Genomic DNA, 72,089 nt, shown 5'->3' with positions numbered 1-72,089 from the left:
CCCATTTGGAACCTAAGGATACATCCAGACTGAAAGTGAAGGGATGGAGAACAATCTTTTAAAAATTATTTATTTATTTATTTTTCAGAGAGAGAGAGAGAGAGAGAGAGCGAGAGAGCACAAGCAGGTGGAGCAGCAGAGGGGGAGCCTGATGCAAGACTGGATCCTGAGCTGAAGGCAGATGCTTAACCAACTGAGTCACCCAGGTGTACTGATGGAGAACAATCTTTCATGCCAATGGGCCTCAAAAGAAAGGTGGGGTAGCAATTCTCATATCAGATAAGATAGATTTTAAGCTGAAGACTGTAGTCAGAGATACAGAAGAACACTACATCATTCTTAAAGGGCCTATCCACCAAGAAGATCTAACAATTGTAAATATTTATGCCCCCAATACAGGAGCAGCCAACTTCATAAGACAACTGTTAGTCAAGATAAGGAGTCATATTGATATGAATAAATTAATAGTAGGGGATCTTAACACTTCACTGTCAGTAATAGACAGATCATCCAAGCAAAAAAATCAATAAAGAAACAAGAGCATTGAATGACATACTGGACCAGATAGACCACATAGATAGATACAAAACATTCCACACTAAAACAATAGAATACTCATTCTTCTCGAGCGCACATGGAACTTTCTCCATAATAGACCACATACTGGGTCACAAATCAGGGCTCAACCGATACCAAAAGATTGAGATTATTCCCTGCATATTCTCAGACCACAGTGCTTTGAAACTGGACCTCAACCAGAAGGAAAAGTTTAGACAGAATTTAAACACTCGGAAGCTATAGACCACCCTGCTTTAGAATGTTTGGATCAACCAGGAAATCGAAGAACAACTTAAAAAATTCATGGAAACCAATGAGAATGAAGACACTTCTATCCAAAACCTGTGGGATGGCAAAGGCAGTCCCAGGGGGGGAATCCTTAGCCATCCAAGCCTTCCTCAAAAAAATTGAAAAATCAAGAATATACCAGCTCTCTTTACACCTTAAAGAACTGGAGAATCAACAAGAAATTAAGCCAACCCCACACACAAGAAGGGAAATAATCAAGATTAGAGCAGAGATCAATGAGATAGAAACTAGAGATACAGTAGAACACATCAATGAAACTAGAAGCTAGTTTTTTGAAAGAATCAATAAGATCGATAAAACATTGGCCAAACTAATCCAAAAGAAAAGAGAGAGAACCCAAATTAATAAAATTATGAATGAAAGGGGAGCAATCACAACACCAAAGAAATAGAAAGAACCATCCAAAATTATTATCAACAGTTATATGCCAGTAAGTTAAGCAACCTATACAAAATGGATGCATTCCTGGAAATCTATAAACTTCCAAAACTGAATCAGGAAGCAATTGACAACCTGAATAGACCAATGTCTACTAATGAGATTGAAGCAGTGATAAAAAAAAACAAGAACCCAGGACCTGACATATTCCTTGGAGAATTCTAGCAAACATTCAAAGAAGGAATAATACCTATTCTCCTGAAGCTGTTTCAAACAATAGAAACAGAAGGAAAACTTCCAGACTCTTTCTATGAAGCCAGCATTCCCTTGATCCCAAAACCAGGCAAAGACCCCACCAAAGAGGAGAATTTCAGACCAATATCCCTGATGAATATGGATGCCAAGATTCTCACCAAGATCCTGGCTAATAGGATCCAACAGTACATTAAAAAGATTATCCACCATGACCAGGTGGGATTTATCCATGGGATGCAAGGGTGTTTCAACATTCACAAATCAATCAATGTGATAGAACAAATCAATAAGAGAAGAGAGAAGAACCACATGGTCCTGTCAATTGATGCAAAAAAGCATTTGACAAGATACAGCATCCGTTCTTGATTAAAACTCTTCAAAGTATAGGGACAGAGGGAACATTCCTCAACTTCATAAAATCTATCTACAACAAAACCACAGAATATCATGCTCAATGAGGAAAAGCTGACAGCCTTCCCTTTGAGATCAGGCACACGACAAGGATGCCCACTCTCACCACTGTTGTTCAACATAGTACTAGAAGTCCTAGCAATAGCAATCAGACAACAAAAAGAAATAAAAGGTATTCAAATTGGCAAAGAAGAAATCAAACTCTCTCTCTTCGCAGATGTCATGATACTTTATATGGAAAACCCAAAAGACTCCACACCCAAATTTCTAGAACTCATACAGCAATTCAGTAATGTGGCAGGATACAAAATCAATGTACAGAAATCAGTTGCTTTCTTATGCACTAACAATGAAAATATAGAAATGGACATTAGAGAATCAGTTCCATTTTTTTTATAGAGAATCATATATATAAGAATCATAAGATACCTGGGAATAAACCTAACCAAAAAGATAAAGGATCTGTACTCAAGGAACTACAGAATACTCATGAAAGAAATTGAAGAAGACACAAAAAGATGGAAAAGCATTCCATGCTCATGGATCAAAGAATAAACATTGTTAAAATGTCTATACTGTGCAGAGCAATCTATACTTTCAATGCCATCCCAATCAAAATTCCACTGGCATTGTTCAAAAAGCTGGAACAAACAATCTTAAAATTTGTATGGAACCAGAAGAGAACCCGAGTTGCTAAGGAAATGTTGAATAAGAAAAACAAAGCTGGGGGCATCCCATTCCCTGAGTTCAAGCTTTACTACAAAGCTGTGATCACCAAGACAGATGGTACTGGCACAAAAATAGACACATAGACCAATGGAACAGAGTAGAAAGCCCAGATATGTACCCTCAACTCTGTGGTCAAATAATCTTCAACAAAGCAGGAAAAAATATACAGTGGAAAAAATACAGTCCCTTCAATAAATGGTGCTGGGAAAACAGGAGAGCTATGTGTAGAAGAATGAAACTCGACCTTTCCCTTACACCATATACAAAGATAAACTCGAAATGGATAAAAGACCTCAATGTGAGGCAGGAATCTTTCAAAATCCTAGAGGAGAACCTAGGTGGTGACCTCTTCGACATTGGCCACAGCAACTTCTTTCAAGATACGTCTCCAAAGGGAAAGGAAACAAAAGCGAAAATGAACTTTTGGGGCTTCATCAAGATCAAAAGCTTCTGCACAGCAAAGGAAGCAGTCAACAAAACAAGGAGTCTATGACAGAATGGGAGAAGATATTCGCAAATGACACTACAGGCAAAAGGCTGATATCCAAGATCTATAAAGAACTCCTCAAACTCAACACTCAAAAAACAGATAATCACCTCAAAAAATGGGCAGAAGTATTGAACAGACACTTCCCCAATGAAGACATACAAATGGCTAACAGACACATGAAAAAAGGTTCATCATCATTAGCCATCAGGAAGATTCAAATCAAAACCACATTGAGATACCACCTTACATCAGTTATAATGGCTAAAATTGACAGGACAGGAAACAACAAGTGTTGGAGAGGCTGTGGAGAAAGGGGAACCCTCTTCCACTGTTGGTGGGAATGCAAGTTGGTGCAGCCACTTTGGAAAACAGTGTGGAGATTCCTTAAGAAAGTAAAAATAGAGCTACCCTATGACCCTGCAGTTGCACTACTGGGTATTTACCCCAAAGATACAGATGTAGTGAAAAGAAGGGCCATCTGTACCCTAATGTTCATAGCAGCAATGGCCACTATCGGCAAACTGTGGAAAGAACCAAGATGCCCTTCAATGGACGAATGGATAAAGAAGATATGGTCCATATATACAATGGAGAATTATGCCTCCATCAGGAAAGATGAATACCCAAATTTTGTAACAACATGGATGTGATTGGACAAGATTATGCTGAGTGAAGTAAGTCAAGCAGAGAGAGTCAATTATCATATAGTTCCACTTACTTCTGGAGCATAAGGAATAACATAGAGGACATTGGTAGCAGTGATTTGGGGGAAATCGGAGGGGGAGACAAACCATGAGAGACTGTGGACTCTGAGAAACAAACTGAGGGTTTTGGAGGGGAGGGACATGGGTTGTTGGGTGAGCTTCATGGTGGGTATAATGGAGTGCATGTATTGCATGGAGCACTGGGTGTGGTGTGTAAACAATGAATTTTGGAACACATAAAAAATAAAATTTTTAAAATTGTGCAAAACAAAACAAAACAAAAAAATAAAGAATAGAATGCAAACTTTGGAACATGAAGTTATTGCCAAGATTTCTTGTCTAATTAGGTTCTGAGAACCTAATCCTTGCATCACTAGACTTGATGAGGCTTCCAGGCTTGCCTGGAACGGATTTCTGAGTAATGGGAGACAAATGGAAAAAGTCTTGCATACCAGCAGGCTCAGACATTGGAATCAAGAGGTAGTGATTGGGCTCTAGCACTGCTGGACAATCTGAGAAGATACCTTAACTTCTCAGAATCTCACTTTCTTCCTCCATAAAATTTTTACTACCTGCTTGTTCTGGGATCTGAAGCAAATAGTAGTTGTCAAGAATTGTTATATCTAATTTGCTATAATGTATCACTGTGAATGTTTGCACAAAATAATTCTCAGTCTACTTTCAGACATGTGAAATGATTTATATATAAGGTTATTGTGTATTGCTTATAATTCTACAAAATAGAAACAACCCAAATACACATTAATAGGAAATTATTAAATAAATTATATATATCCATACAAGGGAATACTATAAAAAATGAGATAGTCTCTCAATGTACTTATATGGAAAGATCTCTAAGAAATATTGCTAAGAAGAAAAAGCCAGGTCTAAAATAGTGTATTTAGGTATCCTTCTTGTGTATAAAAAACATCAGGGAAGAGTAAAAATCCATATTCTAATTCTCCAGAATGCATAAAAAAAACTCTGGAAGAATATATAAAAACCTAATAAAAACAGTTATTTGGGGAGTTGATGGGGCAGATAGTACATAGATGGAAGTAACACTTTTTCCTATAGTTTCTTATAGTTCATTTATGAACACTGGGATTGTATTACCCATTCAAAAACAAAGGAAATAATTTAACTGGATATACACTATGATATACACTAAGCTTTTCTTTGGTGATGTAGCTAGTCTTGCCATTACAGAATCACTTTATTAATACTTAAATTGACTTTTAAATGCAACCAAATTTACAAAAAGGCTGCAAGGTTCTAGATATATTGATGGTGACAAATACCTATGTGAAATTTTGGAATATCATTTCTTGTACTTCTGACACACCAAAGATCTTTCTTACAGTACTACCTTTGCAACACCATATTGCAAAGTAATGTCATGTTGCAGTGTTCTTAGTATATGGTTATTATGCTGTTGGAGATGACTCCAACTTCCATCGAAGATCACTAAAGATCTACCACAGAGCTGAAAACACCAAGGCATGAGCAACACTAACATGCTTTGTCTTTTGACAAGTGGCTATGGTTATATAAAAAGTATTGTTACCTTTTTTTTAAACAAAAAAACATATTTATTTATTTAAGAGAGAGTGAAAGAGGAGGGGCCCAAGAAGATGGAGAGAGAATTCTCAAGCAGACTCCCCACTGTGCATGGAACACAAGGCAGGATTTGATCCCAGGACCTTGAGATCATGACCTGAGCTGAAATTAAGAGTCACTTTACTGAGCGAGCCACCCAGGTGCCCCAAGTATTATTACATTTTTTACATAGTCTATGAGTGTTCAAACACCAACTCTGACACCAACTGTGTGTCAGATTCCAACACTAACTATCCAGAGTTAATATAGACCTCACAAGTTTAAGGACAAAATCTTGAACAAAACAACTTCCATTCTAATATTCTGGAATTTTTAAAAAAATTTCCCCTGATATGGGACTTGAACCCAGGACTCTGGGATCTTTACCTTAGCTGAAGGCAGACGCTTAACCAACTGCACCTTCCAGTTGTCCTTACTCATATCAATCTTATACACAGTTTGTCAGATTTATACCTAAGAATTTAATTTTTAGGATGCTTATGTAAATAGTATTTACTTGACCATTGCAGATATTTAGGAAAGTGATTGACTTCTGTACATTAACCTTTTATCCTGCAACCTTGCTAGTGTCAGATTTTTTTTTTTGTTAATTTTTTTTTTCAGATTTTCTACATAGGTAATCGTGTCATTGGCAAACAGTTTTTTTCTTTCTTCTCCAGTAAAATGTTGAAGAGGAGAGATGAAGAAGGGATCTTCGTCCTGTTCTTGATCTTAGTGGAAAATCTTATAGTTGGTTACCATTAGGTATCATGTCAACTTTTTTTTTTAATAGATATTCTTTATCAGATCAAGGAATTTCCTTTCTATTCCTATTTTACTTAGGGTTTTAATCATGAGTGGTTGTTGAATTTTATTAAATGTTTTTTCTGCATCTATTGGTATGATCATGTGCTTTTCTTTTTAATCTGTTTGTGTGATTGATTACATTAAATAATTTTTGAATGTTGAAATAGCTTTGGGTCCCTGGGCTAAATCTCAGATGGTTACTGTGTAATTATACACACATACATATATACAGTTGGATTCTATTTGCCAATATTTTGTTGAGGATTTTTGCATTCATGTTAAAGAGACATTGGTTTATAGTTTTCTTCTCTTGTAATGTCTTTGTCTGGTTTTGTTACTAGTGTGATGTTGAACATAATGAAGTAAACAGTATTCCTTCTGCTATACCTTCTGAAAGAGATTATAGAGAATTGGTGTAATTTCTTTTTTAAATGTTTGATAGAACTTACTATTGAACCCATCTGGGCCTGGTGCTTTCTGTTTTAGAATATAGATATAGACCTATTTATACCATTTCTTTTGCTGTGAGTTTTGGCAGATTGTGTCTTTCAAGGAATTGGTCCATTTTATCTAGGTTGTTGAATTTGTGGCATAGAGTAGCTCATAGTGTTTTTCGTTTTGTTTTGTTTTGTTTTGTTTTGTTTTGAGAGGGAGAGAGAGAGAAAAATCTTTTTTTTTTTTTTGAGAAGGTAAACTTTTAATAACTGCTTTTATCACCAGGTTAAGTCATGCAGTTACAAAGTAGTTAGAAATATCTGAAAGAATATTGTTGTTTAGACAAACCATAAGAGACTCTTAATCTCGCAAAACAAACTGAGGGTTGCTGGGGGCAGGAGGGTGGGGAGGAGGTGGTGGGGTTATGGGCATTGGGGAAGGTATGTGCTATGGTGAGTGCTGTGAGGTGTGTAAACCTGGTGATTCACAGACCTGTGCCCCTGGGGCTAATAATACATTATATGTTAATAAAAAAATAAAAAGTTAAAATAAATAATATTTTTGTTTAAAAAATAAGCAAAAAAAAATCTCATTCTTACATAAATAAAAGAAAGAATCTTAAGCAGGTTCCACATCCAGAGTCTCATGACTCTGAGATCATGACCTGAACTGAAATCAAGAGTCAGATGCTTAACTGACTGAGCCACCCAGATGCCCCATAGTATGTATGTATGTATTTGTGTATATTTATATACATAAATATATTCTGGACTTTTTTTTTTAAGATTCTGTTTATTTATTTGGCAGACAGAGATCACAAGTAGGCAGAGAGGCAGGCAGAGAGAGAGGGATGAAGCAGGCTCCCTGCTGAGCAGAGAGCCCGATGCAGGGCTCAATTCCAGGACCCTGAAATCATGACCTGAGCCAAAGGCAGAGGCTTTAACCCACTGAGCCACCCAGGTGCATGCATATATATATATATATATATATATATATGTATATATATATATATATATATATATATATATATATGTATTTATTTATTTAAAGAGTTTATTTATTTATTTGACAGACAGAGATCACAAGTAGGCAGAGAGGCAGGCAGAGAGAGAGGGGGAAGCAGGCTTCCTGCTGAGAAGAGAGCCCAATGTGGGGCTTGATCCCAGGACCCTGGGATCATGACCTGAGCTGAAGGCAGAGGATTTAATCCACTGAGCCACCAAGGTGCCCCTATATATATATATTTTTTTTTTATTGTACATTTAATGTCCATAGGACTTGTAGTAATGCCCCATCTTTCATTTCCAATTTAGTAATTTGCGTTCTCTCTCTCTTTTTTATTAATTGGTCTGTCTGGAGGCTTATCAATTTTACTGATCTTTTCTAAGAACACAGTTTTTGGTTTTGTTGATTTGGTCTATTGATTTCTTATTTTTGGTTTCATTGGTTTCTACTCTAATTTTTTTTTTTAAACGGGTCACTTAATTAAGATGAACAGGTGTCACATCTTTATTATTTTTTTAAATTTATTTATTTGATAGACAGAGATCACAAGTAGGCAGAGAGGCAGGCAGAGAGAGAGAGGGAGAGAAGCAGGCTCCCCACTGAGCAGAGAGCCCGATGTGGGACTTGATCCCAGGACCCTGGGATCATGACCCGAGCCGAAGGCAGAGGCTTAACCCACTGAGCCACCCAGGCACCCCTCTACTCTAATTTTTATTGTTTCTTTCCTTCTGCTTTCTTTTCTTTTCTTTTCTTTTTAAAGATTTTATTTATTTATTTGACAGAGAGAGAGAGAGATCACAAGTAGGCAGAGAGGCAGGCAGAGATAGAGGGGGAAGCAGGCTCCTGCTGAGCAGAGAGCCTGATGCGGGGCTTGATCCCAGGATCCTGAGATCATGACCTGAGCTGAAGGCAGAGGCTTTAACCCACTGAGCCACCCAGGCACCCCTCCTTCACTTTCTTTGGATTTAATTTGCTCTTCTTTTTCTAGCTTCCTAAGATGGGAACTTAGAGGGCTGACTTTAGTTCTTTTCCTCCTTTTTAACACATGAATTCAATGCTATACATTTCTCCCTAAGCACTGCTTTTACTGTATCCCAGAAATTTTGATACATTGTGTTTTCATGTTCATTTATTTAAAAATATAAATTTCTCTTGAGATTATTTCTTTGACCTGTGTTATTTGGCAGTGTGTTATTCAATCTCCACATATTTTGGGAATCAGTGGAGACTTTTGAGCAGCGGAATAATTTAATCTGATTTGTGCTTTAAAATGATCACTCTGGCTACCATGGTAAGAATGAGCTATTTGTCAGATATATTTGGAAGGTAGGGCCAGCAGAACTTCCAGATGGATTGAATACATGATGTGAGAGAAGGAGAAATGAAGGACCATTTTTGGAGGCAAAGTGTATAGACACCATGAGTCTAGATGTGGTCACTAAGTGACTATGGAGAGAGAAAAAACTTCCAAGGACTGAGAGCTAGCCCTCAGTGTTCTGATTCTTAGAGAAAAGGAGAAATCAGAAAAGGAGCCTTGGAAGGAATGGCCAGTGATGTAGCAGGAAGACAAGAAGCATTAACCATGTCTTTTTATTTTCTGTTTTTTTCATGCTTTGATATCCTTTGGCCTTCCTGGCCCTTGAGGGATGGCCCTCTTCAAGGTTGCTTAATTCCTAAAAATGGTAAATAACTCTCCTGGGATTGTGCCTTTCAAAAGCAAACCAAACAATAGAGTTTACATCCCCATCACCTCCTTTATTAGATTTTTCACATTCTGGGTCAGTATTCCCTGCCTTAAACACTCCAGAGTAAGACATCAAACTAAGGACATCCCCTATGTTCCACAGCCCACTGAAATTACTTAAATTTATCAGTTCTAAGCCTGCTTATCCTGTTTTGTCCATTCTCTCTTGTGGAATCCACAATAAAGATTCTTGCCTACATTTCTTTGTTACCCCCTCTATCTCCTGACTGATTGGTGCTTCCCTATATGGTCCAACTTGATATACCATGCCTACTTTTGTTTTTTAACTTTTTATTTAAGTTCAATTTAATTAACATATACTATATTATTAGTTTCAGGGATAGAATTCAGTGTTTCATCAGTTGCCTACAACACCCAGTTCTCATCACTTCAAGTGCCCTCCTTAATGTCCATCAACCAGTTACCTCATCCCCCCATCTCTCTTCCAGAAACCTCTGTTTGTTTCCTATAGTTAAGAGTCTCTTACGGTTTGCCTCCCTATTTTTTTTTTTTTAAGATTTTATTTATTTGAGAGAGAGAGAGCAAGAGCAAAGGGGAAAGGCAGAGGGAGAGGGAGAAGCAGTCTCCTCACTGAGCAGAGAGTCTGATGTGTGACTTAATGAATAAATGAATATGAATAATTTTTTTTGAAATTTAATGAATAAATAAAATCTTTTTTTTTTTTGAATAAAATCTTTTAAAAATTCCACATAGGAGTGAAATCGTATAGTATTTGACTTTCTCTGACTTACTTATTTCTTTTTTTAAAAAAAGATTTTATTTCTTTAAGACAGAGAGAGAGAGAGAGAGAGAGAGAGAGAGAGACAGTGGGAAGGGGCAGAAGCAGGCTCCCTGCCAAGCAGGGAGCCCAATGCAGGGTTCAATCCCAGGATCCTGGGATCATGATCTGAGCCAAAGGCAGATACTTAACTGATGGAGCTATCCAGGTGCCTCCCTGACTTATTTCACTTAGCATGATAACTTCTAGTTCCATCCAGGTTGTTACAAATCGTGAGATTTGATGACTGAGTACTATTCCATTATATACCATAGCTTCTTTATCCATTGATCTGTCGATGGACTTCTGGGCCCTTTACATAGTTCGGCTATTGTGGACATTGCTGTTATATGCAGTGGGGTGTATGTGCCCTTTTAAATCACTATGTTTGTATCTTTTGGATAAATGCCTAAGTGCAATTGCTGGGTTGTAGGGCAGCTCTATTTTTTTTTAACTTTTTGAGGAACCTCCAAACTGTTTTCCAGAGTGGTCGCACCAGTTTGCATTCCCACCAATAGTGTAAGAGGGTTTCCCTTTGTCCACATCCTTGCCAACATCTATTGTTTCCTGAGTTGTTAATTTTAGCCATTCTGAGCGTGTGAGGTGGTATCTCATTGTGGTTTTGATTTGTGTTTTCCTGATGCCAAGTGATGTGGACCAATTTTTTCATGTGTCTATTGGCCATTCGTATGTCTTCTTTGGAGAAATGTCTGTTCATGTCTTCTGCCCATTTCTTGACTGAAAATGGGGAAAAACTGAGAACTTTTCCCCTAAGGTCAGAAACAAAACAGAGATGTTCATGCCTACTTTTATCTAGGGAACTGTGAGTATAACAAACTTCTTTCTTCATGATAGTCATTTCTCTATGTGTATTACCATATCTGATTAAAATGAACCCCAGTTACCCTTAAAATACCAGGAAAGTGTGGTGAGTTTGAAGCCAAGTGAAGAAATTGTTCTCAGATAACATAATGGTCAATTATGCTACCACCTGCTTGAAGATCAAGTAGGATGAACACTGGGAATTAACCATCAGATTCCATTATTGGACAGCATTTCAATATTGGAAGACTTTTAAGCAGGGAAAATATAACAATAGTGGAGAAAGGTAAACTTTGGAGCAAAGACTTTAAATGATTGAAATTTGTTCCAAACAAGAGAAGAAAAGCACCCAGCTACATAAAAGGGCAACACAGAAGAGGCAGCATTACAATTCTGAGAAGACCATGCCTGTTTGGCTCAGTCAGTTAAGCATCTGCCTTCAGCTCAGGTCATGATCCCGGGGTCCTGGGATCGAGCCCCACGTTGGGTTCCCTGCTCAGCAGGAAGCCTGTTTCTCCATCTGCCTCTGCTTGCTGCTCCGCCTGCTTGTGCTCTCTCTCTGTCAAATGAATAAATAAAATCTTTAAAAATAAAAAATAAAATATAAATAAAAAAATAAAAATAAATAAAATAAAATTCTTTTTTAATTTTTAAAAGATTTTTATTTATTTATTTGATAGACAGAGATTACAAGTAGGCAGAGAGGCAGGCAGAGAGAGAGGAGGAAGCAGGTTACCTGCTGAGCAGAGAGCCCAATGCGGGGCTCGATCCCAGACCCAGATCCTAAGACCATGACCTGAGCCGAAGGCAGAAACTTTAACCCACTGAGCCACTCAGGTGCCCCAATAAAATAAAATTCTGAGAAGACAGAAATATTCCCAGAATGAATAATGAGATTTTGTAAGTGTATATATACATAAAAGTGTTTCAATTACAGGTATTGAGCTTCCCATTTGTGATAAAATCTATGACTGCATTGATTTTTGAGGCTTTACAACTTCCTGAGTCAACAAGTTAACTGGCTTGTTAGCCAGTTAAAAAGTCAGATGTGGACAGAACTTGTCTGCAATTATCACCATCTTGGTAGCTTAAACTACTCCCATTTATGTTTTGACAGCATCTGTGAGTCAGGAGTCTGGGGCATGGGTCAACTCGGTTCTCTGCAGGGCTTTAATCTATATGTCAGTTCAGGATCTGTGGTCTCCTTTTAAGGCTTGACTGGGGAGGGAGCTGCTTGTAGGCTCACGTGTTTATTAGCAGCATTAAGATTCAAGCATTTCTTGAGAAAATCTACAATTGGTAAAGTAGAATTGAATTTGGTCAATGTTTTGCTAGTTAATTTTGATTCTGTTGTGGGGAGGATAGGATTTAATCTATTAAATGCCATTATCCATCATTCTACCCTAATACAATGGTAAGTATATGTCAGCAGAAGTTCATCAACATCCAAATATAAGTGGACATTTGTGAAAAATGTATGATAATGATGGTTACTCAAACAATGTTTGCAAGAATAGTTAACACAGAATAACAGTAAGCAGGGAGAATGTATTAGTTTCTTATTGCTTCATAACAAATTATCCCCAAACTTAGTGGCTTAAAACAGCCAACATATTATCATCTTACTTATTTTATTTTCTGTGGGTCAGGAATCTGGGCATGCCTTAGCTGGGTCCTAGCAGCGTGGCAATTAGGTGTTGGCCAGAACTGCAGTGTCATCTTTAGACTTAACTAGGGCAGGGTATGCTTTCAAGCTCAAACAGCAGAGTTTGTTGACAGGATTCAGTTCTTCATGGCTATTGAACTGAGGGCCTTACTTCCACAGCTGTTGGCGAGAAGCAGATGTCAGTTCCTCGCAACCTGGACTTTACTCTGGGGTAGCTTTCCATATGTCAGCTGGTGATCCTTGGGGGAAGCAAGAGAGCAAGAGAGAGTGTTGTAGATGGAATCTAATCTTTCTAAAACATAATCTCAAAAGTGATATCCCAGCACTGTTGTCTTACTTTATTCACTGAAAGCTAGTTAGTAAACTCAGCCCCCATAAAAGGCAAGAGAATTATAAAAACAAGGGCATGGACACCAGGAGGGTATCACTGGGAGCCATCTTAGAGGTTTGCCTACTACACACAGTGAAACAAACATTAACGGTATGCTGAGTAGCGTCACTTCATGTTATGAGACAGAGTTGGGACTGAGGACGAAGAAAAAGCAACTGGTGCTGCACATTCAGAAATTAAGAATAGAGCCTTTCTTTTCCCAAAGCTTCAGACACAGGTTAAGAGATGGGGTGGGGGTGCCTTGGTGGCTTAATCAGTTCAACGGCTGCCTTCTGCTGGGGTCATGATATCAGGGTCCTGGGATTGAGCCCCACATCAGGTTCCCTGCTCAGTGCTGCTTCTTCCTCTCCCTCTGCCACTCCTCTTGCTTGTGCTCTCTCATTCTCTGTCAAATAACTCTTAAAAAAAGAAAGAAAGAAAGAAAGAACGAACGAAAGACTTCAGACTCTGAGTACTACTACGGCAGCATCAGCATTTACTACCAGGCCCAGCATTGTAAGGGCAACCAGAAATGAAATGAGAATTGACTTGGGAATCAGAATTTTATCTGAACACCAGCTCTGGTGCAACCACTGGTAGATTCACGCTCTTAGTAAAGTAATTTAAGCTCTTTGGGGTTTATTTTCATTTCTTATAAAATGGGGATGGTAGTATCAAATATTACTAATTGTATTTGCGAGGATGGTATTGAGAGCCATGATAGTTACGTAATATTAATGGCAACGTTTCTACTGTGTTGCTACAGTGAAAAATAAGGATGTAAAATCTTTGCTTTTTGAACATACTTCCTAATTACTTACAAATTTTATATTAGATGTTTCCGAAAGAGCTTTTTGACTTAGACATAGATTTTAGTGTTTCACTATCAAGCATACCTCAAAAGCAAAATATGAATGCAATAAATTCATTTAATTCTAAAGAGGTTCCCTACATTTTCTAACTTCCCTGAATCATTTTTCAACCCAAAATTGTCAATGCCCTATTTTGCCATGACTTTTAACATATACTTTTCTTAATTCAATATATAAAAATATTTCCGTATCTAATCAATATAAAACATTCTTAATGAGATTTCTTTATGTGTATAGTTGAACAGATTAAGGTTTTGCAAACCTGCGCTGTCTCCCTTACAGCACATCCTCAGGCACGAGCTCATAATACACGAGATTGCCATACTAGGAATTGCAGCCATACTGCACACGCCTCTTTTAAAAATTAAAAAAAAAAAAAAAAAATTTAAAAGAAATTTCCCCTCCCTTTCATTGCACATGCATTTTAAAAATATTCTCTCTCTTTTTGCTCTATATTATGATAACTGACTCAACAAGATGTCCCAACAAACTTTTTCTTTAAGTTTTACTTTTAATCAGGAGTGGAATCTTAAGAAGCTACCCACACAGCCCTGAGCTACTGCATACCCTTGGGCTAGGTGACCTGAAAGAAAGCTTCCGGGGGCGGAGCCCACTTGACGCACTCCGGGAAGCGGCGGACGAGGGGCGGGGCAGCGCGCTCCTGGAAGTGACGCTGACGTCGCTGTGCGTGCAGGCGGCTGCGTCGGGCTGCAGGAGAAGATGGCGGTCTCCACAGGTCGGTTCCCGGGTTGGGCTGTCTGCATTCCCACTCCAGCCCGGCTTTGCCCCTCTGCCTGCTTCTGGCGGCCGAGCCCTGACTGTATGGGAGAATCCGGAGTGCGCCTTCTCAGACACCTGGCTCCCCGTGGAGCGAAGCCCGGGAGCGGGGAGGGTCCGGGCGGGCAGGGCGCCGGCGCTGAGGGCCCGGGGCGGCCGTCGGGGGCGCGGGTCGTGCTTGCGCGTCGGCCGCGCGCCCGCGGGCCGGGGGCGGGGTGGCTCCGGCGCGGGCGCACTAGCTGGGTCTGGCGGGTGCGGGTCCAATTGCGGAGCGGAAGACGGTGTGGGAGGGAGGAGAGGAGGCCCACGGTGGGCGGTGTCAACTTCAGGCACGGAAGGGTTTCGGGGTAAGGGGCGTCCTGGAAAGTGTGGGGATTACGTTCTCTTGGACTTGCCTTTATATGGGTGGAGGAGAAGAGCACTAAGAAGAGGACTGTTGCTCTTTGTAATAGCGGAGAAATGATGACTGTTCTTACCTGACTGAATACGTGTTGTCCTTTTATTCATTTAAATACAAAACTAGTGCAAGTAAAAAGCATGGAGCAAGAAAAAGCTAATTGAAGAAGTGTTTTAGAAAGGCTGTTAAGCTGTTCTCTTGTACGGTGTACAATGCTTGGTTTCCAATGAGCACAGACTTTGAAATTAAATATTAACGCTGAAATTTTCGAAGCATGACCATTTTAAAAAATGTTAAAAATGAAAATGTTAAGTTTGACTACTTAAACATACGCTTTTGCTCTTTCATTTTTCTTAGTCATTATTGAAACCAGGTTATAGAACAATGTGATTTAATTTTTCACGCCGTCATTGCATAATAGAACGAATTTTTAAACCTATATTGTGCTAAAAAATGGTTGCATTGTATGTTACTGTAACTTGTAGTAAGTACCTCAGAATACATTCAACGTACATTTTAATGAATGTGTCTTTTAAGGCTCATCTTTATTTAAAGATGTCATAGGTGGTGAGATCCTTAACAGTTTTAGCGTTGGGAAATATACTTGAGGTCAGAGCGAACTAGTAAAGGATTATTTAAAAAATGAGATTTTACTGTTACAACTGTTTGAAATCCAGTGCGCTTGTGAATGGGTCATATCTTTTTAAGAATTGTGCTTAGTACCTATGGGTCCTTGAAAATTTAATAATAAAATGGTGCATTTTAATTTGATAGTTTTCATTTTGCGGATTGCATTGTTTATTTAAACATGATTTTTTCCCCCTAACATTATACCTATAAGAAAGTGTGGAGATATTTTGGAAAGACCAAATATTAGATGACATTAATGGCAGATATTTTTTGTTAACCACTTTTATTTTTTTTAAGTCACTTATAGACATTTTATAATATAAATTATAAAGATGTGGCTGATTATTGGCACATTTCCTTATACATCGAATGCCTATATTTTCTAGTTTATACTTCATCACAATGTTACATTTTCACTGTTCTTAGATTTATGAAATTTGAAGACAGCATAATTAATAAGGATGTAATTTAGGCATTTGGGCTTTCTTAAACCACTGAAATTCATTTTGAAACTATTGCTAAAAACTTGCCCTGGTAAATTCCACTATTCTATTCATTTTATGTGCCTTACATTATTGACAGTATTGACTTGAGAGGGATAGGAGTGCAGAAGCGGCTTTGGGCTTTTTTTTTTTTTTTTTTTTAAGATTTTATTTATTTACTTGACAGGCAGAGATCACAAGTAGTCAGAGAGGCAGGCAGAGAGAGAGAAAGGAGGAAGCAGGCTCCCCGCTGAGCAAAGAGCCCAATGCGGGGCTTGATTCCAAGACCCTGAGATCATGACCTGAGCCGAAGGCAGAGGCTTTAACCCACTGAGCCACCCAGGCGCCCCTGGGCTTTTAAATTAAACTTCCTGTTAGCTATATTTTTGTATTTGCTTCTTGGTGGCATGGAAGGGAAACAGTCAGTGTATATTTGTGAAATAAATGTGATATAACTTGAAATTTAAAGTGAGATGAGCTAGATGGATGTAATAATGTGTATGTTTGGGGGTGCCTGGCTGGCTCAGTCTGAGCATGGAACTCTTGATTTCGTAGTCTTGGGTTCAAGCCCCATTTTGGGTGTAGAGATTACTATAAAAAAGACATAAATAAACTTTGAAAAAAGAGAATCATTTAGAAATGTACATAGACAAAATAATCTTGGATAAAATTAGTTATTTGGTAGGCCAAAAGAAAGAGACACCTGACAAATATTTTTTGATCTTTTTTAAGGCAGTATATTTTAATGTGTGTTATCTAAGTCATATACTTTTACCCTTCCTCTCATTAGAAGAAAATTGGGGAGAAAAAATTCCGATTAGAATGGGAACTATTGGTTCTCTTACTTTGCAGATGAGAAGACCGAGGCCTAAAGAAATACAAGATTATACATAGTGATAGACTCAAGATTATAATTCAGGTTTTTTTGTTCTCAGTCTAATGTTCTTTCTGTTATGAGGAACTGTGAATTTGTGAATTTTCCTAAAATTTGTGAATATTCCTCAAATCATGAATCTTACTCCCTTTTATGCTTAAGAGTGACTTTCATACTTTTCATTCTAGCAGAATCTTTGTTTCAGACTGTTAAGATTCTTCTTATGAATGGAAATGGGGCTATGGTGGAGACCCACTGCCTGGGTTCCCCTTTTCCAAGAGACATAGTCACCTCTGGGGTTCAAGAGGATTTCATAGGACATAGCTTAAGAAAAACTACTTCAAGGAATAGAAATTTATTAGTACATTTAGTATCTTTGATTAAAAAACTTAATTATATCCCAGCACTAAGAAAAGACATAGATAAAAATATTTGTGCAATACTCCAAAAAATTTTTTTGGGGGGGCACCTGGGTGGCTCATTTGGTTAAGCAACTGTCTTTGGCTCAGGTCATGATCCTGGAGTCCCAGGATCTAGTCCCGCATGAGGTTCCCTGTTCAGCAGGGAGTCTGCTTCTCCCTCTGACCCTCCCCCCTGCCATGTTCTCTCTGCTCTCTTATTCTCTCAAATAAATAAAATCTTAAATTTTTTTTTTAAATTTTAGAATAGTTCTAGTTTTTTTTTTTTTTTAAGATTTTATTTATTTATTTGACAGAGAGATCACAAGTAGGCAAACAGAGAGAGAGGGGGGAAAGCAAACTCCCTGCTGAGCAGAGAGCCCGATGTGGGGCTTGATCCCAGGACCCAGAGATAATGACCTGAGCCAAAGGCAGAGGCTTAAAGCACTGAGCCACCCAGGTGCCCTAGAATAGTTTTAGTTTTACAGGGAAGTTGTGAAGATAGTACATAGAAGATTGTACATTAGAGTAACTAATGTATATTTTCTGTCTCAGGATCCCATCTGGGATACATTGTAATGTAATATGAAACATTTAAAAATTTCTTATCACTTAAGTTACAGTAGTGTTACACAGTTCTAGTCTCTGAATGCTGATGATTGTAAAATATCTTTAATGAGAGGTTCAAGAAAAAATGGAGTCTTTTTTTCTTTGATAGTGGGTCTGTGTAAGCCATATGGTTGAAAAACAAAACCAAAATAAAACTTAACTAATTACCCTATTCAGAAGTGGGCAGCATTGTGTATACGGGAACGAGAACTAGATTAGCATTGTTTTAATTCCCCTGCTCGTCCCTGATAGATTACTGAGGCATGATAGACATGCCACTGAGTCTCTTAAGCCTTGCTTTCCCCATCCTTTCTATGAAAAGGTTGGACAACATGATTTTCCCCATCTTTAAGATGAAGACAAATGGGCAGAATCTTGGGATTGGAACAGAAGAGATCTGCATATGTAAATTACAACCTACAATCTGGGAACTAAACAATAGAACCGAATTGCAGTAGTCTAGTAAGTACATTTTCCTCTTGAGACTTTACTAACTGGCCTGATAGATTTTTCTTTGTCCATTAGGAACCTGCATACTCTTGATACATGTTTGCTCTTGACAGTATGATTAAATGATACAACCTTATTATACAGGCAGACATCCCTTTGCACAGTACTACAGAGTGGTAAAAATGACCATTCAAACTGAAACTGTTCAAAGCACTTTCTTTTTTTTTTTAAGATTTTGTTTGTTTATTTTTTTGAGACAGAGACTGAGAGAGCATGAGTTGGCAGGGGGCATAGGGAGAGGAAGAGGGACAAGCAGACTCCCTGCTGAGCACAGAACCTGATGAGGCTTGATCCCAATACCTTGAGATCATGACCTGAACCAAAGTAAGATGCTTAACTGACCAAGCCACCCAGGTGCCCCCAAAGCAATTTTATTAAGTAAGAAAAATTATTATTCTGTGACCTTTGAAAATGTTTGTTCAGACATTAAAAACTCTTCCTGTGGTTACAAGTATATAGGAAAATGAAAAAGAAAATTACAAAGCTAATATTTGTTTAGTACTCTAAACATAAGACATTAAGAATTAGAGTGTTTTATTTTTTTAAAAATACTTGTTAGGAGTAGTTTGAACAGTACTTCTGTTTTCTAATATAATGTGGGGCAAGCATCTTTTCAGTGCTTTGATGAATTGTCCTACTTCTAAGGTGGAATCATTTTTCAGTATTTTATCCTTTGTGCTTTCCATGTTAGGAAGTAATCTGTGACTTTGTTGATTGTGAAGTGTTTTACTTCCTCTGGAACATTGTCATCCTTTTCTTAAATTACTTCTCTCATATACATCCATAAGCTCTCATTCACAAAGTTTATATGGCTGTTCATCTACAGTTCGTCTACAGTCTACACTTTATGGTCGAGTATTTCTTCTTAACTATTTTCATCTGATTCACATTTCACTTCAATGTTACCAGTTTTTGTTCTTGCTGCGCTTTCAGTTTTCATTTCTTTGCTGTACTTTGATCTTCGTTGGCTAATTTCCTTTTTTGGCTGTTTTTATAGAGTGTCTCATGGGTTTGGGTGCCTGGGTGGCTCAGTGGGTTAAGTGTCTGTCTTCTGCTTAGGTCATGAACTCAGGGTCCGAGGATTGAGTCCCGCATCTGGTTCCCTGCTTGGTGGGGACTCTGCTTCTCTCCTGCTGCCCCCTCCACCAACTTGTGCTGTCTTTTCTCATACTGTCTCTCTCTCAAGTAAATAAATAAAGTCTTAAAAAAAATGAGAATGTCCCATGAGTTTACCACTGGCAGACAGGGAGGCAATGCTGTTATAAGTATAACACTATTATAAGCATTGCTGTCTATATGTAACTAACAGATGTGCAGTCTGTGCACCAACAGATTTTGAAAGATGTGAAGTGATTGGCCTCTGGTTAGGATGCTCATCTGTTATTTGCATAGTGATTTGTGGACTAGGGAGCTAGCAGCAAAGTTTGTACTTAATGCAGTTACCCACAGGAGACTGCTAACTGAAGCTTCACCCATGTCGTTGGGGAACTGGTGTGTTACTTAAATGTGCTAACTGAAGGTCATGCAAATGGAAACTATGGAAAGCAAAGATTATCCTTAATGGGGACATTTACTTGACAATTATATAGGGAGCTGCTTGACACAAAACTTCGAAGTGGATACATGAGGCTTGTAGACTAGAATAAATGGAATAAAATTCAGTGTTCAAAAGATTGTTTCAAATGTAGTTGACTTTTTTAAAGAGTAAGTCTTTGAGGTAACATTACCTTCAAATAATATTTGATAATTACAAATATATATGAAAATATATAATATAACAATATATTTTATATATAATATATAAAAAATAAAAATTTGAAGGAACTTCAGGACTGGTGTTTGTGAGTGACTTAACTCTTATTTATGAAGTCTCACTGATTTTTGTAAGAGCAGATGTTATATTTAGTTTGAGTTAGAGCTCAGCACAGTTTCAGACCACAGGAGAGAAATCCTTAAGGCCTACTTTACATATGTTTTTTTGAAATAGTAGTTCTAATGGAAAGCATGTTATGGATTTTCTAGACTCTGGACCAAGTTCATTTTACAGATGAGCAATGTTAATCTAAATATGAAATGACTTTTACAAAGTTATTTAGCTAGATGTTGAGTCCAGGGCTAGTTTCTTGCTTTCAAGTTCTTTGATACTACTACTTTCTTACACTATATTCTATAAACTTTTTGTTTGCTTTTATTTTGTAGAAACTTAACGGTGATTTCCTAAATAAATGCCATTAAGGATCAAGACAAGACACTTCAATGAGTGTAATAGCGTTATAAGTAATTAAAACTAAGGTAAATGATTATGTTGAAATAATAACAAAAAAAGACACTTGATATTAATAGCTAAATCTTGTTAACATTTACACATTTTGTGTGTGTGTGTGTGCACGTGCACGCATGCGTGCACGAATTTGCTATTGCAGGCAAATATACAGAGTAATTGTTTTCCTTTATGATTTTTTTTTTTTTTTAATTATTCATTTGACAGAGATCACACGTAGGCAGAGAGGCAGGCAGAGAGAGAGAGGAAGCAGGCTCCCCGTGGAGCAGAGAGCCCGATGCGGGGCTCAATCCCAGGACCCTGGGATCACGACCCGAGCCGAAGGCAGAGGCTTTAACCCACTGAGCCACCCAGGCGCCCCTCCTTTAGGATTCTTATAATACCTGGCATTTTTCTTTTGAGCTTATTTTGGGGATGGGATGGGAGGGGAGGTTATTGGGAGTGCTAGGAGGTTTATAGATTCTCATCTCTATCAGAATTAGGAAGCATAACATGTTGAGTTGTCTTAAACATTTCCATATTGCTCATAAGGTGGCCCTTCAGGAGGTTTAATACTGACTCTCCCTTCTCCCATTCTTCTCTTAACTACTTCTCCAAATAGGGTGCCTCTGCACAGGACTGTGTATGTTCACTGGGTAGGAAGAACCTGGTTGCAAGCTGTGGGACTGGGAAGACTGGCAACAGCTATGTAACCTGGCTCCTTTTTCTCCCGTGGGGTTTTGAAATTGTTTCTAAAATCCAGGGTCCTAGGGCGCCTTTGTGGCTCAGTTGGTTAAATGGCTGCCTTTTGCTCAGGTCACGATCTGGGATCTTAGGATTGAGCCCTGCATCATGCTCCTGCTCATCGGGGTGTCTGCTCCCCTCTCTTCCTCTGCCGCTCCCCCTATTCGTGTACTTTCTCTGTTTCTCTGTCTAAAATAATCTTTAAAAAAAAAAAAAATCCAGGCTTCTTTGGGAAAAGGCCAGTCTTCTCTATGAGGTCCTTCAGTACACCTTTGAGTGATGGGTCACTGAGAAAGCTGAAGCTTCTGGGAGATGGAATCGTAAGTGAATACTGAGTTTAGTTTCAGGGAGTTCTTTTCTACTTAATTTTGTTTTCCTGAAAACCTTTGTTGAGATAGAATTCATGCACCATACAGTTGACCTATGTGTACAATTTATTGTTTTCTGGTATGTTTGCAGATGTGTGCAACCATTAACAACAATCACCTTAGAACATTTTTATTGCCTCAGAAACCCTGTATCCTTCAATCCTCATCATTCTATCCCTTTGTTGTCTCCTTCTAGCCCCTGAAACCACTAATTTATGTTCTGTCTCTGTAGATTTGCCCATTCTGGGACTTTGTATGAATAGAATCATAGAATATGTGGTCTTTTGTGTCTGACTTCTTTCAATTAGTATAATGTTTTCAGGGTTCATTGATGTAGCATTTATCAGTTCTTATGCATTCCTTTTAATGGCTGAATAATAATCTATTTATATATATATACCACATTTGATTTGTTATTCATTGTTGATTTGGATTGTTTCCACTTTTGCTATTGTGAATAATACTGCTATAAACATTTGTGAGCCAGTTTCTGTGTGCATGTATGTTTTCATTTCATCTGGGAAATATCTAGGAGTACAATTGCTGGATCATATGGTGATTCTATTTTTACTTATTTATTTTTAATTATATTTTAATTTTTATTATTAACATATATTATTTCAGGGGTACAGGTCTGTGATTCATGTCTTACACAGTTCACAGCGCTCACCATAGCAATGCCCTCCCCAGTGTCCCATTTCCCAGCTACCCTGTCTCTCCCACCCACCTCTACTCCAGCAAGCCTCAGTTTGTTTCCCAAGATTAAGAGTCTTCTATGGTTTGTCTCCCTTTCTGGTTTCATCTTGTTTCATTTTTCCATCCCTTCCCTTATGATCCTGTTTTGTTTCTCAAATTCCTCATATCAATGAGATGATATGATAATTGTCTTTCTCTGATTGACTTATTTCACTTAATATAATACCCTCTAGTTCTATCCACATGAGTGCAAATGGAAATATTTTATTTTTGATGGCTGCATTATATCCCAGTATGTATATATGTATGTGTGTGTATATATATATATACACACACATATATACAATGTATATATACATATACACACACACACACATATATATTTCACTTAATATAATACCCTCTAGTTCTATCCACATCCATGCAAATGGATGTGTATATATATACATACATATACATATATGTGTGTGTGTGCGTGTGTGTATACATACATACACACACACACCCTGCATCTTTGTCCATTCATCTGTTGATGGACATCTAGGCTCTTTCTATAGTTTGGCTATTGTGGACATTGCTGCTATAAACATTCAGGTGCACGTGCCCTTCAGATCAATATATTTGTGTCTTTAAGGTGAATACCCAGTAGTGCAATTGCTGGGTTGTAGGGTAGCTCTATTTTCAACTTTTTGAGGAACCTCCATACTGTTTTCCAGATTGGCTGCACCAGCTTGCATTCCCACCAACAGTGTAAGAGGGTTCCCCTTTCTTCACATCCTCACCAACATCTGTTGTTTCCTGACTTGTTAATTTTAGCCATTCTCACAGGCGTGAAGTGGTATCTCACTGTGGTTTTGATTTGTTTTCCCCGATGCCGAGTGATGTTGGGCACTTTTTCATGTGTTGGCCATTGGATGTCTTCTCTGCAGAGGTGTCTGGTTATGCCTTCTGCCCATTTCTTGTTTGGATTCTTCATTCTTTGGGTGTTGAGTTGGATAAATTCTTTAGAGATTTTGGATACTAACCCTTTATCTGATAGGTCATTTGCAGATATCTTCTCCTATTCTGTCTGTTGTCTTTTGGTTTTGCTGACTCTTTCCTTTGTTGTGCAAAAGCTTTTTATCTTGATGAAGTCCCAGTAGTTCATTTTTGCCCTTGTTTCCCTTGCCTTTGGCAGTGTTTCTAGGAAGAAGTTGCTGTGGCCCAGGTCGAAGATGTTGCTGCCTGTGTTCCGCTCTAGGATTTTGATGGATTACTGTCCCACATTTAGGTCTTTCATTCATTTGGAGTCTGTTTTTGTGTGTGGTATAAGGAAATGGTCCAGTTTCATTTTTCTGCATGTGACGATCCAATTTTCTCAACAGCATTTGTTGAAGGTATTGTCTTCTTTCCACTAGATGTTCTTTCCTGCTTTGTTGAAGTTCAGTTGACCATGGAGTTGAGGGTTTGTTCTGTTCCATTGATCTATGTGTCTGTTTTATACCAGTATCATATTGTCTTGATGATTACAGCTTTGTAATAGAGCTTGAAGTCCAGAATTGTGATGCCACAAATTTTGGTTTTCTTTTTCAGCATTCCTCTGGCTACTCAGGGTCTTTTCTGGTTCCATACAAGTTTTAGGATTTTTTGGTTCCATTTCACTGAAAAGAGTTGATGGTATTTTGATGGGGATTGCATTAAATATGTAGGTTGCTCTAGGTAGCACAGACATTTTCATAGTATTTGTTCTTCCAATCCATGAGCATGAATGCTTTTCTATTTCTTTGTCTTATTCAATTTCTTTCTTGAGTATTCTACAGATTCTTCGCCTCTTTGGTTAGATTTATTCCTAGGTATTTTATGGTTTTGGGTTGTAAATGGATTGACTCTGTAATTTCTCTGTCTTGTTGTTGGTGTATAGAAATGCAGCTGATTTTTGTGCATTGATATTTTTTGTATCCTGACACTTTACTGAGTTCCTGTATGAGTTCTGGCAGTTTTCGGGTGGAGTCCTTTGGGTTTCCTCATGAAGTATCATATCATCTGCCAAGAATGAGTTTGACTTCTTTTATGCTGATTTGGATGCCCTTTGATTCTTTTTGTTGTCTGATTGCTGAGGTTAGGACTTCCAGTACTATGTTGAATAGCATGATGATAGTGGACAGCCCTGCTGTGTTCCAGACATTAGGGGAAAGCTCTGTTTTTCTCCATTGAGAATGATAATTTGCTGTGGGTTTTTCTTATATGGCTTTTATCATATTGAGATATGCCCTACACTGTGAAGAATTTTAATCAAGAAAGGATGCTGCACTTTTGAATTGCTTTTTCTACATCTGTTGAGAGTATCATATGGCTTTTGTTCTTTCCTTTTTTTTTTTTTTTTTAAATTTACTTATTTGACACAGTGAGAGATCATAAGTAGGCAGAGAGGCAGGCAGAGAGAGAGGGGGAAGCAGGCTCCCTGCCGAGCAGAGAGCCCCATGTGGGACTGATGTGGGACTCAATCCCAGGACCCTGGGATCATGACCTGAGCCAAAGGCAGGGGCTTTAACCCACTGAGCCACCCAGGTACCCCTTGTTCTTTCTTTTATTAACATGTTGTATAACATTGATTGATTTGCGGATGTTGAACCAACCTTGCAGCCCAGGAATAAATCCCATTTGGTGGTGGTGAATAATCCTTTTAATGTACTGTTGGATCCTCTTGGTTAGTATTTTGGTGAGAATTTTTGCATCCATGTTCATCAAGGCATATTGGTCTGTAATTCTTTTTGATGGGGTCTTTGTCTGGTCTTGGGATCAAGGTAATGCTGGATTAATAAAATGAGTTTGGAAGTTTTCCTTCCATTTCTATTTGGGAGAATAAGTATTCTTTAAATCTTTGGTAGAATTCCCCTAGGAAGCCATGTGGCCCTGGGCTCTTGCTTGTTGGGAGATTTTTGATGACTCCTTCAATTTCCTTACTGGTTATGGGTCTTTTCAGGTTTTCTATTTCTTTCTTTTTCAGTTTTGGTAGTTTATATGTCTCTAGAAATGCATCCGTTTCTTCCAGATTGTCTAATTTGCTGGTATATAGTTACTTATAATATCTTCTTATAATTGTTTGTATTTCTTTGGTGTTGGTTGTGATCTCTCCACTTTCATTTGTGATTTTATTTGGGTCCTTCCTCTTTCCTTTTTGATAACATCTGGCCAGGGTTTTTTCATTCTTATTGATTCTTTCAAAGAACCAGCTCCTAGTTTTGTGGGTCTGTTCTCCTATTCTTTTGGTTATTATTTCATTGATTTCTGCTCTAATCTTTATTGTAATTTCTCTTTACCTGCTGGGTTTAGGTTTTGTTTGCTGTTCTTTCTCCAGCTCCTTTAGGTGTAGGGTTCGGTTGTGTATTTGAGAACTTTCTTAAGAAAGGCTTGTATTGCTACGTGCTTTCCTCTCAGGACCACCTTTGTTGCATCCCAACGATTTTGAACTATTGTGCTTTTATTTTCATTTGTTTCCATGATTTTTTTTTTTTAATTCTTCTTTAATTTCCTGGTTGACCCGTTCATTCTTTAGTAGGATGCTCTTTACCCTCCATGGATTTGAGTTCTTTCCAACTTTCCTCTTGTGATTGAGTTCTAGTTTCAAAGCATTGTGGTCTGAAAATATGCAGGGAATGATCCCAGTCTTTTGGTACTTGGTTGAGACCTGATTTGTGACCCAGTATATGTTCTATTCTGGAAAATGTTCCATGTGCATTAGAGAAGAGTGTGTATTCTGTTGCTTTGGGATGGAATGTTCTGAATATATCAGTGATTCCATCTGGTCCAGTGTATCACTTAAAGCCTTTATTTCCTTGTTGTACTTTTGATTAGATGATCTGTCCATGTGCACTAGAGAAGAATATGTAGTTTGTTGCTTTGGGTTGGAATGTTCTGAATATATCTGTGAAGTCCATCTTGCCCAGTGCGTCACTTAAAGCCTTTATTTCCTTGTTGATCTTTTGCTTGGATGATCTGTCCATTTAAGTGAAGGGGTGTTAAAGTCCCCTCCTACTATTGTATTATTATCTATGTGTTTGATTTTGTTATTAATTGGCTTATATAATTGGTTGCTCCCATGTTAGTAGCATAGATATTTAAAATTATTAGATCTTCTTGGATAGACCCTTTACGTATGATACATTTTCCTTCTTCATCTCTTATTGTTGTCTTTGGCTTAAAATCTAATTTGTCTGGTGTAAGGATTGCCACGCCAGCTTTCTTTTGATGTCCATTAGTATGGTAAATGGTTTTCCACCTCCTCACTTTAAATTTGTAGGTGTCTATGGGTCTAAAATGAGTCTCTTGCAGACAGCGTATCGATGGGTCTTGGTTTTTTAAATTCAATCTAATACCCTGTGTCTTTTGATTGGAGCAGGGTAACTGTTGAAAGATGTGAATTTATTGTCATTGTATTGCCTATAAGATGACTGTTACTGTATATTTTCTGTGTTCCTTTCTGGTCTGTGTTACTTTTAGGCTCTCTCTTTGCTTAGAGGACCTTTTCAATATTTCCTGTATGGCTGGTTTGGTGTTCACAAATTCTTTTAGTTTTTGTTTGTCCTGGAAGCTTTTTATTTCTCCTTCCTTTTTCAGTGACAGCCTACCTGGATATACTATTCTTGGATGCATATTTTTCCCATTTAGAGCTCTGTATACATCATGCCAGCCCTTTCTGGCCTGCCAGGTCTCTCTGGATAGGTCTGCTGCCAATATAATGTTTCTACAGTTGTATGTTATGGACCTCTTGTCCTGTGCTGCTTTCAGGATTTTCTCTTTGTCTCTGAGACTTGTAAGTTTTACTATTAGATGATGGGGTGTTGACCCATTTTTATTGATTTTGAGGGGGGTTCTGTGCCCCCTGGATTTAATGCCTGTTTCCTTCCCCAAATTAGGGAGTTCTCTGCTATAATTTGCTCTGGTATACCTTCTGCACCTCACTTTCTTTTCTTCTGGGATTCCAATTATTCTAATATTGTTTTATCTTATGGTATCACTTATCTCTCAAAGTCTTCCCTTGCAGTCCAGTTTTTTATCTCTGGTTTGGTCAGCCTTTTTATTCTCCGTCATTTGGTCTTTTATAACACTAATTCTCGTTTCTTCCTCATTTATTCTAGCAGTTAGAGCCTCCATTTTTTATTGCACCTGATTTTGACTTGCACCTGATTTCAACTTGTTAGATTTTAGTTCTTCTAATTCTCCAGAAGGGGATTCTCTAGTATCTTCTCTGCTAGTATTTTCTATTCTCTAGTATCTTCTATGCTTTGTTCCAAGTCCCTGTCTTTATAATCATCATTCTAAACTCTAGTTCCGACATTTTAGTGTGTATTGTAGGTCCCTGGCAGTCGGTACTGCCTCTTGTTCCTTTTTTTTTTTTTGAGGTGAGTTTTTCCGTTTTGTCATTTTGTCCAGAAAAGAATAAATGAACGAGAGAACAAAATGCTAAAAGGTAACGACCCCAGAAAAATATACTCTAAACAAATCAGAAGAGATCTGAAAGCTAGGGGGAAAAGGAAGGGGAAAAAAAAAATATGATCAGAGTGATGAATAAAACATAGCCACACACAAGATTGTGGGTGTATTTTGGTCTGTTAGATGAAACTGCTTTCCAAAATTTTAAGGAAAGGAAAACATATATATGTAAAAATAAGGGCAAGTAAGATGGAATATGGCTGTACAGACGAAAATTAAAAAACATTTTAAAAAGGGAATTCGTAAGATAAGTTGGTTGAGAAAATAAAGAAAAAAAATAAAAACAGAAACAAAAATGACAGCAACAACAACAAAAAACAAAAAAGGAGAGAATGTGACTATGCTGGAGACTAAAACAAAGCCATACTATAGATTTGGGGTATGTTTTGGTCTGTTAGAAGTAACTGCATCCCAAATTTTAAAGAAAGAAAAGCTTATGTATATACAAAAAATAAGGCTAAATACAACAAAGGGTTAGAATATGACTGTAAAATGAAATTGAAGATTTTTCTAAAAAAGTAATTGATAAGATGTTGCTTGAAAAGAAGAGAAGAATATCTCTAAAGAAATATAGAAAAAGATAAAGAAAATTAAAAAAATTAACTTTGAAAGACTAAGGAATCATGGGGAAGAAGCTATGAATTCATTGTGCTGTATTCTCCCAGCCCTGGTATTCTGTGGTTCTCATTGATCAGTAAACTTGGTCTTAGTTGGTTGTTCTTGCTGATCTTCTGAGGGAAGGGCCTGTTGCAGTGATTCTCAAATGTCCTTGCCTGAGATGGAATTGCACTGCCCTTGCCAGGGTTTGCTCTCAGTAGCTTTTGTTTCCTGAAAGCTTTCTGTATAGCTTTGGTGGTTGAGAATGAACATGGTAGACTCCCAGTCTCTAGCCCCAGAAGAGCCGAGAACTTGGGGCCCCACTCCTTGGTGTGCCCTCACAGAAAAATAGTCAATCACTCTTGTCTCCCTGGTCTCCGGCTGCACTCCTTGCTTACTTGGCCTGTGACCGAGCATTTCTGTCTCTGGCACATGACCTGTTTGGGGTTTACATGCCCATCAGATTTCCTCTGGTGTGCTCAGGTGCTGTTCTTCCCTGGGGGGAGAACAGAGTCTCCCCGATCTATTGTTTGTTGGATCCCTTCTCGAGGAGTAGTGGTCCAGCTGTGCCGCGGATCAGTGTTTATGGCAACCCCTAGCTGAGAGCCCCTTCCTTGACTCAATCTTTGTAGCTGGCTTCCCTGCTCTGATACCTGGGAGCTCTGCCACACTCAGGCACCCCCGGTCTTTCTGTGATCCTGAGGGTCCTGCGGCCACACTGTCCCAGTGAGGGTTCCACCCCCTGCTTAGCCACAGGAGTGACGTCCTGAAGCAGAACAGACTTCTAAAAGTTCTGATTTTGTGCTTGGTTTCTCTATCACTTGCCTGTAGCCGGAGATGGAGGGACCCTCTCCTGCCACATTCTGTCTTCCCAAATACCATCTTGGTTTCACTTCTCTGCACGTCCTGCTTTCCAGAAAGTGGTCACTTTTCTGTTCATAGAATTGCTGCTATTTTCTTTGATTTCCTGTTGAGTTTGTAGGTATTCAGAATGGTTTGGTAATTAGCTGAATTCCTGGTACCACATGAAATTTAGGTCTCTTATTCCATCATCTTGCTCCTCCCCGGTAATTCTATTTTTAATTGAGAAACTTTCAGACTGTTTTCCAGTGGGAGACCATTTTGTATTCTCACCAGTAGTTTATAAAGAGTCCTGATTTCTCTACATGTCCCATAAACTGCCTGACTTTTTGACTGTAGCCATTCTGGTATGTGTAATGTGATACTTCATTGGGGTTTTGGTTTGCATTTTCCTGGTGACTAATGATGTTGAGCATCTTTTTACGTGCATATTGGTCATTTCCATATTGTCTTTGGAGAAATGTCTCTTCAGATTCTTATTTTTAAATTAGGCTATCTTTTTCTTGTTGAGTTGTAAGAGTTCTTTATATAGTGATATAAGTTCTTTATATATATATAATTTGTAAGTATTTTCTACCATTTTGTAGGTTATCCGTTTCACTTTTTTGATGGTATCCTTTAAAACCCAAAGTTTTAAATCTTGATTAAGTCCAATTATCCTTTCCACATTATTAAGATGCAAAGTATGGCTTTTGGTATGTATTTCATTGTCAGGCTGATTCTTTGTTTTAAAAATGTCAGGTTGACATACGTAAACTCTACAGTTGATTTTAGCCAAAAGGGGGAGAAATGGTGACATAATGTAACTTCTAATTGATGATCTGGCTATGATTATTTTATATCTTTATCATATGGCAGAGGGCTGTAGGAGTCCCAGCTCCCTCTTGCCAGGTATAAGGTTTAACCTTCCCATTAAAAAAGCTAAATAGCCAGATAATACTCTCAGCAGTTTGAGATTTGTAATACTGTAATTATGATGCAGATGTTTCAGTTAAGTATTGTTGTATAAACAATATAAACAAATTGTTTATATTCTTGAAGAATATAAACAGTGCATAAGTTGGCTTACTCTTTGTTATCTATGTTAGTATCACCTGTTAACCTAATTTATCAGTTGTGGCTTACTAAACTATATTGATGTAAATGGTTATTTTCTGAGAAGTAACACTTAAGTTGTAAAGTTTTTAATTTTCTCAAGTGCTTACTTTATAAGTAGCAATTTGGAGGGCCATTTCCTTATTTTGCTTAATATGGTTTTCTGACTGCAAGCTAATTGGGCATATAGGAGAGCAGTTATATTCATTTAAATGGTCTCTGTCAGAAGACCTCATATCTTCCAGAGTGTATGCCATTCTTAATTTAACTTAGAAATTCATCCTAGAAAGGAACCACAGTATATTGCAGCTTACCTAACTTTCCTCCACTTAGTTTATTCTAAGGGACTTCCTCAGGTGTTTTTCTAGTTCTGGAATAAACATTGTTAGCTGCTTTCCTGGAAAATAGCAACTTCTGTATTCTCCCTTTGTTTGCCTATCACACTGAGATATTTATAGTGTATCTGAGCAGTCTTCAACAGCTTACTGTGTTGTGTTTGAATGTTGAATGTATCTGCTTATGTGGTTGTCATCACTGACATCTGAGTGTAAAACCTTGGGGAAAGGATTCTGTGTTGGTATTCAGCACCTGCTACAGGACTGGTTTGTAAGTGTTGAGAGTAAGATTGAAGGTAAGCACCTGCCATAAATATACCAAGTGTGTGTTGCCATCATTTTCTTACAGTACTTTCTATTTAAGTGATTTAATAATGAGAAAACAAATGGTTTAAGTAAAATCTAGTTTTCCTTCTTTATAAATTATGTTTTACTCACAAATTGCTTTTTAGTTCACTTTTCTGAAGTAAAATAGTATTAAAAAATTTTATGTTCAGGTGCATTCATTAAATAAACACATTATTTTCTCCTTATCTGGCTGAGTTAGTATACAGCACTTAACTGTATTCATATAGTTGCAGAATTTTTTGGAAGTGTCTGGGGGCAGAGTGGTTTTCGTTGTAACCTTGAGTTCCAGTAGCATAATTCATATTCTGTGCATAATGCGTCTCCCAAAACACAGAATTGAGATACTTTAGAAAACCTGTATTCCAGAGGCTTTTCCTTCAGATGAACAATATTTGATTTGAATTTTTTTTCAGATGTTTTTATTTACCATGTTTCATCAGTTCTTTTTTTTTTTAAAGATTTTATTTGAGAGAGTGCTTTTGTGCACAACAGATCATGAGCAGAGTGGAGGGGCAGAGGGAGAGGGAAAAGCAGACTCCCAGCTGAGGAGGGAGCCCGACATGGGGCTTGATCCCAGGACCCCAAGATCACAACCTGAGCTGAAGGCAAATATCCAACTGACTGAGCCACTCAGGCACCCCATATTTCATTAGTTCTAAGACATATTTGAATGTCTGAAATGGGTGTATGTTGTATAGTTCAATTGGTAGTGTTTAATTTTTTTTAAAATTTTTTTTTCATTTCTTAATAATAGTCCCTCATAGGGACACCTGGGTAGCTCAGTCAGTTAAGCATCTGTCTTTGGCTCAAGTCATGATCCCAGGATCTTGGGATCAAGTCACACATTGGACTCCTTGGTTGGTAAGGAGCCTGCTTCTCCCTCTGCCCGCTGCTTCTACTGATTGTGTGCTTGTGTATGCCCATGTGCTTTGTCTCTCTCTCACAAATAAATAAAATCTTAAAAAAATAGTCCATCATAGTTTATGCTATCTTAGATTTAGATGAAAGAAAATGTTTGAAATCTATTACAGAGCATTTCAGTGAGCTGAATACATATCAGATTTTATTTGTTTATAATTTATTTATTTTATGATTTTATTTATATGACAGAGAGAGCACAAGCAGGGGGAGCAGCAGAGCCACCAGGCAACCCATATACCAGATTTTAACTTACAGGGTTCTACAAGCATATTAACATGTACTGTCTTTTCTTAATTGAATATTAAGCAGTTATTATAAACTTAAGTATATTTTAGGGGTGCCTGGGTGGCTCAGTCGGTTGAGTGTCTGTCTGCCTTAGCCTTCAGCTCAGATCATGATCCCAGGTACTGGGATCGAACCCCATGTTGGGCTCCCTGCTCAGTGGAGAGGGCCTGCTTTCCATCTCCCTTTGCTGTTCCCCCCCTGCTCTCTCTCTCTGTGTCAAATAAATAAAGAAAAAAAAATCTTAAAAAAAATTGAAATAATTTTTAATCTTACACAATTTCTTAAAATGCTTACTTTAGAGAAAAAAGTTAAAATTGCTGTACATGATAAAGCTTCATTTCAGAAAAAGAATATTCTGATGTTTTTCTGTGACTTAACTTTCAATATTAAGTCAATGTTTGCATTACCAGTTCATACTCTCTGATGGACATAATTCCATTCTAAAGTTTTTTGTAATGTAAATCATATTCCTTGATGTCAGTAATCCTGTATTCTTAACATTTTTGACATTTTTGATGGTAGTATTTATAGTGGGAGTGTAATTGCTGGTTTTGAAAAAGCTAGTGGGATTATAGGCTCAGTTAAAATTGTGGAATGGGGTTTTTTTCTGAGTGAAGAACTTTGAATGAGGATTAATGATTCGGTCAAATTTATTCCTTTGAAGAACGAGTGGTCAGAGCTAATAGGATGATAGACCTACTCAGTTAGGAATTCCACTAATGGGGTGTGGAAGAGAGTAAGTGCAAATAAGCCAAAATAGAGGGCAGTAAAGTGGTGACACAAAATGACCTCATTTATTTTCCTAAAATATTCTGCTATTAACATGTAAGGTAAAAAGGCCTAGTGAATTTAAAGCATCATTTGTGGGTTAACTTTGGGTCTATATTGATGAACATTTGAAAGCTTCTGATAAATAAAACCATAGTGTATGTGTTGTTTATTAGGCTTGTTTTTTCATTTATAGACTGTTAGTGTAATTCATGTACTTTATTATTTTTTAAGTTTTGATTTTAATTCCAGTTAGTAAACTTGTAGTGTTGTATTAGTTTCATGTGTATAGTATAGTGATTCAACACTTCATACATCCCTGGTGCTGATCAAAGTGCACTTCTTAAACCTCATTACATATTTAACCCGTCCTCCTACCCACTCCCCTTTGGGAATCATCAGTTCTAAGACTCTATAAGTTCTTGATTCTGTTTCTTTTATTTCCCTTTTGCTTGTTTGTTTCTTGTTACATATAGATGTGAAATCATGGTATTTGTCTTTCTCTGATTGACTTACTTTGCTTAGCATTATACTCTCTAGGACCATCCATGTCATTGCAAATGGGAAGATTTCCTTCCTTTTTTTATGGCTAAATAATATTTATTATCTCTCTCTCTGTCACACACACACACACACACACACACACACACCATCTTTAGCCATTCATCAACCTAGGGACACTTGAGGTGCTTCCATATTATAGCTACTATAAACAGAGATACTGTAAATACAGAGGTGCATGTATCCCTTTGGAGTAGTGTTTCTGTATTATTTGGGTAAATAACCAGGAGTGTGATTGCTGGATCATAGAGGAGTTTTGTTTTTCAGTTTTTGGGGAACCTTCAAACTATTTTCCACAGTGGCTGCACCAGTTTTCATTCTCACCAGGAGTGCAAGAGGGTTTTTTTGTTTTGTTTTGTTTTGTTTTTTTCCCTCCACATGCTCATCAACACCTGTTGTTTCTTTTGTTGATTTTAGCTATTCTGACAGGTGCAAGGTGATACCTCATTGTACTTCTGATTTGCATTTCCCTGATGGGGAGTAATGTTGAGCATCTTTGTTGGCCATCTGTATGTCTGTGTGTTCATGCCTTCTGCCTAATTGGATTGTTTGTTTTTTGGGTGTTCTTTATATATTTTGGATGCTAATCCTTTATCAGATACGTTATTTGGATATATCTTCTCCCATTCCATACGTTACCTTTTAGTTTTGTTGATTGTTTCCTTCATATGCAGAAACTTTTTATTTTGATTTCGTCTCAGTAGTTTGTTTTTGCTTTTATTTCCTTTGCTTCAGGAGACATATTTAGGAAAAAGTTCATATGGCCGATGTGAAAGAAGTTTCTGCTTTGTTCTCTTAGCATTTTTATGTTTGCAGTTTACACATTTAGGTCTTTAGTCCATTTTGAATTTTTTATAGGATCTGAGAAAGTGGTCCAATTTCTTTCTTTTGCGTGTTACTATCTAGTTTTCCCAGTACCGTTTGTTGAAGAGACTATTTCTCACCGGATACTCTTTCTCACTTTGTCAAAGATGAATTAACCATGTAGTTGTAGGTTTTTTTCTGGGGTTTTCGTTCTGTTTTCATTAATCTGTTTCTTTTTGTGCCAATACCGTACTGTTCTGATCCCTGCAGCTTTGCAGTATAACTTGAAGCCTGTAATTGTGATACCTCCAGTTTTATTTTTTTCTTTCAAGATTCCTTTGGTTATTTGGGATCTCTTATTATTCCATACAAATTTTAGCATTGTTTGTTCTAATTCTGTGGAAATTGTTGTTGGTATTTTAATAGGGATTGCATTAAATGTGTAGATTGCTTTGGGTATTATAGACAAATTAACAGTATTTGTTTTTCCAGTCCATGAGCGTGGAATGTTTTTCCATTTCTTAGTGTCGTCTTGAATTTCTTTCATCAGTTTTCAGAGTATGAGTCTTTGACCTATTTGATTAGGTTTATTCTTAGACATCTTACTGTTTTGCGTACAGTTGGAAATGAGATTGTTTTCTTAATTTCTCTTTCTTCTTCATTACTGGTGCAACAGATTTCTGTACATTGCTTTTGTATCCTGCGACTTTACTGAATTCGTGTTTATCAGTTCTAGCAGTGTTTTGGTGGACTTGCTTTCAGGTTTTCTATATAGAGTATCATGTCATCTGCAAATAGTGAAAGTTTTACTTCTTCCTTACCTATACCCTCCTTAACTTCCTTATCTGATTGCCTTTTATTTCTTTTTGTAGTGTGATTGCTGTGGCTAGAACTTCCAGTACTATGTTAAATAACCATGGTGAGAGTGGACATTCTTGCCTTGTTCCTTAGGGGGAAAGCTCTCAGTTTTTCCCCATTAAGGATGATGTTAGCTGTTGGATACAATCTTGTATTTAATTTAATTTAATTTAATTTAATTTTTCTTTATTAAAGAGGTGGGGAAAGGGAAAGGGAGAGTCCAGTGCAGGGCAGGATGTCATGACCCTGAGATCATGACCTGACCCAAAATCAAGAGTCAGATGCTTAACTGACTGAGCCACCCAGGCTCCCCTAATTCATGTATTTTAAAATTATTTCATTTAATGTTTTTTTAAAAGTATTTTTAAAAATATTTATTTACTTTAGAGAGAGAATGAACAGGGAGGAGGGGCAGAGGGAGAGAGAAGCAGACTCCCCACCAAGCAGGGGCCTGATGCAGGGCCTGATCCTAGGACCTGGAGATCATGACCTGAGCCAAAGGCAGACACTTACCTCTTGAGCCAGTCAGGTGCCCCTAATGTTTTAAATATATGACATAGTTACCTGAATGTATGGCAGTTGTCCTTTAAGTTTTCGTACTGCTAAACATTTTTCATTTTCACCTGCTTTTCTTACCTTTACTTATCTCTGGCAATATAGTGAATCACTGCCTTTTTTTTTTTTTAAGACTTTATTTATTTATTTGACTTAAAGAGGGAGGGAGAGAGTAAGCACAAGCAGGGGGAAGGGCAGGCAAGGGAGAAGCGGGCTCCCCCCTGAGCAAGGAGCCCCATGTGGGACTCAATCCCAGGTCCCTGGGATCATGGCCTGAGCCGAAGGTAGCCCCTTAACTGATTGAGGCACCCAGGTGCCCCTAGTCACTGCAAAACTCAATGGCTTTGGGGCACCTGGGTGGCTCAGTGGGTTAAATCCTCTGCCTTCAGCTCAGGTCATGATCCCAGGGTCCTGGGATCAAGCCCCGCATCGGGCTCTTTGCTCAGCAGGAAGCCTGCTTCCTCCTCTCTCTCTGCCAACTTGTGATCTTTGTCTGTCAAATAAACAAATAAAATCTTTAAAAAAAAAACCAAAACCTCAATGGCTTCAAACTGATTCACTCATTGTCATGATTTCTCATTAATTTGGTGGTTCTGCTGGTCTCACGTGATGATGGACTGGGCCTCTTGCCCAGGTACCTTGATTCAGTTAGGATTGGCCATTCTCTGGCCTTTGTGACTTCTTTACATCCTGGTAGTGTCTTAATTGGTGTTTGACTACCAAGAGAGCTAAAAAGAAGAGAAGCCATCATTCCCACAACTGCAGCAACATACTATACCATATATCAAAATAAGTGGCAAAGCCATCCCAGATTCAAGCAGAGAGGAAATAGCCTCCATCCCTTGTTGGGGGGTGGGGGTTGTGTCCTGAGGGAGAAGAATTGTTCATAGCTAGCTTTGGAGACAGTCTACAGACTACTCCTTATGTTTTGTTCTGAGGGCAAATTTCATATAGAATTTTAAGTCAAAGCATATGAATAAAAATTATTATATTTTGTCAAGTTACCTCTTAAGCAAGGTGGAATTGATTTCTAGTGGTGTGTAATTATGTATAAATATACTTTTCCCACAGTTATACCAGCATTGTGTTTAGCATATTTTAAATTTTATTTTTTGATGGATGTCTTTTAGTTTAAATTTTTTTAAAAAATTTTTTTGTTTGGTTTATTTTGTTGTTTTATCATTTGTATTTCACATCTGTGAAATATATGTTACCCATTTATTGTTTTAAAAAAAATATATATATATATATATATATATATAGTTATAAACGTGTGTGGCCATTTACTTTTTGTTCAAGGAACTGGTTATTGATATTAGGAGGCTTTAAAATTTCAAAGGATTGAAATCAACTTGAAAATTTTATACCTTATATTTAGTACTTCTTCCTTTTTACTTTTTTTTTTTTCATTTTAACTTGGGATAGAGTCATGTCTGATATTCTGAAACAGTGCTCTAGATGAAATAAAGGAAGGTTAAATGGGGAGGAAAATTAGACTACACTTCTCAGTGGGGCGAATAGCAAAGAATTTCTCACTACCTTTAATGTGCTACAAAGTACAGTGATTCTCAACTATTTTGATTGCAAAGTTAATAGATAAACATGAATTTTTAGAAAGCAAAACAATATAAATTGCATAACACTGAAACTGCATTTGATCTTTGATTTAAAGGTGTTTCAGGAATTATACAGGTATGTTGTTTTGTTTTAAAATTAGTCTCTGATAGCTTGGTTTCATGGAGTTTAAGAATCCCAGATTTGGAAATAATGTGGGTCAGCAAGGATTCTGAACCAGAGAATGGAGATGAGGGCAGAGAAAAGGCGAGAAGATTTCTTCTTCATGTTGCCTCTTTCTCCCCTGTTTGGTGAATTCCTTCCTGTAGTAAGCTTTTACGTGTTGCTCATTGAGATTTGTTGGGATGAACAAAAAGTTGTACATCACTGATGTAGTTTAGTTCCACATTTCACACTGAAATAATGCAAAGTGTAAAAGAAAGCACTATTTGCTCAGAGTCATTTGGCTAGATCCTGGTAGAGCAAAATGTTAATGAAAATTTTGTGGTGTTCCTTCTTGTCTTAAAGAACTTCTCATAATCTGATTTCTGTGTTTTGCTGTTAAACTGTAAGCTACAAGAGATCTGGGACTGTGACTGTCAGTGCTAGATCCCATTGGCCTCACATAGTTCCTAGCTTGTAGTTGATTTTTGATTTTGGTTAATTGGAAGTAAATAAAATTACAGAATTATAATAAAATGAACCCAGTTTTCCTAGTTGAGGCACTTCACATTTCTTGGTCTTTCATCATCATTGTTGCTGTTTTCCTCCTCTTTTTATCTATGGTGTTCATGCTTATTGCCCAGCCTTGCACCTGCCTGCACCTCTTGCTGCAGGTAAAGTCTGAGTTTGCAAGTGTACCTGTCCTTTATGTGTTGAACCCTGCCTTCCAGGTCATATCTGGCTCTTTGCTCATTCATTTTCAACTACTGTCCCCAAACATTGCCTACCATTCTCTCTTTCTACTTTTTTTTTTTTTTTTAAAGATTTTATTTATTTATTTGACAGAGAGATCACAAGCAGACAGAGAGGCAGGCAGAGAGAGAGAGAGAGAGGGAAGCAGGCTCCCTGCTGAGCAGAGATCCCGATGCGGGACTCGATCCCAGGACCCTGAGATCATGACCTGAGCCGAAGGCAGCGGCTTAACCCACTGAGCCACCCAGGCGCCCCTCTCTTTCTACTTTATTTTTTTTTTTAATTTTTCATTTTTTGTGTGTGATGTTCCTCCTTTTAAAAAGAAAAATTTTAAACAGCAGAAAAATGTGTGAATACACATATGTCCACTCACAGCTCTCTCAAATTCTAGTAAATTTTTCCTGCTTCAGGTTGATTGAAGAAATAAAATTTGTCAGTACCCTTCCAAGTATCTAAGCCTCTTCTTCTTTGCCCAGAGATTACTGCTATCCTAATTTTGGAGTGTATTGCACAAATGTCTTTATACTTTTGCTACCATATATATGTACTCAGGAACAGTATAAAGATCCGTTTATATATGGCTTTTGAGGGGTTTCTTTTTAATTGTGGCAAAATATATACAATGTAACAATTATCATCTTAACCATACAGTTCAGTAAGGTTAAGTATATTCATGTTTGCAGCAATCTCCAGAACTTTTCAACTGGCAAAACTGGAACTACTCATTAAATAGTGTGCTTTAAAAATTTTGGCATGGATTGATACTTGTAGCTCTAATTTTTTTTATTCTAATTACAACAGACTTGTGTTGTTGATTGTATCTTAGTCTTAGGTTGTTTCTAAGTTTTGTTTTTTTTTTTTTTTAAACAAATTTATTTATTTGACAGAGAAATCACAAGTAGGCAGAGAGGTAAGCAGGGGGAGAGGGGGAAGCAGGCTCCCTGCTGAGCAGAGAGCCCAATGTGGGGCTCAATCCCGGGATGCTGGGATCATGACCCGAGCAGAAGGCAGAGGCTTAACCCACTGAGCCACCCAGGCGCCCCTGTTTCTAAGTTTTTACTGTTAGGGATATTGCTTAGTGAGCATTCTTATTCCTGTCTTCCTCTGAGCACTCACATGAGTTTTTTCAGTCCTATGCAAATATTACCAGTTTGGCCACCAAAATAGTTGTACTAGTTTATTCTCATGTCAACAGTATATTGAGCTCTTCTCTACATCTTCCTCAAATCTAGTACTGTTCTGTGGAGTTTCTATTTTTAATTGTCTTTTCCTTGTCTCTGAATTTCAGATGCTAACATTTTACCGGTTACTTGAATCTTCCTTCAGTCTGTGGCTCATCTTTTGTCTTTCTCTGAATATTTTTTCTTTTTTCTTTTTTTTTTTTTTTTTGGTCAAGTTTATCAGTCCTTTGGTTTTGCTTTCTTTGTTTTGTTTTAAGAAATCCTTTCTTAGGTGCCTGGGTGGCTCAGTGAGTTAAACCTCCACCTTTAGCTCAGGTCATGATCTCAGGGTCCTGGGATGGAGGCCGTAGTGGGCTCTCTGCTCAGCGGGGAGCCTGCTTCCCCCTCTCTCTGCCTGCCTCTCTGCCTACTTGTGACATCGCTCTCTGTCAAATAAATAAATAAAATCTTAAAAAAAAAAAAGAAAATTTCTTATATCTCAAGGTCATAAAGATACCTTATGTTTTCTTAAAGTTAATATTTTGCTTTTCATAGTTAGCATTTATTTGCTTAGAATTGATTTTTATGTATCTGTGAGATAGGGGTTTAATTTTTCCATATAGGTGAAATATCCTAACACCATTAACTGAAAAGTACATTGTTTTTTAGTTTTTTCTTTTGGATTAATTTCAGATTTACAGATATGTTACAGAAACAGTACAAACAATTCCCATATACCTTCACCCAGATTCATCAAATGTTAATATTTTAATATTTTTATGTGCTCTCTTTCCCCTTATCTTCCCACAGACACAATTTTTTTTCCTGAACTGTTTGAAAATAAGTGACAGACATAGGCCTCTTCACTCATAAATACGTTGCTTTGTGTTTACTGAAAACCAGGCATCTTCTTACATTACAGCAATGTAATTTTCAAGATCAGGGAATGAGCATTGATATAGAACTTCTAAGATATAGGCCTATTCATGTTCTGACAAATTTCCCACTAATGTGTTTTATTTATTTGGTTTTTTTTTTTTTTTTTACATTTTTTATTTAAACTCAATTTAGTTAACATATACTGTATTATTAGTTTTAGGGGTAGAATTTAAAATTCATCAGTTGCATAAAACATCCAGTCCTCATTACTTCAAGTGCCCTCCTTAATGCCCATCACCTGGTAACCCCATTCCTCCACTCTTTCCACTCTGGCAAACCTCAGTTTGTTCCCTATAGTTAAGTGTCTCTTATGGTTTGCTTGCCTATTTTTGTTTTATTTTTCCTTCCCTTCCTTGATATTCCTGTTTTGTTTCTTAAATACCATACATAAAATCATATAATTAATTGTCTTTCTCTGACTGATTTCACTTAGCATAATACCCTCTGGTTCCTTCTAGTCATTACATATTGCACAATTCCATTCTTTTTGATGGCTATTATCCCATTGTATGTATGTGTGTGTGTGTGTATATATGTATATATACCACATTTTCTTTATGCATTCATCTGTTAATGGATATCTGGGCCCTTTCCATAGGTCGGCTTTTGTGGGCATTCCTGTTATACACAGTAGGGTGCATGTGCCCCTTCGAATCACTGTGTTTGTATCCTTTGGATAGATGAATACCTAGTAATTAAACTGTTGGGTCTTACGGTAGTTCCATTTTTAAATTTTTGAGGAATCTCCATGCTGTTCTCCAGTGGGTGCACCAGCTCGCATTCCCACCAACAGTATAAGAGGGTTCCACTTTCTTTGCATTCTTGCCAACATTTGTTGTTTCATGAGTTGTTCATTTAGCCATTCTGATGGGTGTGAGGTGACAGTTCATTGTGGTTTTGATTTGTATTTCCCTAATGATGAGTGATGTTGAACATCTTTTCATGTTGGCCATTTGTGTGTCTTCTTTGGAAATGTCTGTTGTCTTCTGTCCATGTCTTGATTGGCTTATTTGTTCTTTGGGTGCTGAGTTTGATAAGTTTTTTTTATAGATTTTGGATTTTAGCCCTTTATCTGATAAGGCATTTGCAAATATCTTCTTCCATTCCATAGGATGCCTTTTAGTTTTGTCAGCTGCTGCCTTTGCTGTGCAAAAGTTTTTTATCTTCATGAAGTCCCGATAGTTCATTTTTGCTTTTGTTTCTTTTGCCTTTGAAATCGTGTCTAGCAATACGTTGCTGTGGCCAAGGTCACAGAGGTTTCTGCCTGTTGTTCTCTTCTAGGACTTGGGTGGATGCCTGTCTCACATTTAGGTTTTTCATCGTATTTGAGTTTATTTTTGTGTATGATTTAAGAAAGTGGTCAAGCGCCTGGGTGGCTCAGTGGGTTAAAGCCTCTGCATTCGACTCCGGTCATGATCCCAGGGTCCTGGGATCGAGCCCCGCATTGGGCTCTCTGCTCAGCAGGGAGCCTGCCACCCCCTCTCTCTGTGCCTGCCTCTCTGCCTACTTGTGATTTCTGTCTGTGAAATAAAAAATAAAATCTTTAAAAATAAAAAAAAAAAGAAAGTGGTCAAATCTCATTCTTCTGCATGTGGCTGTCCAATATTCCCAACACCATTTGTTAAAGAGACTTTTCTTTTTCCATTGGATAGTCATTCCTGCTTTGTTGAAGGGTAGTTGACTATAGAATTAAGGTGTCCATTTCTGGGTTCTTTATTCTGTTCCATTGAGCAGTGTGTTTGTGTTTTTTTGTGTGTGAGTTCCATACTGTTTTGATGATTACAGTTTTGTAATACAGTTTGAAGTCTGTGAATTGTTTTACCTTCATCTTTGATTTTCAACAGTTCTTTGTCTATTTGATGACTTTTCTGGTTCTGTATACATTTTAGGATTGATTATGTTCCAGTCTGTGAAAAATGCTAATGGTATTTTGTTAGAGATTTCATTGAATATGTAGATTGCTTTGGGTAGAATAGACTTTTTAACAATGTTTGTTTGTTCTTTCAGTCCATGAGCACGAATGTTTTTGGCTTTCTTTGTGTCTTCCTCTGTTTCTTTTGTAAGTGTTGTGTAGTTCTTAGAGTACCTCTTTGGTTAGGTTTATTCGTAGGTATCTGTTCCTTCTTAGTGCAGTTGTAAACAGGATTGATTTGTTGGTTTCTCTTTCTGTTGCTTCTTTGCTAGTGCATAGAAATGCAACTGACTTCTTGTGTTGATTTTATATCCTGTGACTTTGATGAACTCCTGTTTCAGTCTAGCAATTTCTTGGTGGAATTTTTTGGGTTTTTTTATGTAGAGTATCTATGAAGAGTGAAAGTTTGACTTCCTTTTTGCTGATTTGGATGCCTTTTATTTCTTTCGTTGACTGATTGCTGAGGCTAGGACTTCTAGTACTGTTTTGAACAACAGTGAAGAGAGTCGATGTTCTATGTCATGTTCCTGGCCTTAGGGGGAAAGCTCTCAGTTTTTCCCTATTGAGTATGATAGTCTCTGTGGATCTTTTGTATGGCCTCTGTGATATTTAGGTATGTTCTCTCTATTCCTACATTATGGAGTGTTTTTTTGTTTTTTGTTTTTTTGTTTTTTTTTGTTTCAAGAAAGGATGCTGTAGGGACACCTGGGTGGCTCAGTCGGTTAAGTGGTTGCCTTCGGCTTAGATCATGATGCCAGGTTCCTCGGATCCAGTCCCACATCAGGCTCCTTGCTCAGCAGGATGCCTGCTTTGCCCTCTGCCTGCCCCTCCCCCTGCTTGTGCCATCTCTCTGACAAATAGATAAATAAAATCTTAAAAAAAAAAGATGCTATATTTTGTCAAACGCTTTTTCTGCATCTTTTGAGAGGATTATATGGTTCTTATCTTTTCTCTTTTATAATGTAGTGTATCACATTGATTTGCAGATGTTGAACCACCTCTGTGGCCCAGGAATAAATCCCGCTCCTGGTGGTGGTGGTGAATAATCCTTTTGGTGTACTGTTGGATCCTATTCGCTAGTATCTTTTTTTTTTTTTAAAGTGACTCTTTTTTTTTTTTTTTTTTAATTTTAAAGATTTTATTTATTTATTTACAGAGATCACAAGTAGGCAGAGGAGAGAGAGGAGGAAGCAGGCACCCTGCTGAGCAGAGAACCCCATGCGGGGCTCAATTCTAGGACCCTGAGATCATGACCTGAGCCAAAGGCAGAGGGTTTTTTTGTTTTTTTGTTTTTTTGTTTTTTTTTTTTTTTGAGAGCGAGAGGGAGGAGGAAGTAGGCTCCCTGCCTAGCAGAGAGCCCGATGCGGGACTCGATCCCAGGACCCTGAGATCATGACCTGTGCTGAAGGCAGAGGCTTAACCCACTGAGCCACCCAGGCAGCCCAAAAGGCAGAGGTTTAACACGCTAAGCCACCCAGGCGCCCCCTATTCGCTAGTATCTTGGTGAGAATTTTTACATCCATGTTTATCAGGGTATTGGTCTGTAATTCTCCGTTTTAGGGGTTTTTTTTTCTGGTTTTAGGATCAAGGTAGTGATGACTTCATACAATGAGTTTGTGTTTTCCTCACATTTCAATTTATTTGGACAGTTTTGGAAGAATAGGTATTAGGTCTTCTTTAAATGCTTGGTAGGATTCCCTGGGAAGCAATCTGGACTGGACTCTGGTTTGTTGGGAGATTTTAGATTATTGCTTCAATTTCTTTGCTGGTTATGTGTCTGTTCAGGTTTTCTCTTCCTTCCTGTTTCAGTTTTGTTAGTTTATATGTTTCTAGGGATGTATCCATTTCTTCCAAATTACCTCATTTGTTGGCATATAGTTGCTCATGATGTTTTTACAATTTTATTTCTTTGGTGTTGGTTGTGATCTCTCTCTTTCATTTATGATTTTACTGATTTGGGTCCTTTTTCTTTATTTTTGTTTACTTTTTAAAAATTTTATTATTAATATATAATATATTATTTGTTTCAGGGGTACTTTCTCATATTGGTAGGTCTGGCTGGGGTTTATCAATCTTGTTAATTTTTTCAAAGAAATAACTTCTAGTTTTGTTGATTTCTTTTACTGTTTTTTTTTTTTTTAATTTCTATATCATTGATTTCTGTTCTAATCTTTATTTCTCTTCTCTTGCTGGATTTAGGCTTTATTTGATGTTTTTTTCCGAGCATGTATCTCTTTTGGGGCCACCTCCGCCGTTAGTTTCAGATTACCTTTGTCACATTCACATTCTTTGGTTGATGAGGAAATCTTAATATCTAGGAAAAACTATTTCCTCTGTTTTCTTTTTCTTTAAAAATTTTCTCCAGAGTCTTGCCTTTCAGATTTGCTAGAAGAATGTTAGAACTGTTTTGTCAGGTTACAAGGGCAAGGCTGTTGGATTTTCAGCTTAAATTGGAAGACTCTGTAGATTAATTGGAGAACTTAATCTTTGGAATAAGTTTGTCATGTAGCACATTGCTTTTTTTTTTTTCCCCAGGTTTTTGATGTTTTTTTGCTTATGTTTTATAATTTTTTCTGCTGACACCTTACATATTTTCACCCACTCTTCACCCTGGATGGTTTCTGTTCATCTTTATGGTGCATCTGGAGAGTTCTTCCTTTAGGAGACTTTCCTTGTCCCCCTTTTGGGGTAAGTTCTTTCTAAATGCTCCCAGACAGTTTTTCACATTGTATTATGCTGTCTCTCTGTCTTTCTCTCATAGACTGTAAAGTTCTTGAGAGCAGGGTTTTAGTCCTCTTAGTCTCAACTTCCTAGTCTACGTAGTAATTGAATCTAGTAGTACTCAAATGATTATTGAATGTAGGTGTGAATTAATACAGTAGTGAATGGATGACAAAATAGAGGTCACCTGTTACTTTCTTGCCTTATGTGTGTCCCTCTACGTTATGTTTTTGTGATGTTATTTGTTCCATTAAGGAAGATAATAATGTTAAAATCAAATATTTGTCTTAAATTACTGAAAAATTACGGAGTATTATCAGAAAAGTTTTATAAATCCTTTTACTAATATATGATTTTAAGCACCACAAACCAGAAATTCTTGGACTTCAGTTTTAATGCTTTCTTTACAGTATTTTTTCACATGACAAATTCTGGAAATTCTTTACAGTATTTGTTTATATGACAAACTACAACAGTGAGTGATTTTTAGAAAATACATATTTTAAGTTGTATACATTCTGTAATCTCCCTACTTTTTTATTTTATTAAAATTTTATTTTACCTTTTTTGTGTGTGTTCCAAGATTCATTTTTTATGCACCACACCCAGTGCTCCATGCAATACATGTCCTCCTTAATACCCACCATCAGGCTCACCTAACCTGCCCACTCCCATCCCCTATAAAAGCCTCAGTTTGTTTCTCAGAGTCTTCAGTCTCTAATGGTTCATCTCCCCCTCTGATTTCCCCCAACTCACTTCTCCTCTCCATCTCCCTATGTCCTCTGTGTTATTCCTTATGCTTCACAAGTAAGTGAAACTATATGGTAATTGGCTCTCTGTTTGATTTATTTCACTCAGCATAATCTTCTCCAGTCATCCATGTTGCTACAAAATTTGAGTAGGTGGTCATTACTCTGGTCCAGTCTCCCAACCCCTGCCCCTCAAGCAAGCATTTTAAAATGGCATTTGATAATGTCTGTCATAGAAAGATGTTCATAAGTAGGGGGAAAAGGAAGTTACAGAACTATGAGTCATGATCTCATTTTTGCAAAAAACATGGTAACCATATTTTGTATATGGAGAATAATCTGAAGAGAAGTACATTAAAATAGTAGCCATAATTATTCCTTGAAATTTGGGGACTTTTGTACATCTTAGACTGTTTACCATCAGCTGCTGGAACTGGAATCCACACTGCCCTCTCTAAAACTGTAATACCGCTTATCTTTTTTTAGTGTTACTTTAGAACTTCCTTAATTTAGATGATTATTCGCAAACTGGTAGATTTGCTTTGTTACCATTTCTCATATTTGTGTGGACATATTGATAGATTTATTCCTATTCAAGGTCTTACACTATTTTCGCTGTAATTTGAAAAAGGTAAAAATTTATGCTTTTATTTTTGGTATCATGGGAATTAAAGGCAAATGATTTGGGATTTGATATCCTTCAGATTTAAAGCTGGAAGCATGTTTCCTAGGTCGTTTGCATTGTGAATGTAGTTTTTTGGTGTTATGGCTCAGAAGTGCAGGTTCAATGTGATGGAGAAGAGACTAGATTGATTAGTGGAGGAAGCCTGGAGATGGGTTTTGGACTTGGTTTGTCAACAAACACATAGTTAAGTGACTTTAGGATAATCATGTAACATTTATGGTGATAATTTTCTTTCCTCTAAAGTGTTAGGTTTTGGACTGGATGATCTCTGGTGTTCTCCTGGACCAAATATTGACAGCATTTTAAAAGTTTCAGCTAGAAAGGGATAGATTTATGGGTTATATATTTATTTATAACTGAACCCAGACTAAGGAGGTAAAATATTTAAAACTGTTAACAAAACGACACACACAGATATACAGGAAAAAGACAAGTAGAACTGTAGAAAAAGACTCATAGATGGCAAGAGATCTAGAAGGTGGCTGTGTAATACTTCAGTTTTCATGGAGCAATATCCCCATCTTGTGGCTTTGTTTTTTCCTTCACAGACATTGGTGGTTGGGTGAAATGAAGCCAGTGCTCTAGTCCTGAATTTGAAAATATGGCTCAGTGTTTTTTGGTTTTTGTTTGTCTTACACTTTAAAAGTAAAATAGTCTAAGCTGCTACAACTTTTTAAATGTTAGTATTGTCAGTAATAGATCTATCAGTTTTAGAACTATTTTCCCAGAAAGCTATATAAAGAAAGGGTGAAAAGTTTAGCAGTAACTAGGTTTATCATTTTTATGGCACTTATATAAAGAGAAACATTAATTTTACATTGTTTGCTTTGTTGTTTTGGATGCTCATCAAGGTCGCTTGATTGAATTGTTTATAACTAGAAGGAAACATTTATAATAATTTATAATAATACAAATTTATAAAAATCTTTGGGGAATGACTTCATAAGGGCAAGGGTAATCAGGTTCATTTAGGATTACTTTAAAAACTCAGTAGCAATATCTTGTGGAGGTAATGACTATACAGTTACAGGAAAGTAGCAATGGTAGGTGAACAGAAACTTACAGCTTAGGTTAATATTTCTAGGGACCACCCCACAGGGTTGTACAAAGAGCTTTTCTTCTCACATAGCTTTGATGGAGGTTAATAGAAACAGATACTGAAATGACCATCGTAGTCAGCATTGAGTTTAAGATGGATTACCTTGTTTAGTTTTCACAGTGATTCTGTGGGTAGGAACTACTGTTAGTTACCTCACTTTTATAGATGAGAAAATAGGGCTGGGGTCACATATCAAGTGGTTAGCAGAACTGGACTTTGGCAGTCTGATTCTTATATCTGTGCCAGGATATGCTGCCTGTGTAGTTTGTACTGCTGTGCAGCTTGGTGGTTAAAAGTGGCTTTGGTCTAGAAATTGAGGATCTGTCTCTTATAGCTTGTGTGACTTTGGGTAGGTCCCTAACTTCTTTATATCCCAATTCCTACAATGGTAAAATGGGTGCTTTTAGGATTAAATGGGATGATTTGCTTAAAGTAGCATACAGCGTATGCTAAACAAGTGGTTATTGATAATCATAATAGTTGTAATAGTGACTATTCTTGTTTCTTGTGATTTATGACAGCTCCATATTTTTGTGGCCCAAGATTTTCAAGCATTTTTTTTTTTTTATAAAACACAGTACGTAAAATGGCTAGTGTTCTCTTAAGTTACAATATTTATTGCTTTTTCATTGTATGTCCGGAAGGATTAGTATGAATTAATAAGTGAAATATGTTTTGGTTTTAGGAAGAGAGAGGTTACACAAATTGACAGTTGCTTTAGAAGAGATGTCTCTAAAAAAAAAAAATAAAAGAGATGTCACTTCTTTCTGCTTCATCGTTGTGTGTGTGCATGCATGAGAGGGAGTACACAAGAATATATGTGCAGTCTCCAGAACCAGAGAGAGAGGCTTCTGGGGACATTTACCCAATTTTTTCAAGACTTACATGGTGGGACTGGGGAATGTTTCAAGCTTGATGTTGTTGAGAACATGCGAGACCACAAGATCTATCCTTTGGAGAGGCCAGGCCAATAATTTTAGGAAAGGTTGTGGTCAGTTAGAAGAATGATGGTTGGATTCTAGGGATTGGAGTTCACAGTGGTGGCAAAGACCAGGTTTACTGAGAATGAAAGAGAAAACTTGAAATGCTAGGGAATTCTAGGCAGAGGGGAAGATATCTGTGTTAAGATTTTAAAAATAGAGTAGGGGTGATGAGGTCTAAAGAATGGGAGGTGTGAGATGGACTAGTGGATCATGAATAATTTGCTGGGTTGGGCCCAGAGGTGAAGGGTGGGTCCTAGGAAACTGTTACATTCATGAGGAGAGTTATTCTCAAATGGAGGAACTCTCCAAGTGATGATTAAGTGGCATTCTGACATGGGAGAGGTAAGATCCTATTGTTTGGGGCCAGAATAGTAAAGGAGACTGGGGACTGTGGGGTGGTTCTGCTTCAGCGTTCTGGAAAAAAATAGTACTTTCTAGTGCCTTTTTAAAAGTTGGAACATAATTCCATTCTTTAAAAGCATTAGAGAGTGTATGTTAATGAATTTGAGCTTTTATGAACGTTCTCATCTTTGCCCATTTATTTGATGCAGTGTTCTAGGCTTGGGACAGAATTCTCAGTTATGGGAAAATGCTCATTTTATAGTGATTTCCTTAGGATTGATTTATATCAGGATAACATTAATTAGGAATTTATATACATGATCTGTATTGCAGTTAATATTTGGTACAGTGCTTTCTCTTTAGTGTTTTCATTTTGACTAGTTTTTAAATTGAGCATTTTCTGGGGCAGAATGCTTAAAGGGAATTTGGTCTTAAAGGTAAATTTGGAAAAAGTTGAATTTGAATATATGCACCTGTTTTAATTATGGGCTTTTTACATTTACATTGACATTCTTTTGTATAGGAGTTAAAGTTCCTCGTAATTTTCGCTTGTTGGAAGAACTTGAAGAAGGACAAAAAGGAGTAGGCGATGGTACGGTTAGCTGGGGCCTTGAAGATGATGAAGATATGACACTTACAAGGTGGACAGGCATGATTATTGGGCCACCAAGGGTCAGTGCTATAAATTATATATTTTTTCTATTACTTACTGTCATTTTAGAGTAAGAATTTTATTTTATATTAATATTAAAATAATTATCATTTCTAACTGAAATAATTCCTCCCTTTTAATTTAGTTTGTATACATTTATTGATGCTTCCTGTGTATAGGATATAATGCTTGATTTTATGGAGGACTGGGGGGAAAAGATTGATACGGTCATTGCCCTCAAGGTGTTTGCAGTTTAGTGGAGGAGAAAAAATAAATACAAATGACAGATTCTAACTATGGCAGAGAAAGTTCACTACGGGACTTCAGAATATGTTTCTTCTAGCTGGAATAATTGAGGAAGGCTGAACAGTGGAGGAAGTTGCCTTTGGAATGAGCCTTAAAGGACTGACTGGTAGGATTTCAGAAGGTGGTGATGGGGATGGAGAACATTCCAGATAGAGAGGAGAAAAGGTGAGGAAATGGAGGGGTATTTGGGAAGAGCAAACAGTGTATTTTGACGTAATATGTTACTAATCTACTGTGTGTGTAACCAAGGGTTTCTAAATTGGTTTGTATTGAGTGCACACTGCTGTTTGCCCTTTTGACATTTGACTTGCCTTGTAAATGCTATAGGTATTAATTTCTTCATTAATAAAGTATATAGAAAAGTCTCTGATTTTTGTATATTTTCTTTTGTTGGCAACAGGCCCATTGTGTTTTATTCTTTGATCTTTCTCAAGGTTTTAAAGTTTTATTTTTACTGAAAATCTTTTCAGACTGGGAAATATTTTGTACATTGCATTCCTTACTTGAAGGTCCCATTTACTACACTCTTGGCAGTGAGTCTTTGAAATATGTAATATGTATTGTGTAATGTTTTGACTTGCTGGAAAGAACACTAATTTGAAGGGGCTTTTTGTTTTTTGGTTTTTTTTTTTTTTAGTCTTTGGTTTTATATACTAATGGCTACCTTATGGGAGCATTTCAACTGTTTTGCTGTTGGGTAGGGTTTAGATTTCCTCTTAATTATTACAAGAGAAAAATGGATCCAGGTAATCAACAGTGTTAACTTTAGTGAGTGAATTAATGTATGTTTTATATTTTCTGGTATTCCTTTGCAAAATTTGAGCACAGTACTAACCTAACAAACTCTGACTTCCTTCTGTTGCTTTGATTTTTCCATGAGATATTTGAGGAAGGAAATGTAGTACTGATGGTTAAGGTTCTTGATTTATTTTATAACTTGGTATTTGTAATGAAAACCATGATTTTCATTGCCTATGAACATGATTACCATGTTTGGTTAAAAAAAAGTGATTTAATTTATCAGCATTCTTAATGAATAGTTTGAAGATTTGACAGTCTGAACTTGGTAGAATATAAATTTGAAATTATTTAGATTTAGTTTTTCTCCAGGCACTACCTCCAGAGGACTTTAAACATTAGGAATGTTTTGGAGCTTGTGTATGAGTTCCTCAGTGATTCTGTGGGCTGTCCCATAACATAAGCAAATATGGAAGAGCAACTCCGACTTGATCTCACACTTTTGGGGTCACCAGCAGGACTCCCTGGACTAGGTGTCTTTCCTGGTGTCACTAAACTGCAGGAAGCTCTTGTGTCCAGGCTGTGCCAGTGCATAGTGAAGCTTTCTCTGCTTGGGGGAGGAGATCTGGCTTGCTTGAAAAGTGCTGCCAGTGGCCATGCTAGGCTTCTGTTCATTGGGCTTTCCCCTTTCTGGGGATGGGGATCTTGGAGCCTCTTCTCACTTCCAGGCAAGAGGGGAGCGCCTCATAAAGGCACAGCGTCTTTCTAGCCAGCCAGTGAGTTCTGCCCTGCATCACCAACCCTCTCTCCACTTAACCTCTCTCACTAAGGCATGTGGGACCCGGTGGGGTGAGTGCTTGTACACTCGTTCAGTTGCCTTTTAATAAAATCTGCAGGGGTTGATGCCTCACTTTAGTTGTTTTCTCTTTAGAAGGTGCCTTGTTTAGAGCAGTTGGAGAATTAAATGGCTTACTTAGACAACAGGAAGGTGTCTGACTATAGTATATATTTAGTAAATATTAGTTCCTTTTTTACTTTTTTATTTTACTATTTTACTAGATAACAGAAGGATAGGGCTGTTTTTTAAAATTTAGAGGTTATAAAATTAGCCCATGGTGTCCAAAGCTAAGACAATGTTTACTCTAAGCATTGAATTAGACCAAAAGGCTAACTTAGTTTTTTTTAACTTACAAAAAAAAAAAAAAAAAAAAAAGTTGAGGTATAATTTATATATAATGAAATGCACAAATCTTACCATGAATTTCCAAAAATATACCTGTTGCCTATACTCCAGATACAGAGCATTTCAATTACCTCTGCCTCTTCCCACCTTCACCCCAGGCACTACTTCCTGCACCTTGGAGCAGTTTTGCAGGTTGTAGAACTTTGTGTAAGTGGAATCATGTAGTGTTTGTATTTACTGGTCTGCTTCTTTTGACTTAGTATCTTAGAGATTCACCTGTTTGTTCCATATAGTAGGAGTGTGTTTCTTTTTATTTTTGTGTAGTATTTTACTCTATGGATATATACATATGTTTATCAGTTGTGTTCATGGTATTTGGATTTTATCTACTTTGTGCTTATTAGAAATAAAACTGCTATGAGCATTCTTTTAAGTCTTTTGTGAACAATGTTTGTTTCCATTTTGGTGGGGTGGGTAAAATGCTTAGGAATGGAATTGCTACTTCATAGGGTATGTGTACACTTAATTCTCTCCATAAGAAAATGCCAGATGGTTTCCAAAATGGTTATACCATCCTCTACTCCCAGCAGAGTGTGAGTCTGTTTGTTTCCACATACAGTGAGTATTTCTGACATTGTAGAATTTCTTGGGGGCTATTATTTTTTAATGCAAGTTTTATAGAAAGGCTAATGTATATCCAGATTGGAGAACCACAGACTGGATGATTTCCTTGAGGTCTCCCTGATTTTAGTCCTTTCTATACATATCCAAAGCACTGGGCATGTTGTTAATGGATGTGTGCTGTTAAACTGGGATGACTTTTATATAGGTGTTTCTTTCTAAAGTGTCAAAATATTTAATAATCATATGTACAAGATTGTTGCATACATTTTAAATTACAGTAGTTTAATATCCCAGATCTGACCTCCACTTGGGAATAGCTCTTACTTAAGGGAAAGGAAGCTGTGGATCAGTTTGGTAAGTGAAATCTATAGATGGTTAGCTTAATTTTTTTTTCCAGGTTTATGCAGGAACCAACAGGTATTAAATTTGTCACTTTAATTTATTTTTTACTTTACTATTATTGATTGTACATTAAGGAGTTAACCAAGTGAGCAAAAGCCGTAAGGATAAAGAGTTAATTATAGCATGAAAATAAGCCTAAATAATCTGCAAGTATTTTAGTTTGGTAGCTTTAAAATAGTTGTTTAATAATATGGTGATGCTCAACTTCTTGATTAAGAAACTATTTTAAAATGATACAGAGACATAAATTTTGCTGTTGTATCTCTGAAAATGGAATTTAATGAACCTCAAAGTTAATGAAGTAATAGAAATATAATAAGGCATGAAATACTTATGTTTTATTACAGTAAGATGGTATAATATGCTGTTTTCCCTTTGGCTAGAAGTTTCTGATTGCTGTATAAGTGGAGTAACCGTGTAAATTATTGTCCAGCCAGCCCCTTTTGAGAGTGAATAAGTATAGTTAATAATTAATACTGGGACAGTGGGAATAGATAGAATTGTTCTGGACAAATGGGAACCTGTATCTATGTGTGACACAAGTCAGTAGTCCTTCCCCGTACAATATAAACTTTTTTTTATTAAAGTCTGAATTTGTTTTGTTTTTTCATTTTAATTTGTTATAGGCATTGTTTGTGCCACAAAAAGCAAGTTCTGTCTCTTGATATTACTTTATAGAATAATTTTAACATTATAAAATCTTGATTTTTAAGCATGCTTGCTCCATTTTTTTCTGACCATATAAGTCAAATAAATTTGAATGTAGAAAAGTAAATTCTTGATCATAATGTCAGATATATTCATATTGTACTTTTCTTCTTTAATTAGTAATTGAATATTATTATTATTACTACTATTTTTTGCCTTCCAGACAAATTATGAAAACAGAATATACAGCCTGAAAGTAGAATGTGGACCTAAATACCCAGAAGTTCCTCCATCAGTTAGATTTGTAACCAAAATTAATATGAATGGAATTAATAATTCCAGTGGAATGGTAAGTTAAAATAGTCATTTTATTCCTATATAATGAATAATATATAGTCAGGAGAAAGTTAAAATTTAAAAAGGACTTTGTTTAGCTGGAAGTCTAAAAGGAATTAATCTTATGTTGTTTTTCTCGTATAAGTCAACCTATCCTTAAAAAACTTGTATGTACCAGCCTAGATAGATGTTGACAACAGTTTTCTTAGGGTTTTATTAATTGCTTCAGTAGTCATATTTTAGTTTAATCCCTATTTGGTGAAAAGATGACCATTATTTCTCTTTGAATGTTGTTTTCTTTAAGGTTAAGATACATTTGGTGAGTTTAAAAGGATGAATATTCTTAAAGAGGAGGCTTTTCTTTGAGTGAAAGTATGTCTGTATTAGAACAAACAGGTTGAACATTGTTGTATGTTGAAAGCAAATAAACCAAAATGACATGCTTGACCAGATTCACACAGGGAAGGCTGAATTTCAGTATGAGTAAGTTGTTAAGGTTCATGTTAAGACTTTTTAAAAAAATATGTTATTTATTTATTTGACAGAGCACAAGAGAGCACAAGCAGGGGGAGGGGCAGAGGGAGAGGGAGAAACAAACCCCCCTGAGCAGGAAGCCCCATGCATGTGGAACTCAATACCAGGACTCTGGGATCATGACTTGAGCTGAAGGCAGACTCTTAACCGACTGAGCCACTTAAGTGACCCTCATGTTAGGACTTTTAAATCCAGGCTCTTGAGATACCATGTTGAGGGCACACTCACATGCAAAATACATGTTAGTGTAACAACAACAACATAATAGTAAAATGAACATTATCCATCTTAGGAAATAGAATGTTACCAACATCCTTAATTTCTTGTGTGCTCCTTCTCATCCCATCCCTGTATTCCTTTTCCTCACCAATGGTAATTAACATCTTAAAAATTTTCTTTTGTACTCTTACATTTTTTTTAAATTTTACCCAGTGTATCACATGTGTCTACCTATCCTTCCTCCTCCTTTTCTTCTTATCTACCTATATGAGTATCTTAATATATCATCTGTTAAAAACCGAGTTTATGGGACACTTGGGTAGTTCAGTCAGTTAAGCGTCTGCCTTCAGCTCAGGTCATGATCCCAGGGTCTTGGGATCCAGTCTCACATCAGGCTTCTTGCTCGGTAGCGGGGAATCTGTTTCTCCCTCTTCCTCTGCCTCCTCCCCACTGCTCACAGGCACATGTACTCTCTCTCTCTCTGACAAATAAATGAAACAACAACAACAACAACAAAAAACCCCAAAAAGCCCTAAGTTTATACTAGTACCTTCAATTCTATTTCAGCACGATAGGGTATATTCCATATTTCATCTTCTCCACATTTGTAATTCCCTCTGGCTACAAATTGAGCCCTGGACATAGAGCTAGCTATCTAGCCTCTAACCTCAGTCAAATATGCAGGCCCACAGCTAGGACCCAGAATGGCTAGTGCCTCCCTGCTGAGTGTATTGGATGAAAGCATGACCCTGATAGGAAGAAGGTAGATGGGTCATTGGAAATCTCAGCTGTGGGCCTGCTGGGCCACTTCTAAACCTCCCTATCTGGTACATGCCAATTAGAAGCTGGGTTCTGAGAGTCCTTCCTGTCAGTCTGTCAATCTTTGCAATTTACTGGGAACATTTAGTTTATTTAATATACGATATATTAATATATTTGGTTTAATAAGTTATCTTATTTTGTGGTTTCTGATTTCCTGTGTGGTTTTTGTTTCTTGTCTACTTTTGAAATGGTTCTCAACTTTTTAAATTCTGTTTCTGTTCTTTCAGTGGTTATTCTGGAAATTATAATGTGCATACTTAACTATTTCTATGTCAGTTGATAAGAGATATTATAGAAGTAGGATTATAAAACACTTTGAATTTACAGAAAGAATACTGTTTAGGGAATTTCTTTTGTGACACACAGCATTACCTTTATGAGGAAGAAATTTAACAAAAATATTTCTGTTTTTGTTAGAGAAAAATTTCTCTACCAGGAGTAGCTGTTCTTCTCAACTGCTGGTTTGTTTTCATATTATAGACTCTGTAAATTAAGTAATTAATGGTGGGCTCTGCATTGTTGAAGGAACTAGGAAGTTCAGGATTAAATTTCAGGCACACCTCTAATGAGTTTATCTGATCTCATGGGTGTCTTATCTACTTTTTGACATTTTTGTCTCTTTCTCTGTTTTTCTTCCCTTCCTGTCTACTGTTAAGTCCTATAAGTCTTTGTTGGAAATGTAACTTTGAGTCAGGTCTTATTTTTCTGTTTACATTGCCACCAAATGAACGTTGACTATCATCTCGTGTCTTGCAACAATCTCTGATTTTGCTTTCTTACTTCCTCCATTCTTTCCAGAGCAAGGAGCCAGAGGATCTTTCTAAAGTACAAATTGTGTCATGTCACTTCTGTGCTGTAATAGCCTTGAATGATTTCAGCCACATTGTGCATGCCTTTTGCTATGGCTCATTGGGACTCACAGGGTACACACTGCCCGACACACCTTTCCTTTTGCCTTAGGACTGTTGCACTGTCTTTTCTTCCAGTCTGGACATATCCACTCTGGCGAATCCTTACAGATGCTTCATTTCTCAGTGTAAATGTCACTCTCTTAGACAAGTCCTTCCTGATTCTCCAGTCTGAATTCTGTCCCTTTTTTTACTCTGAAAATCTTTTCTCTGATAATCTTTTATTCTGATAATAGCAGTTACTATAAATTTATTACCACTTTTCTCTTGGTTTTCATTTTTGGTGTCTTGTTTGAAAAGATTATTTATTTATTTATTTGAGAGACAGAGAGGGCATGCATAACCAAGGGGGAGGGGCAGAGTCAGGAGAAGCAGACTCCCTGCCAAGTAGGGAGCCCAATGCTGGGACTCCATCCTCGGAACCCAGGATTATGACCTGAGCAGAAGGCAAACGCTTAACCGACTAAGCCATCCAGGCATCCTCATTTTTGGTGTTTTTTTAAAAGAAATATTTTTAACATATTTTAACATATAGACAAGTTTTAGAAAATGATATAACCAACATCTTCCATTTTCCCTTGTCATATTTTAGCATGTTGGTCTTATCTGTAATAGCTCTTTTCTTTTTTTTTTTTTTTAAAAGAGAGACTATATTATAAATAGTTAACTCTGTGTTCCTTTCCCAAGGTTCCCCTTCCACTTCCTCAGAGGTAGTCTTATCTTGAATTTCGTGTTTATCATTTCTGAACATGATTGTTTTGTTTTTACTATGCATGTAAACATGTATGCATGTAAACATGATTGTTTTGTTTTTACTGTGCATGTATACTAGTGTGTATACTTCTGTTTTGTATCACTTTTGTCAGTGATTTTTGAGCTTCATTCATGTTGAGTCATTTAAATTAGATTGTTCCTTTTAATACTCTGTTTGTCACCTGCTGGGCATTTAGGCTGTTTTCAGTTTTCACTGAAAAGATTGCTACCGTGGACGTTCTTGTACATGTATTCTTTTACCCTAGGGCAGTGTTTCTCAAGACTTGGTTGTTGGTTCTTTAGTTTGTTGGTTCCAGTATGTTATCGATCAGTACTTTTGTAAGATACAATAAAAATTACTAAGAAAATAAAATTTAAAAAGATAAAATACAAGCTTGGATTTTTTAAATAAAAATTTCTCTGTCAAATTATCATAGAACTCTTGAAACACTCTCAATTTCTGTGTTTATCTTGTGGTACACCAGCAAAAAATTAGTTCAAGGCCTGGCATCATTCCATGAAACATGCTTAGAGTAGCACTGTTCTAGGTCATACACCCAGAAGTGGAATGTCTGCTGAGGTGTGGGGCTTGCCTTCAACTTGATATAATACTGCCATCTTACTCTCCATAGGACTATATCCATGTCTGTCCTCTTAGCTGTGTGTAACAGTACCCTGTGATCGTACATCTCACCAACACTTCATGTTGCCAGTCTGGAAACAGAAAAATACTGATTTTAATTATTAGAGTGTAGATGAGTGTGTAGAGGGTAGAGATAGGGTGAATACACTGGACATCAGTTTTTCTCTTGAATTTAAGAATTTAAAGTATTACTTTCATAACTAGGAAATAAATAGCCACAATCTCACATTGACCATTGGTGATATGCTGGCATAATTTTATATTATATATTTTGAGGTTATTTAAGTACCTGGTGAATTATGGGTGTTGCTTTAGTAATTTTGGTGTGTATCTATTTAATACAATAAGGTAGAATTATTCCTTGGGGTGTTTAGCACTATAAAGCATTGATTGTAGTTCTTTATGCTATGAGGTATCAAGTTTTAGAGGTTATTGTATATTATAGAATGATAAGATGCAGATTTGTTCTGACATGATATTTTCCCATGCTCTTTTCCCCCTCCTCTCTGTTCTTCATCCCCCCCCCCCCCCCCCCTTTTTTTTTTTGGTGTATTCTGTTGGTATTTTACAGGATTTGCAGTCTCTTGTTTATTTAACTGTCATGTAACTTTACAGCTTGTTTCTGCTTTGGAAAGAGCTTGGTACTTTCTCCACTTGTAAACTCCTGTTCGCTAACGGAGTCTACTTAAAATAGGCTAAGGTGCTTGCTACTCAATAAGTTAAAGCATTAGAGTAATCACTTTAAATACATCTTAACATTGGGGTTCCTGGGTGGCTCAGTGGGTTAAAGCCTCTGCCTTCGGCTCAGGTCATGATCCTGGGGTCCTGTGATTGAGCCCTGCCTTGGGCTCTCTGCTCAGCGGGAAGCCTGCTTCCCCCTTTCTCTGCCTGCCTTTCTGCCTACTTGTGATCTCTGTCTGTCAAATAAATAAAATCTTTAAAAAATAAAAAAAAATTAAAAAATAAATATATCTTAATATTATAATATTATTGTTTCAGTTACTTGCAAGAGAATTATTTAAAAGTTATCTTTTCTGTTTTAAGCAGTTTATTGTGATATAATTTGTATACCATACAATTCATTCAGTACACATAATTTAGTGTTTTTTAGTATTCACAGGGTTGTGGACCCATTACCACAATCTAGTTTCTAGAACATTTTTGTTCCTCTCAGAGGAGACCCCATGTCCATTAGTTTAGTTGTCACTTTCTGTCCTGCCTTCCCATACCCTAAACAACATTTAATCTTTCTGTTTTTATAGATTTGCCTATTCTGGACTTTTCATATAAATGGAATAATATTTTTTTGTGACTAGCTTCTTTAACTGAACATAATATTTTCTTTTTTTTTTTTTTAAGATTTTGTTTATTTATTTGACAGAGATCACAAGTAGGCAGAGAGGCAGGCAGAGAGAGAGAGGAGGAAGCAGGCTTCCCGCCGAGCAGCGAGCCTGATGTGGGGCTCGATCCCAGGACCCTGGGATCATGACCTGAGCCAAAGGCAGAGGCTTTAACCCACTGAGCCACCCAGGCACTCCCTGAACATAATATTTTCAAAGTTCATCTGTGTTGTAGCATATATCAGTACTTTATTGCTTTTTATTGTTGAATAATAATAATTCCATTGTATGGATATATCACATTTTAATTATCCATTCATCACCTGACAGATGTTTGGGTTTTTCTGCTTTTGGCTATCATGAACATTGCTACTGTGAATTTGTGTACAAGGTTGAATGGGTAAATCTTTTCATTTCTCTTGGGTATATACCTAGGAATAGAGTTGCTGGGTCATATGATGACTGACTATATGTTTAACTTCTTTGAGGTACCGCCAGACTGTTTTTCAAAGTGAACATTACATTTTGCATTCTTTCCAGCTGTGTATATTGAGAGAATCTTGGCTTTTTATTAATAGAGTTGTAAGAGTTATTTATATACAGAACAGGAGCCCATTATCAAATATATGATTTGCAAGTATTTTTTTTCCCATTCTTTGAGTTGCCTCTGCTTTCTTGAGGGTGTGGTTTGCAATGAAAAATTTAAGTTTTGATGTAGCCAGTTTATCTACTTTTTCTTTTGTTGTATGCCTGTTAGGCATTAGATACTTAGGAAGCCATTGCCAAATGCCATGTCATGAAGATTTACTCCGGTTTTCTTAAAGTTTTCTTTTTTTTAATAGCTTAAGCTCTTAATTTAGATCTATGATCCATTTGGAATTAATCTTCATGTATGATGTGAGTTAACGGTTCAACTTCATTCCTTTGCTTGTGGATGTCCAGTTATCCCAATACCATTTATTTTTATTTTTATTTTTTTAAATTATTTATTTATTTTATTATTATTATTATTATTTTTGACAGAGAGATCACAAGTAGGCAGAGAGGCAGGCAGAGAGAGAGAGAGAGAGGAGGAGGAAGCAGGCTCCCTGCCAAGCAGAGATCCCGATGCGGGACTCTATCCCAGGACCCTGAGATCATGACCTGAGCCGAAGGCAGAGGCTTAACCCACTGAGCCACCCAGGCGCCCCCCCCAGTACCATTTATTAAAGAGACTATTCTTTGTGTGTTTTTCTGACACCTTTGTCAAAAGATTAGTTGTCCATATATGCATGGATTTACTTTTCTGCTCTCATTTGTAGTCCGTTGGTCCAGTGTCATTCCTTATGTAAGAACCATCCTTCTTGATTACTGTACCTTTGTAGTAAGTTTTAAAATTGGAAAAACTTTCTTACTTTTTTTTTTTTTACAATGTTTTGGCTATTCTGGGTTCCTTGTTTCCATATGAATTTTAGGATAACCTTGTTCATTTCTACAAAAAGATAAAAAGTGCCAGGAAGTTGAAATTTTGATAGGGGCTTTATTAAATTTGTAGACCACTTTGAGGGAATATTGACATCCTAGCAGTATTAGGTCTTCTGATCCATGTATAAGGGGAAGTCTTACCATTTATTTAGGTCTAAGTTTTCAACAGTATTTTATAGTTTTCTTTATAGCAGTCCTACACTTCTTTTGTTAAATTTATATCTGTGCATTTTATTCTTTCCCAATTGTAAGTGGCATTGTTTTCTTAATTTTATTTTCAGATTGCTTATTGCAAGTATATAGACATGGTTTTTTTTTTATTTTTATGTTCTATTTAAATTTTTTATAAACATATATTTTTATCCCCAGGGGTACAGGTCTGTGAATCGCCAGGTTTACACACTTCACAGCACTCACCATAGCACATACCCTCCCCAAGTCCATAACCCCACCCCCCTCTCCCACACCCCCTCCCCCCAGCAAGCCTCAGTTTGTTTTGTGAGATTAAGAGTCACTTATGGTTTGTCTCCCTCCCAATCCCATCTTGATTCATTTACTCTTCTCCTACCCTCTTAACTCCCCATGTTGCATCTCCACTTCCTCATATCAGGGAGATCATATGATAGTTGCCTTTCTCCGATTGACTTATTTCACTAAGCATGATACCCTCTAGTTCCATCCACGTCATCGCAAATGGCAAGATTTCATTTCTTTTGATGGTTGCATGGTATTATTCCATTGTGTATATATACCACATCTTCTTTATCCATTCATCTGTTGATGGACATCTAAGTTCTTTCCATAGTTTGGATATTGTAGACATTGCTGCTATAAACGTTCGGGTGCTCATGCTCCTTCGGATCACTACGTTTGTATCTTTAGGGTAAATACCCAGTAGTGCAATTGCTAGGTCATAGGGTAGTTCTATTTTCAACATTTTGAGGAACCTCCATGCTGTTTTCCAGAGTGGTTGCACCAGCTTGCATTCCCACCAACCGTGTAGGAGGGTTCCCCTTTGTCTGCATCATCGCCAGCATCTGTCATTTCCTAACTTGTTAATTTTAGCCATTCTGACTGGTGTGAGGTGGTATCTCATTGTGGTTTTGATTTGTATTTCCCTGATGCCGAGTGATATGGAGCACTTTTTCATGTGTCTGTTGGCCATCTGGATGACTTCTTTGCAGAAATGTCTGTTCATGTCCTCTGCCCATTTCTTGATTGGATTATTTGTTCTTTGGGTGTTGAGTTTGCTAAGTTCTTTATAGATTTTGGACACTAGCCCTTTATCTGATATGTCGTTTGCAAATATCTTCTCCCATTCTGTCAGTTGTCTTTTGGTTTTGTTAACTGTTTCCTTTGCTGTGCAAAAGCTTTTGATCTTGATGAAATCCCAATAGTTCATTTTTGCCCTTGCTTTCCTTGCCTTTGGCGATGTTCCTAGGAAGACATTGCTGCAGCTGAGGTCGAAGAGGTTGCTGCTTGTGTTCTCCTCAAGGATTTTGATGGATTCCTGTCTCAGATTGAGGTCCTTCATCCATTTTGAGTCTATTTTTGTGTGTGGTGTAAGGAAATGGTCCAGTTTCATTCTTCTGCATGTGGCTGTCCAATTTTCCCAACACCATTTATTGAAGAGACTTTTTTCTGTCGGACATTCTTTCTTGCTTTGTCGAAGGTTAGTTGACCATAGAGTTGAGGGTCTATTTCTGGGCTCTCTATTCTGTTCCATTGATCTATGTGTCTGTTTTTGTGCCAGTACCATGCTGTCTTGATGATGACAGCTTTGTTATAGAGCTTGAAGTCCGGAATTGTGATGCCACCAACTTTGGCTTTCTTTTTCAATATTCCTTTGGCTATTCAAGGTCTTTTCTGGTTCCATATAAATTTTAGGATTATTTGTTCCATTTCTTTGAAAAAAATGGGTGAGATTTTGATAGGGATTGCATTAAATATGTAGATTGCTTTAGGTAGCATAGACATTTTCACAATATTTGTTCTTCCAATCCAGGAGCATGGAACATTTTTCCATTTCTTTGTGTCTTCCTCAATTTCTTTCATGAGTACCTTATATTTTTCTGAGTATAGATTCTTTGCCTCTTTGGTTAGGTTTATTCTTAGGTATCTTATAGTTTTGGGTGCAATTGTAAATGGGATTGACTCCTTAATTTCTCTGTCTTCTGTCTTGTTGGTGTAGAGAAATGCAACTGATTTCTGTGCATTGGTTTTATATCCTGACACTTTACTGAATTCCTGTATGAGTTCTAGCACTTCTGGAGTGGAGTCTTTTGGGTTTTCCACATATAGTATCATATCATCTGCGAAGAGTGATAGTTTGACTTCTTCTTTGCTGATTTGGATGCCTTTAATTTCCTTTTGTTGTCTGATTGCTGAGGCTAGGACTTCTAGTACTATGTTGAATAGCAGTGGTGATAACGGATATCCCTGCCGTGTTCCTGACCTAAGCGGAAAAGCTTTCAGTTTTTCTCCATTGAGAATGATATTTGCGGTGGGTTTTTCATAGATGGCTTTGATAATATTGAGGTATGTGCCCTCTATCCCTACACTTTGAAGAGTTTTGATCAGGAAGGGATGCTGTACTTTGTCAAATGCTTTTTCAGCATCTATGGAGAGTATCATATGGTTCTTGTTCTTTCTTTTATTAATGTGTTGTATCACATTGATTGATTTGCGGATGTTGAACCAACCTTGCAGCCCTGGAATAAATCCCACTTGGTCGTGGTGAATAATCCTTTTAATGTACTGTTGAATCCTATTGGCTAGTATTTTGGCGAGAATTTTTGCATCTGTGTTCATCAAGGATATTGGTCTGTAGTTCTCTTTTTTGATGGGATCCTTGTCTGGTTTTGGGATCAAGGTGATGCTGGCCTCATAAAATGAGTTTGGAAGTTTTCCTTCCATTTCTATGTTTTGGAACAGTTTCAGGAGAATAGGAATTAGTTCTTCTTTAAATGTTTGGTAGAATTCCTCCGGCTTTCATTTGTTTGGAGATATTTGATGACTGTTTCAATCTCCTTACTGGTTATGGGTCTGTTCAGGTTTTCTATTTCTTCCTGGTTCAATTGTGGTAGTTTATGTGTCTCTAGGAATGCATCCATTTCTTCCAGATTGTCAAATTTGTTGGCGTAGAGTTGCTCCTAGTATGTTCTTATAATTGTCTGTATTTCTTTGGTGTTCGTTGTGATCTCTCCTCTTTCATTCATGATTTTATTTATTTGTATCCTGTCTCTTTTCTTTTTGAAAAGTCTGGCCTGGGGTTTGTCAATCTTATTAATTCTTTCAAAGAACCAGCTCCTAGTTTCGTTGATTTGTTCTCCCATTTTTTTTGGGTTTCTATTTCATTGATTTCTGTTCTGATCTTTATGATTTCTCTTCTCCTGCTGGGTTTAGGGTTTCTTTCTTGTTCTTTCTCCAGCTCCTTTAGGTGTAGGGTTAGGTTGTGTACCTGAGACCTTTCTTGTTTCTTGAGAAAGGCTTGTACCGCTATATATTTTCCTCTCAGGACTGCCTTTGTTGTGTCCCTCAGATTTTGAACCATTGTGTTTTCATTATCATTTGTTTCCATGAATTTTTTCAAATCTTCTTTAATTTCCTGGTTGACCCATTCATTCTTTAGAAGGATGCTGTTTAGTCTCCATGTATTTGGGTTCTTTCCAAATTTCTTCTTGTGATTGAGTTCTAGCTTCAGAGCATTGTGGTCCGAAAATATGATACTGGTTGAGACCTGATTTAGGACCGAGGATGTGATCTATTCTGGAGAATGTTCCATGTGCACTAGAGAAGAATGTGTATTCTGTTGCTTTGGGATGGAATGTTCTGAATATATCTGTGATGTCCATCTGGTCCAGTGTGTCATTTAAGGCCTTTATTTCCTTGTTGATCTTTTGCTTGGGTGATCCATTTCAGTGAGGGGATTGTTAAAGTCCCCTACTTATTGTATTATTGTTGATGTGTATCTTTGATTTTGTTATTAATTGGTTTATATAGTTGGCTGCTCCCACGTTAGGGGCATAGATATTTAAAATTGTTAGATCTTCTTGTTGGACAGATCCTTTGAGTATGATATAGTGTCCTTCCTCATCTCTTATTATAGTCTTTGGCTTAAAATCTAATTGATCTGATATAAGGATTGCCACCCCTGCTTTCTTCTGATGTCCATTAGCATGGTAAATTGTTTTCCACCCTCTCCCTTTAAATCTGGAGGTGTCTTCGGGTCTAAAATGAATTTCTTGTAGGCAATATATAGATGGGTTTTGTTTTTTAATCCATTCTGATACCCTGTGTCTTTTGATTGGGGTATTTAGCCCATTAACATTCAGGGTAACTATTGAGAGATAAGAATTTAGTGCCATTGTATACTGTTATTGTATATTGTCTCTGTTCCTTTCTGATCTACTACTTTTAGCCTCTCTCTTTGCTTAGAGGATCCCTTTCAGTATTTCCTGTAGAGCTGGTTTGGTGTTTGCATATTCTTTCAGTTTTTGTTTGTCCTGGACGCTTTTTATCTCTCCTTCTATTTTCAATGATAGCCTAGCTGGATATAGTATTCTTGACTGCATGTTTTTCTCGATTGGTGCTCTGAATATATCATGCCAGCTCTTTCTGGCCTGCCATGTCTCTGTGGATAAGTCTGCTGCCAATCTAATATTTTTAACATTGTATGTTACAGACTTCTTGTCCCGGGCTGCTTTCAGGATTTTCTCTTTGTCACTAAGACTTTTAAATTTTACTATTAGGTGACGGGGTGTGGACCTATTCTTACTGATTTTGAGGGGCGTCCTCTGCACCTCCTGGATTTTGATGCTTGTTCCCTTTGCCATATTAGGGAAATTCTCTCCAATAATTCTCTCTAATATACCTTCTGCTCACCTCTCTCTTTCTTCTTCTTCTGGAATCCCAATTATTCTAATGTTGTTTCATCTTATGGTGTCACTTATCTCTCGAATTCTCCCCTTGTGGTCCAGTAGCTGTTTGTCCCTCTTTTGCTCAGCTTCTTTATTCACTGTCATTTGGTCTTCTATATCACTAATTCTTTCTTCTGCCTCATTTATCCTAGCAGTAAGAGCCTCCATTTTTTATTGCACCTCATTCATAGCTTTTTTGATTTCAACTTGGTTAGATTTTAGTTCTTTTATTTTTCCAGTAAGGGCTTTTATATCTCCTGAGAGGGTTTATAGACATGGTTTTTATAAATCAATTGTATATCCTGCAACTTTACTCTATTTGTTTATTAGCTCTGCTAGTTTCTTTAATGGATACCTTAGGATTTTTTCTATATACAAGATCATTTCACCTGCAAATAGAGATTGATCTATTCATTCTTTGTAGTCTGATGCCTCTTATTTCATTTTCTTGCCTGATTGCCTGGCTGGAACCTCTAGTACCATGTTGAGTAGCAGTGATGATTAAGTATGATGTTAGCTGTAGGTTTTTATAGATCCCCTTTTCAGGCTGAGGAAGTTCCTTCTGTTCCTGGTTTCTTAAGTGTTTTTTTGTCATGAAAAGTTGGATTTTTATCAGATACCTTTTTTTGTTAATTGAAATAATTATGGTTTTTGTTCTCTGTTAATACGGTGTATTATATTGGCTGGCTTTTAAAATCCTGAGCCAAACTTGCAGTTCTGGGATAAATCCCACTTGGTTGGATAATTTTTTATGCGTTACTGAAGATCAGCCATAGGTGGGTATTTATCAAGTCTTTTGTAAGCCTGTGAACAGCCCTGTACATATGTGGTCTTAAAGATTCCCAGTGATATGTTGGAACTTTTCAAAGCTCCTGTGGACATCTCATTTCACAGTTTTTCCTCTGAAGTATTTTGATCATCTTCCTGTTTGTATTGTTTCCCCAGGCAGCAGAGATGTTAAAACAATTGACACTGATTATTTTTGACAAATGCCTGGGGTAGGTGTGGATGTGGGTGGGCGGAGGAATAGGTGGTATTCAGTGGGTGAATTTTGAGGTCAGAAAAAGAAAAACCCTGTGGGTGGGATTTTTCTGGTAACTGTCAGACAGGTCCAGTGGTGTCAGTTATCTGGCTGACTACAGCTTTGAAGGAGCCTGTAGTCCGTTCTGTCAGTCTTTTACAATGGAAGGTTAGTTTAGTATTGTGCAAAGAAAACACTGGTAAGAAAAATCCAAAAGCAGAAATTAGGTTCTCAGCTTTTTCCTAAATCCTATTTAAGATAATTGCCCAGGTTCTGGGTAGTGGCCTTGGAGATAGAGAGGAACCTTCAGATCTTATCTCATCAAGAAGCAATTGGCAAATATGTTTATATATTTTACATATATTATATATATGGCAAATATGTAGTTATTTAATGTAATGTTTGCTTATTCTGATGTCCAAAATTCACTACATTTTTACTGTAAGATACAGAAAAGCACACACACACACGACACACATTTTTAGGAAATACCTGTTACAGAAGCACTATTGTTCCTAAATATGATATGAACCTGTAGTTTCATAATGTTCTCTTTTGTGAAATAGAGCCAGGCTATGAATTTTAAAATCACTTCTTTTCATTAAGGTATGTTTAATAAGTTGGTGTCATTGTACTTTAAACTTTGTAGTTAATTTTGCTCTTTTCTCCCCATTTTAGGTGGATGCACGGAGCATACCAGTGTTAGCAAAATGGCAAAATTCATATAGCATTAAAGTTGTACTTCAAGAGCTAAGACGTCTAATGATGTCCAAAGAAAATATGAAGCTTCCACAGCCACCAGAAGGACAAACATACAACAATTAATTTTAGTGGATCTCAAACTTGTCTTAAATCAACAACCTTCTACTCATGTTAATGTCTTGATTAAATATCACAATGCAAAATACCCACACATTAAGTAAAAGAATTCCAGCTGGTAAACATGACCTGGACATTTGTAAGAATATATTTAATATATGTACACCATTATGTTTTCCGGTTACAGGAGGAAAAATGCAGCACAATTTTTTTTTTCTCTTGTTAAGGCACTATCATTTAAGCATAAACCTGGAGTACTCAAAATAGAATTCAGGTTTACAAGATGAAAGCATGGAGAGAAGAATCAGACGCTGTGGAAGCATGTGTGTTTCTGAAAAGTAAAAACAAATTTCAAGAGGAAAAACAGAAATGGCATGCTTTGTCCATCTTACTTAGTGAAAGAGCTTCAGTTGAAATTGTCTAAAGTAGCAGGTACAATGAATATTGTCACAAATTGTGTTAATTTTTGAAGCAGTGTGGGTGCTGACTACTAGTAGTATCAAAAAAATGTTCAGGATTGTTTTGATACCTGTATTTATAATAAAAAATGTTGTGGGGGAGGTCGATGAATTTCTGTTAAAAGCCGTTCCTGTGTGTTACATGTAACAGACATGGTAAATATTTGTTTACAGTCTTTGACAAACCATGCATTTAAGTGAAATCAACAAAAAGGAAATAGGTGTATGGGTATGTGATTTTGAGATTAAAGTTAGTCTTAAAATGTAAATAAAATGTGGAACATGTCCTCAGAAACCGTGCCATTTCTATTATATGATGTGGTATATGTATAGTACCTTGCTGAGGTAGCAAAAATTGGAATTATTGTAGCTATTCATCTATAAACACCTTTATTATCCTATTTTGTATACTTCTTGTGAATTAGAATTTGCAGAGTATTTGAGACGACAAATTACCTAATTAGTTTAATTTCATTTTTGGAGAAAGAGGAATCGCGGGTATCATATTTTAAATTTTAGTTGGCCAGAAATACTATTTAAAAATGTTTGGATTCCAGTAGTTCTTATAGAATTATAAATTGCAAATTATCTGAATACACATTCCATTCTCTTTGTAACTTCTTTTTTCTATAATTTTCTGTGACATTTCTTTCCCCAATGCTTCTAATTGGGATTAATTTTATCCAGTTTCTCTTAACCTCCACTTTGACAAATAGAAATTCTTAATTGAAAGCTCATTTATCTTCTCCCTTTACCAAAATGACTCAAGGCTTTACGTCACTGTTTTTCATTTCAAAGCCTATACTACTTTGGGTATACTACTTTGTTAAAAATGTTTTTTTCTTACGAATTCCCTGAAGAAAATAGAAGGGTGGTCAGGTGTCAAGGACAAATTTCTTAAAGATTCCCTGATATGTTTTTATCAAGTCATTCATAGAGCTCTGAGCTACTTTTTCTTGGTTAATAATACATGAAAGTTAGTGACAGTTTGTCTAAACTTACTAACTTCAACATGGCTATTTTTAATTATCAAAGATGTCTAAAATGCTTTCAGATGACACATAGAAATGATATACCCACAAATTAGTGCATGTGTAATTTATTAAAGTAGGTTTGAAATGAATTATTATCTTGGCATACTTTCTTAAAAATTTTGAATTGTTGAACTTGATTTACAGTGACTTCGTATGTAAAACCATTACTGGTAGTCTAAATTAGTCTAACAGCTTCTTTTCCACTTTGGAAATGTGTCTTGTCATACAGTGTAGCTAATAACCATTTGAATGTTAAATTATATTGGTAGGCTGAGAATCTGGGTACCTTGATCACTTATTCTCTTTCCTTTTCCCATATCCACTATTGTGAAGGGTTCTCCCCCCAAGTATATGTTGTCTGAGTTGGCTGAGGGTGTTTATTTCCTCTGTTTTGTTTTTGGGACTGTGGATCTCTGCAGAAATCTGCATGCTAATTAGTTTCCAAAGCAGAATCCATTTTGCATGTAACAATCAAGATATACATGGCAATCTAAAACACACTGGTTGATTATAGAAAGAGCTAATGTAGAGCTGCTCTTAATTATAGTAACATTTCTAAGACCGCATTTTGAAGCAATCTTTCCTTTGTTTTCTAAAGTGGCTAGGGTTATAGGAGTGTATGGTATTAAATGAACTGTAAAATTGCCTTTGAAATTTGTTTAAAAGACTAGCAGTTGCGACCCTAGGGGATGATTAGTAAATTTAATAAAGATTACAAAAATGAAATTCTTGTCCTATTAGGTCAATGTTATGCTTTAATGGTTTTAGTTACTAGTTTTCAGAATTGCTGGTTTTAACATTTTTTCTAATATTTTGAAGTGATGGCATTTGTTTATAGATTGAGTGTTAATTTTCAGAATTACGGAACATTAACATTTGTAAGGGTAGTGCTGTAGAAGAAATTTATAATTTCAAATTATCCTTTTAAAAGAATTTATCACACTTCAATTTGAGTAAGTGCTTGGAGAATACATTAGTTTTACTTACAGCTGGTTTATTAATCTGGATTACTTAATGCCAATTCATTGATTTAAATATTTCCCACTATGTGTATTTTTATTGATAAATACATGTGAAATTAATATTGTTTTGAAAATTTAGAGGATACAGCTGGAAAATATTAGTACATGATCCTTAATAGATTCGGTGTGTACAGCTTTGGATAGTTTTGGTAGGTGCATCATGGAATTACAGTCTGGTCAAAACTATGTTTACCCTTTAATGAGCACATTACTATGTTCTTACATACAGTTTAAAGAATGTAAGTACATATAATAAAGTCTAGTATAATGAATAATAGGATTTGATAGGTGTTTAAGGAATTTTTTCCCAGATTTCATTTTAGAAGTATTTTTTTTAGACCTATGTGTAGAATCATAGTATTGTTTATTGCTGGGAAGGATCTAAAAGGCACTGAGTTTACCCCTCTGCTAAGTGTCAGTGTAATTTTCCAGTATCAACTTGATTCGTTTTTGGTTATTTTCACAAAAAGATTCCAATTCTCACAATTTTGGAAGGTATGTATAGTTTGTATATAAAATAGGAACATCATAAAAAGGAATGGAAGCACTGTATTACAGAATTGATATGAGCATTGGCAGTTAATTCCCATCCAGTACTGTGTTTACTAAAAAGTGGGAAATGTATGGAAATAAAATATCTTTTATGCCTTATAGAAGTTATATTATGAGTGGATGGAAATCTTAACCATAGTTCACACTGAAAATTTTATTTTAAAATACAGTGGAACATTGAAAATAAAAGATATGCCATGTGCATTTCCTGAGAGAAAAATCTGAAGGTATTTGGTGATATAGAAAATGATGTCAAAACCCTCATTTTGTGGAATAAGGGAGTTTTGGGAACTCATGGAGTGAGTTTATGATTTAAAAAAAAAAAAAAAACCAAAAAACAGTAGAAATGAGGTTGCCATGGTGTTTACATCCTTAGTTGGATATTCTCACCAAAAAAAGTTCCTAAGGGTTGGCTTCATCTCATTTCCCATGTAGTCTTTAAGAGTTTTTTGGCAGGTTCATTAGAAAATCAACAGTCAAAGCCAGATAGATCTTATTTTCTTAACTTAAAAGGTTCCAGGAATCATTCATCCTAAAATGAGTAACTGACCAAATACCATGTAAGATTTGTACAGTGATCCATTGGCTGCTCATTGTAGACTTGTGTGAATTCTTTTATCTTGTCCTTAATCAGTTATGAGCAGATGTTTATCTGGAAGTTTTTGCAGCCAAGAAATTACACAAAAATGAAGTTAGTATTTTACCCCCAAAGGAAGACTAATAGTTGGCACTAAGAATCCAATAGTAATGAGAAACCTGTGGTCAGTAAAGAAGCAAATAGTCACTGAGTTGAAAGTAAAGACTTTAGTTTGTCTGGTGCAGTAATTGCATAATTTAAAAAAAAAATTTGTTCAAAGGTTATAAAGAAGCGCTGTTAACAATTGATTTTATATTCATATAGTATAATTGCTTTTTAAAAAAACAGATAACAAAGTAACCTGGAAAATTTGCAATATAATGTGAGATTTTAACAGGATAATCTCATATTAAAATGTAGTAAAACTTGTTTTGATAATTAATGTCATTTTTGGGGGTCCGAAGATGACTCCTTTTCCAATCAACAAGCATGGTAATTGTAAATGCTTTATTATTATAATGGTGGGATGAATTATAGTTTAGCAGCCTTTGACAGAGGGAAAAATAGATTTTCTTCACAGTTGATAACTGACAAAGAAATGTAATATTGTTTTACTCCTTTTCAAGCCACATTGGCCAAGTAATGATTGTCAGATGTCCAGCTTATTACCATAAATTATCTTTCTATTGCTATAATTTTTTAAACTCCAGATAATTTAAATTGGGTGAGACAAATTTAAAGTGGGTGATAAATTTTTCTTCAATAATTGCAATACTCAAGAGAAAATAATTGAGTACACAAGAAAAGTAAAATATCTAAATGCCTAGATTTCTTAATCTTGAGTAATGTATGGACTTTAAGGAGAAAAATAGTACTTGTGGACTCAGTGTTTTGAATTATTTTTGTTAAAACATTG

General features: G+C 36.8%; 1 protein-coding gene across 2 annotated transcripts; it reads left to right on the top strand.

Annotated features, from left to right (window-relative positions):
• The first annotated feature begins 14,606 nt into the window (after positions 1-14,606).
• Positions 14,607-69,748, top strand: LOC111155437 (ubiquitin conjugating enzyme E2 V2). Of its 2 annotated transcripts, none has more exons than XM_022515590.1 (4): positions 14,607-14,671; positions 49,723-49,871; positions 53,976-54,101; positions 67,390-69,748. In XM_022515590.1, exons 1-4 carry the CDS (start codon positions 14,656-14,658, stop codon positions 67,534-67,536), a joined length of 438 nt encoding a protein of 145 aa, XP_022371298.1. In that variant the 5' UTR covers positions 14,607-14,655; the 3' UTR covers positions 67,537-69,748. The 2 variants fall into 2 exon arrangements, with proteins under 2 accessions (XP_022371298.1, XP_022371299.1); XM_022515591.1 differs by lacking the exon at positions 14,607-14,671 and adding an exon at positions 20,832-20,904.
• The last annotated feature ends 2,341 nt before the right edge of the window (positions 69,749-72,089 follow it).

This window comes from Enhydra lutris, unplaced genomic scaffold, assembly GCF_002288905.1.
Source record: "Enhydra lutris kenyoni isolate GAN:26980312 unplaced genomic scaffold, ASM228890v2 scaffoldscaffold41, whole genome shotgun sequence".
Lineage (NCBI taxonomy): Eukaryota > Metazoa > Chordata > Mammalia > Carnivora > Mustelidae > Enhydra > Enhydra lutris.
The sequence above is the reverse complement of the archived record's forward strand: the minus strand, read 5'-3'. Positions and strand labels throughout refer to the sequence as shown.

Coding starts and splice junctions, on each gene's coding strand:
- LOC111155437 (XM_022515590.1), top strand. Junction 49,872..53,975: donor TGATTATTGGGCCACCAAGG/GTCAGTGCTATA, acceptor TTTGCCTTCCAG/ACAAATTATGAAAACAGAAT. Junction 54,102..67,389: donor TTAATAATTCCAGTGGAATG/GTAAGTTAAAAT, acceptor TCCCCATTTTAG/GTGGATGCACGGAGCATACC.